Source organism: Mercenaria mercenaria, chromosome 18 (genome assembly GCF_021730395.1).
Source record: "Mercenaria mercenaria strain notata chromosome 18, MADL_Memer_1, whole genome shotgun sequence".
NCBI lineage: Eukaryota > Metazoa > Mollusca > Bivalvia > Venerida > Veneridae > Mercenaria > Mercenaria mercenaria.
The window spans coordinates 55,587,217-55,648,164 of record NC_069378.1 but is presented as its reverse complement, the minus strand read 5'-3'; the positions used below and the strand labels follow the sequence as shown (position 1 = coordinate 55,648,164).

The window sequence follows — 60,948 nt, the reverse complement described above, 5'->3', positions numbered from 1 at the left end:
TAGTGACCTAGTTTTTGAGCTCAGATGACCAATAATCAAACTCAATCTAGATTTTATCAAGACAATCATTCTGACCAATTTCATAAAGATTAATTGAAAAATACAGCCTCTATTTTTCTTTGATTTGACCTAGTGACCTAATTTTTGACCTAAGATGACCCATATTCAAACTTAACATAGATTTCATCAAGACAATCATTCTGACCAAATTTCATGAAGATCAATTGAAAAATATAGCCTCTATCGCATACACAAGGTTTTTCTTTGATTTAACCTAATGACCTACTTTTTGACACAAAATGACCCATATTTCAACTTGACCTAGATTTCATCAAGGCAATCATTCTGACCAAAATTCATGAAGATTAATTGAAGAATACAGCCTATATCGCATACACAAGGTTTTTCTTTGATTTGACCTAGTGACCTAGTTTTTGATTCCAGATGACCCATTTTTGAGCTTGGCCTAGTTTTTTTATCAAGGCTATCATTCTGACCAAAATTCATGAAGATTAATTGAAAAATACAGCCTCTATCGCATACACAAGGTTTTTCTTTGATTTGACCTAGTGACCTAGTTTTTGATCCCAGATGACCCATTTTCAAACTCGGCCTAGACTTCATCAAGATAATCATTCTGACCAAAATTCATGAAGATTAATTGAAAAATACAGCCTCTATCGCATACACAAGGTTTTTCTTTGATTTGACCTAGTGACCTAGTTTTTGACCTCAGATGACCCATTTTCAAACTCGACCTAGATCTTATCGAGGTTATCATTCTGACCAAATTTCATGAAGATCAGTTGAAAAATACAGCCTCTATCGCATACACAAGCTAAATGTTGACGGACAGACGACAGACAGACAGACGACAGCCGGACATCGAGTGATCAGAAAAACTCACCTGAGCATTGCTCAGGTGAGCTAAAAAGGAAGTACTAAAGAGAATTATTTTAGTGAGTACCTCAGTAATAACAAATAAAGTTTAAATAACAACTGAATTTAAAAAACTAAATATTAATATCTTATAGCTTGGCTTTCCTCAAGTAATTTACCTTCTTTAAACAGATGTGCTTTTAAAGCAGATTTAAAACTTGACTTATTTTTTATATCTTTTAGGCTGCTTGGCAGAGCATTCCAATCTGAAATTGCCTGACAAAAGAATGTCCTTGACTCAAAGGATGAGATTTTAGGAACTACAAAATTGTTTTTACTAAATCTTGTCTTTGTATGTATCTCAGATACTTTAGTAAAGTTTTGTTTCAAATAGTTTGGGCATTTATCGTGAAAAATATTGAATGCATGATTCAGACGGAGTTGCTTCGCTCTGTCACATACTTTGAGGATATTGATATTTTCTAAAACATCATAATTAATACTGGTTCTAGTAGGTAAGTTTAAAACAAATCTAGTTAGATGTATTCTGTTTTGTGAAGTTTGTAGTTTTAATTTCAGTTTCTTATTTAGACCGGAATACCAAGATGAACAAGAATAATCTAAATGGCATTGGACAAGGGCAGACGCTAAGGTCATTTTCGTTTTTTGACTAAAGTACTGGCAATTTCTGTACAAAATTTTACTCGAGAGTTGACCTTTTAAATAATGCTATTAACAAATGCCTCACATGTTAAGAACTTATCAATAGTAAAACCAAGATAAGTAACAGATTCTCTTGCAGGTATGACATGACTGTTGCAAGTTACATCAAATGATTTAATATTGCGTAATTTTTTTGATGATTTGAATAGCATACATTCTTTTTTGAAAGTGAAGCAAGTGTACTAATGCCATGGAAAATATGCAGATAAACTAGGAAACGTTTAAAAAATAGTATAAGATTATCAATAAAAGTAATTATCAAGCTTTTAACAGGGGTTTAATGTTGGGAGGAAGACCAAGGTGCCTCCTTCGGACATAACTTTAGCCATGAACTGGTACCTTGATAAAGCCATGAATTGTTCACAAAGCCAGCTTGATGGCTTACTCTTATTAAAAAATAGACACCTCGTGCGGAGTTTCGAACATGCAGAGATACGAGCGGATACAAGCTACAGACCATATCTCAAAGGTATATTAGATCCGACTGGAATTATGAACAATTACCCAGCAAATCTGTTGTGCATGCAAGTTTCTACGGCCACGACCGAACGTTCGTTTCCTACAAAGATACCAACACAACACTATGTTTGTCCATTGAACCTTGGTGTACTCAATTTGGGCATGTCGGAAAATTTGTTTGCACAAAAATAGGGCACCCGCCTCACTCTACTGTTCAAGTTTCAAATGACATGTGTTTTATAGGTAAATCAAGAGAGCAGCAGCCGGAAAATAAACATATTCAGCCGATGTCTCAAGTAAGAAGAAAGTCATCCTTGACGTGATATTAAAGATTTCTAATAGTTGCAATTCATATAAATCTATCAATCTATGTTCATTATATTTGGATATCGAAATGCCTTTAGAAATTTGCGCAGTTTTAATTTGCGTTTTGTCAGTATTGGATGTTATTTACGTAAACTAGAAAGAAAACTACATTTCGCGTGAGAAAACTTAAAAAATTTGCAATTTGTTGGTAGATGCATTTATCAAACGCATGTCAAAATGCGGATGCAGAAGTCATGCATTTAATTAGATATTGACGAAGATTTCAAAAACGATAACAACAAAAACACTAGTATATCCTTAATGTGTGAGGTTTGCCTATGCAACGAAAGATATCAATAAACAAATAAAAAAAAACAATGATAACAACAGGTTTGCACACGGATCGAATATGCGATTTGTTTACATGTGTAGCATTTAGGACTAGAGTTTAGATGCAGTTAACCTAACAAACACATTGTTAGGTAAGGGCCTCCGTGGCCCCTCATTGATTGGGGTTCGAGTCTCACTCGGCGCATCGAATTCAGCCATCCAGCTGACTTGCGAAGGTCGTTGGTTCTTCTCAGGTGCCCGCTCAAGATGTTATAATGCACGGAGGGGCACTAGGAGTTTTCCTCCACCATCAAAGGTGAAAAGTCGCCAAATAACCTACAATAGTGTCAGTGCGACGTGAAACCCAACAAAAAAAATAAAATACAATGTTAGGTCCCTTTGGAGATACACAATATGCCTGAACTGGTCTTGGCAGTTCCACAGTAAAATATATCATGACATAGTGTTTCAGTGACGCAAATATTTTGAACATCACTAAATATCTACTGTAACTGTTGATTTAAAGTTGTGTCGTCGACTGTATTTTATAGAGCAGTTCACAGAACTCCGATCTTTCAACATTCTAAGTCTGGCATAATTCATTTTGTAATTTATCTTTGTATCGAAGTAATTAAAGGAAAATCTGCGAAATAGATATTAAACATTTTAAAAATCTTAGATATAATTATTTATGAATACTAGTACGGGCCAAGTATCGTGCAAGAGCGATCAAGCTATTGTAATGCCCGCTTTCAAGGATAAAGTTATATAGGACTCTATACTAAAAATGGTTATACTCCTCAAAATATCTGGAGCTGCTACAGTTGCAATTTCAGACACTGTCACGATCCCTGCCAGTAAGCATGAGCGGTGTGATAAACTATGGATCTAAATGATTATCTTTGTAATATGTAGTACAAATGTGACAAACAAAATATATTAACACTGAAATATAGCCAGATAACTCAAGTATTTAAAGGAAAATCTGCAAAATAGATATATGCCAAAAACTTTTCAACATTTTCAAGGGGAAGCCCCAAAAAAAAACAATCCGCCAAAAGAGACCCCCTCCCTCACCTACCTAACACTTGCGGCATATCTGCTTGGTTCATAGCTATGCTGCTCATATCTGGTGTACAATTCAAAAACATCCAGATACTTCCCTGTCTGGCATATAATGTTAAAAAATTTGCTCTATAAAAGTGGCAGGAAGCCTAATTTTCATCCAACTAAATCTTTGGGCGTTACCCTGAACAAGCAATTATTCTAGACCTTAAAACAGCACTACTGGGTGGTATTTTTAACACTTCATTGGACAAAGAGCACATATCAGTTATGATATAACTAGGATGGTCTGCAATAGTCATTTCCATGTTGAATGGGCTCCGTCGGCTATACAGAGATGTAGAATATTATACTTAACTCTGGTCCACATGTACAATACTCTGCATGATAATTTCTTATTAGAGACATGATATTACTATATAGGCCGATTTGGAATCTAAGATAAAAATACACAATTTCCTTATTTGTGCAAAAGGTTTATTTAGGATAAGTGTAGCTAAGTTATGTTTAGGAGATATCAGTTATTTTAAGGAGACTTGTTTATAAACTAATCGATTAATCTTTACTTTCAAAGATATACATATTTCTATTTGGCATGGCTTCCTTTTATGTTTGTGTTATAGTTATATTCGTCTCTATCATATTTTTATATGTAACTATGTGCGTACTTTGGGAATCTGCAGGAAATCACTGCACTTTAGAAACGTGTATAATTATTAACATAGGGCTCTATGGAGGGGTTCAGTGGAAGAGGGTTCTATTGGCAAAGGTGCTTCCAGCTCAATACGTAGTTCGTTGGTTCAAACCGTACAAAAGTCTCATACGACAAGAAAGCGGAATTTAGACTATGGGTAATTCTAAATCTTGAAATCTGAATCAAAAAATAACTTTGTATCGTTAAATACGGTATAAACTAGCAATAATGAATACAATAATATATCTAGTACATATTCCTTTTTCTTTTGTTATATAGAAAGGATTAGGATGATGGTATATTTTAGTTTGAATTCATTTATTGCCTTGAAAAACATATAAACTATGTTTTATATATTTAGTATGTATTACAGGGACTAAAATAAAATGTTGCAATACAAGCAAAATAAAAAATATCCCCTTATTTAGCCTCTCTTTTGAATGTTAATATATTTGCCTTATATTTATATTCATAGGGAAATATATCTATCCGTACCCAATGTACAGTTTTAGTACTGTCAAATCGATGATAAATACGTTAAATAATTCGAATTCACTTGCCGGTCACTTTTTCATAAATTTTCATCTTGAAAAAAAAATCAGTTTATTTTCTGATTTCCAGTTATTTTTAGGCAGACACTACCCTTTGCTTTTATCTTTCGGATCTGATGTATAATCGTATAATCTTTTCAACGAACTGAAGTTGCACCATAATTTGTGGTTTTGATATGAATTTGCATAATTAAGCTTATGTAACATACCCCTGCACTCGAGCATGGTGAAATCTTGTAAACATATTTTTTTTTTAATTCAAGGTAAACTTTTCGTGAATATATTGCTATGTAATTTTCCACACTGTTGCATATTTAGACAGGTACATCACTGTATAGTTCGTTCATCTGGAAGGTTGTTAGGATTTCGGAATACTACTGGTCGTATATGTAAGTCTTTCAGTCTTTCCTTAGTATTTAATTTTACTAAACTTTAGCTTATATTTTATGTACTTTTTTTTAATTGACTTAAATCGTAAAGGGAAGTATTTATAAGAAATGGTTATAAAGTGAATATATTTTCACGGAAGCTCAAAGCTGAAACAAGAGTTGAAGGAAAAGTTTAGGTGGCTAGGTGGTATAGTTGTAACACGCCTGACTGTGTATCCCATCTAATTAAGATGCATGTACTTGGAAAGACGGCTTTGCCTTTTGTCGTTGCTATACCCCAGGCACGTTAAAGAACCAGACTGTCTATTCACTAAGAGCTAGGCTAAGTTAGCGGGACATGCCTGCATCTAAAAAAAGGCTTTCTCTCTCTGTTCTCGGGGCTTTATCTATCTCTGTCTCTCTGGTCAGATCGCTCTGTCTGTACTAATAGAGGATTTCGCGCCCTGAGAGGCGGCCTATGTGCTATATAAAGCGCCTTTGAAAGTGTTTATCATGAAAAGGACGCTACCGCAATCTGGTATAATAATAATATAAGTTTTCGTCGTTTGGTAATGTATATTTAACCATTTTGATTTATAGTATGGCATGAATTAGTAATTCTTATACAATAATATTGGACTGGTTATATATTTCATTGAAATTACTCATTTTCTCTTTTAACAGATGTATGCAATCGTAAAACAAATGTAAAAAGTAAATAAACTGAAGAAGTATAAATATCTTTGCTTCCATTTGATTCATTTGGCAATACTGTTTAGTCTCTTTAAATTACTAATAACTAGCCAAAAGAAGCTATAATGATCCTCTTTCGTTTTATTTCAATAATAAATGGCTTTCAAATGTTGATTTGAAAATAAGTTACATGTTCGCTATCTTTTCATCTAGACAGGCAATAGCTGTTCAATAAGTGTATTACTTTATATTTGTGCAGAGACGCGTTAAAGCGTATGATTTGCTGCACAAATACAAAACATAAAATCATAGGCTCGTTTTAACTTGTGCACGCTTCTCCCCATATGTGAGAAATCAGGTTTTTAAAATCCCGAATGTACTTTTGTGTTTATGCAATTTAAAGAGTAAAGGCGAGCACCATTTGTTTACAAACTCTCATTGAGTTTATTCAAAACTGTTACCTTGTTTGTCAAAGAAAGTTAATTGTACTATCAAACAATACTATTTTAGTCTCTTTTACAACTAATTATACACATAAACATAAAAATAACATCAATATTCAATTACGATTTTTAATAGAAACTAGTGCCCGTATGTTGACATAGAATCAACTCATTTGACTTAGAATCAGTTGTATCAGAGGATTGATAAGTATGAAAATACAAAATATGTCATCTTGTATGAACATTTAAATGTGCAATACTAACGTGCAAAATGAAAGTATTTTTAAACTGTACAAGAAGGTTTGTACAGTTTTATATGGTTTAGGTTTAAAAAATACAAGTATTAAGCTCTAACAGGAAATGAAGCCTTTTGTGGATGTGTAGTTTAATTTACATTTTAGCAAAAACATTAATGTTCACTATGTATTTTGTAAAGAAAGATATTAACATTTATTTCGTATAAACAACATTTGTGCAATAATATCTAGGGCGACCCACATCGCGAGATTGAACGTTCGATGTGACGTTGTTGCAAAAGAACATAAACAAAATGGAGTCGTTGAAAATATCGTAAAAAAATCAAAAGAATACACAAGTATAGCAAAAACTTCTTTCTTTATCACAGTAAATTTGAAAATTGAATGACATAACTATGCTTTTTTACTTTGGATTCAAGAATTCTAAATAAAATCAGGAACTTTATTTTTATCGGAAAGCGAATTACATTATAACGTGGGTGGGTCTTCTTGGCTGTTCTGTACGTTTATTGTAAATAACGATAGTTGAAGATTTATTATGAAATTTACTTATATTTATGTAAAGAAACTCATATTTTGTAGTTAGCGAGTGATAGGGCAAGGGCTGTCAAATTACTTTTATACCATGCACGGGTATTTTGAGAATTGTCATTAATTATACATATGGACCTGCTTCGTTGCACATTCGATACAAATTCAATTTCCTTTTTAGGTCGATGGTTTATTATAGTTTATTGTCATTCTATATCCCTTTGTGTTATAAAAAATGCTCCACAAAGCACAATAAGTAAGAAACCCATATTTTGTAGTTAGCGAGTGATAGGGCAAGGGCTGTCAAATTACTTTTATACCATGCACGGGTATTTTGAGAATTGTCATTAATTATACATATGGACCTGCTTCGTTGCACATTCGATACAAATTCAGTTTCATTTTTTAGGTCGATGGTCTATTATAGGTTATAGTCATTCTATATCCCTTTGTGTTATAAAAAAAATGCTCCACAAAGCACAGTAAGTAAGAAACCCATATTTTGTAGTTAGCGAGTGATAGGGCAAGGGCTGTCAAATTACTTTTATACCATGCACGGGTATTTTGAGAATTGTCATTAATTATACATATGGACCTGCTTCGTTGCACATTCGATACAAATTCAGTTTCATTTTTTAGGTCGATGGTCTATTATAGGTTATAGTCATTCTATATCCCTTTGTGTTATAAAAAATGCTCCATAAAGCGCAGTAAGCGTGTTGCTGTTAATATAACTTTTAGTTTTCTTTTACTGCATATAGCTGTCTTTTTTTTTGACGCAGACGACAAGATGAATGTTCAAGTCTGTTTGGTGCCGTTGTTAATCTGTGTTACCATGGTAACTGCAAGATCTTTAAATACAGATGACATCAAGCGTATTCTGTAAGTTATATACTTGACTTATATCTTGACAACTACCATATAAATAATAAAATCTGTTAGAAGATCCTTTGAAAGAAAATAACGCAATCAAACAAAATAATAACTCAATTTGATTGGTATTGTTCATAAGAGCTAATACATTATAAAACACCCTTCACATCTCTTTGGCATCGGTTTAAGTAGAGCTCTACTTTTCAAATATCAAATGGAATTGTTTGAGGAGACTGCGTTTTTGGAACGTGGCTTTGTAGGTTAAATAGTAATCCTTGTTTTTCATGATCCGAAAGGCAACCAACACTGAGTACGGGACATTTTATACAATCGCCACCCAAGTATGCTGTTGTGATAGTTAATATAAACTGTAAGATGATCTTTTGGAAGCATAAAAAGCTTATATATTTGACGTTTTTGTTTCGTGTAAACGTTTAATAGGACACGGAGTGAAAATTAGCAAATTTTGATTATCTTATCATTATAGCACTTCATTAGATCCATCTTGATGCAGATGATTCTGTGTTTTAGATCTAAACAACTTTATTTACTACGACAAAATGGAGGCGATGGTAATAGTGCTAGTGGTGGACATGGAGGAAGTGGTGGTGCCGGGGGCGGAAGTGGGGGCGGTGCCGGGAAAGGAAATGGAGGTGGCGCCGGGGGCGGAAGTGAGGGCGGTGTCGGGGAAGGAAATGGAGGCGGTGCAGGAGACGGAAATGGAGGCGGTGCCGGGGAAGGAAATGGAGGCGGTGCCGGAGATGGAAACAAAAACGGCGATGAAGATTTAATTTTAAAGCGACTTGAGAGTTTGCTAGATGATATTAAATGGTTAGAAGGTCAGTGAAAGTTTACGAAAACGTGCCTAATAAATTTAAATTCATAAAGTCAGAAACCCAAAGTAAGTTCTATTTATCTTACCTTCTGATTTAAATTTCATTTTTATTAAAATTACACACCAAGTAGGTATTGGTAAACCTTAAACAGAAGTTTAAAAATTAGTATAACCGGTCACTATGTTAATGCAGTCGACAAACAAACACAACCTTAAATGTATTTGGTAATTTGAATTTAAATAGTTGGTACAAATTTCAATCCATTATGAAATAAAAGAGGAAAAACTAATCTTATGGTATAATTCCGACTATCGTGTATTGCTAAACGTTTGATTTGCTGTCAAATGAAGGTTTATCCGAATCACGCCCGTTGACTTCCGATGCCGTTATAAGAACACCTTGTGGTAATGGCAAATACAACATGTCTCAAATACCTAATAAAAGCTCATGTATAAAAACCGTTGCTGGAAAATGTAGTCAGTAGTTTATATTGTTTTTAAAGATGGTGTCGTTTCGAAAAAAAATTCAGAAAAGAAGTAAAGAAAAAAATATTACTTCACTGACCTTATAAAGTGAATTCATTACATCATTCCATTTTGCATTTTATTTCACATGAAGTTAGGATAAATACTAAAATTCTTGTCTGAGATGAAAAGAACCCCTTAGTGAAACCTAATCAGGAATCGCACCAGAGATCTGTTGTGACATAATTTATTCAGTTCAAATGCTATGGCCTAAGCTTATACTTTAGTATATCCTTTTGTCTGACATAAAATATACAAGATAACATACTCTGAACACAAGTTGTGCATATAATGTGTAGTATTTTGCAATCATTAGTGTTGTCAAATAATATATTTTGTGTCACATAAGGCATGGACGATCCGCATTGATAATACATGTGTAATGAATACATTATTTTGTGTCACGTAGGGCATTGACTATCCGGTTTGTTAATATGATAGATCATTTATTTTGTATTACATATGGCGTAAAAGATCCTGACTGATATATTGGTAAATCATAAATTTGTGCAACATAGGACATAGGAGATACTTATAATAACGCCATTGCACAAATCTAAAAATAAATATTTACTTAATTATATATCTCATCAGAAAAAAGCGAACAGAATAATTTAAATATTGTTGATTTTATAAACAGATACGTACGGTGATATAATGTACGATGCAGAGATCGCTGCCGCCCTTCAGCTGAAAGAGTTGGTTGAATATTTAATAAATGGTAAATATTTAATTCCTTTTATATTATTTTCATAGTTTCATATTGTCTTATCATTAAAAAGTGAATAAACGGTAAGTACTATGAGCATGATACAATGTTCCTTATTTTGTCACGTTTGATATTGTTTTTATGCTGACACATAAAAGCACTTTATTTTCCTTTCTCATCCTGGCCCGTACTTCATCAAATGATTCTATAGTCGATGTGTACTTAAAGGGATTTTGAATTGTCTTGAAAAAGGTAAGCAGAGTACTCTTTTAGGTGTGATCGATTTCTGCGAGGCCCGATCGCTCTCCTAGAACCAAGACTGCTTTTCGTGAGGTCCGATCGCTTTCCTTGAGGCCCGGTTGATTTGTTGACTTATTTAGAAAACTATACTATATGAGAAAGCTTGTTGTGACATTTGTTAACCAGATATATATAATTTAAATATTTGTTTTGAAGAAGCATGATAAATCATTGTGACATTTTGTAATGAACTAGCAAATCTGACTGCTTGCATGCTACAGATCTAGAATTTTATGAAGTGATTGATATAATTAAGTCCCATTCGCAGAGGCTGGAGTATTGCTTTGCACCTCGATAGCGCCAGTATGCCGTTCGGTCCGTCCGTCTGTTGGTAGTTCGAACGATTTTCACTTGATAACTTGAGAAATACATGTATGGGCTAATAATTTGGGTCAGTAGGTCAAAGGTCAAGGTAACAGTAACCTGAAACTTGTAAACGGTTTCCGCCCAATAACTTGAGAACATAGACATGGGATATAGACTGGCTTTATTCGCAATTTTGCAAAAATTAAAAGTAATATATGATAGAATACGAGCTTGTCTTCTTAAATACTAACGATTATGCGGAAAAAAAACATAACATTACACTACAGAAAACATATGTTTACTGTTGTTGTGTATCGTTGAAACGTTATGACGTTAGTTCTATTTAGGAACGTTTTTTTCGCATGCTTTGTTTAAATTTGTTATAAGAAAGAATGCTACACAGAAAATATTTTGTTTTGCGGTATGCAAGAAAAACTAATTACCTCTGGCTGTAGATGATGCAGATAGGACGAATGGCTAAGGTGGTAACTCGGTTGAGCCTCGTTACCGCCAAAAACTTACCATCGAATATGATTTTCTAATCAGCATTTACAACCAGTGACAGATTATTATATTCTTGGCGATATCTGGAATACATGCAATATCTTAAGAACATGCGAAAATCGTGCGTTACAGAATTGACCATTACAAAGTAATTAATTGATCTGACATGTACTCGGACGAAAGCATTTTTCTAGTTGTGTTGGCAGTAAATAAATTTATCATAAATTCTAATCGTTTTCAGAGAGAATAGCAGCAACTTTTTACTTTTACCGTTACCTAGAATTTAATCTTAAATGTCAATAAAACCTCATTTTACCCAAATTGAATACAGTCATCCCTGCCCTTTGCCTAGCTACAGGAGAATCGGATCCATTACAAAACATCAGCATCCAATTGGCTATATTCATCAGTCACGATTTGGTCTGTTGCTTTTTTCAGTCTTGTTTGTAATACATGTTAAAATATTTATTTCGTAAAAGTAATTAATTTATGTAAATGTTAATTATTCAAATGAATGGCAGTTTACTAATTTGCCCCGACCTTATTGCTATAATTTCAACAATTGTTAATTTTTGTCTGTGCTTAAATTATATAAATACATGTATACAGAACAGTCGTCATCAGAACAGTCGACAACAGAACAGTCGGCATCAGAACAGTCGACAACAGAACAGTCGACAACAGAACCACCATCAACAGAACAACCGCCGACAACAGAAGATTTTGAAGAACGTCTCTTGCTAAACTTATTGAAGAAAATAGCGCAGTGAGACTTACCCTGAAAGTCGAACAATGAAAACTTTTAGTAAGACGTCCGCTTACATTATGTCCTTTTTTGTTTACAAATATCATTGAGCTGGAAGATAAAGAGACGCGACTTAATAGCAAATATCTCCAATTCTCATATAGTTGAATTTTATTTTGTTGGGTTTACGAAATAGTTGATTTAGTTGACACCACTCTTGATGGTGGAGGAAAACCGCAGATGCCACTCCAGGCATAAGCGGGCGATTGGTTTTGAGCCGTCGACAGACCTGCTATCAATAAGATAGAAAAAATGGAAATGAAATTGATGCAGCCTAGGTTTGTTTAAGCCTTTTCATGGACGGTAACGGAAATGTATGCTAGGTCCGCTTGCTGGTTTCTTGATATGAAGAATTCTACACCCAGAAGGAAGTTTCTAGCCCACATCAGTTAGGGGAAGGAGAGTCGAAGTCAACGCCCTGATTTGTTTGTTTTAACCTTGCTGTCTATATGTTTCTGCTCATCAGTGTCAGTTATTCGCACACCATTACAAACACAGCTGTAGAGTACGTGGATACTGCTTTTGTATCCTTGCCGCTATTTTATGATTTTAAACTTAGAATGCTTTTATCACATATATCTAATACACCGAACATTTTGTTGATACTCTATTATTATATATTACTATTGTCTCTATCTCAATATCAACATCTTTTTAAATGGCATATGTCAATTTCAAGTGTCTTGAAATTGTACAGAAATGGGTTCTTAATTTTTGAATGATTATTGGCAGCTAATTTCTAAAGTAATGCGTTATTTTCTCACCATTTGAATTCATTATGAATGGTGAAAAATTACTTTTTTATAGTGACGTGTTATGTTCTCACATGAATTCATGATTAATTGTTAGGTAAATGCGTTTTAGGATAATGTGTAATGTTCTCTCTTGAATTCATTATGAATGGTGTGCAATTAGTTTTTGTAGTAATGTGTTATATTCTCACTTGAACACATTATGTATTGTTTAGCTATTACTTTTTAAAGTAATGTGTTATGTTCTCACTTGAACACATTATGTATTGGTTAGCTATTACTTTTTAAATAATGTGTTATATTCTCCCTTGAACACATTATGTATTGTTTAGCTATTACTTTTTAAAGTAATGTGTTATGTTCTCACTTAAATTCATTATATGTTGTTGTTAACCATTACTTTTCAGTTCTGTATACAGTAATGTATTGCGTTCTCAGTTAAATGTAATGAAACGAGACCTTTAAATATTGAATGATGTCTTTGTTGTTGACATTACGTTGTTCATATCATAACTTTGTTCTTTATTTACAGATTTTGGAGAGCATTTGTAACAATGATGGCAGAAGAAAAGCAGTGTCCGAGTTTCATCTAATTTCTACAAGACTTCAATTTTATATACTTTGTCATTTTGTCATTTTAACATTTTCATTTACGTATGCATTTGATTATTATCTTATTATTGCCTCGTATTTTAACGCATCTGAATCATATTGGCTCACCCACCCACCAATTTTGAGGATTAAGCTGTCCTAACACTGTTCTGGCGTGTTGTAACATCATATATAATAAATTATTAACATTCAAAGTTACCTTTCTCGCAAATTGACGGAGTAGTTTCAACCGGATGATGAATCATTTATAGCTTAGACTGCATAATATGCAGGTGATTAATAAAGTCTTTGCAAAATGTTGTCTTTCTGTTTTGTACAATTTACCAGATACCGTTAGTACTTGTATGAATTATGCTTCAAAATATACATCATGATAGCGAACATCAAAAGCTCTCATGGATAATGCGTACACAAATCGTCTGCTGTCTCTAGAAACTGTAGGGCTTAGTCATTAGATATTCCGAGCAGTAAAACAATGTAAAGAGAAGCTGGTATAAAAGTACAGTGATTTCGAGATTAACGTAGAAGCATTCATATAGAAATTACACAACTGTGAGAACATTCGATATAACCTCCCCCTACCCCCGCAGTACATTTATAAGGAACATTATATTTTAACCAAGAAACAGTGTTATATATTTGTTTATCCCGAACAAGGAGTCAGACCGACAGATTCTAGAATGGAAAGTTAAATAACAATTCGATCGTTTTTAAATTGTGTCGCCGTCACAAACCTGTAAATATGTTGCATTAATAATGTTTCGCTGTTTTATGTACGAAAAATGGTTGGTGTCTTCTAGATTTTTTGAATATTTTTATTTTATAAAATGTGTTATCGTAAAGTTTGAAATCGTGAAGTATGTAATCACGAAGATCGCTATTTCACACAACATGAATTCATATTTCTTTAATAACACTATTCTACAAAAATGTATGTAAAAAGTGAACCCCAGGGTGGGGCCAGTTTTGACCCCAACGGCATGCTCTCAACAAACCTGGTAAAAGGCTACTAGATTATGTATTGCTGCTTCAGTCAAGACGATTTTTGAAAGATATTCTTTTGTAAGCCTTTGTTCTGGGCACAGCCAATTTAACTACAGGTGACATGAATTGAACAAAAATAGTAGGGTAACACTACACAAAACTACAGCTCCTTGGAATTAAGGCTTTATATATATATAATTTTAACTAAATTTTGATAAAAAAAATGGCTACAGAAGGAAATCACATGCCAAAGCTCTGAGCCTGAAGTATTTATCGAAACTTTTAATGTTTGTCCTATATGAATCTAATGTGATACTAATTACAATATCAAGAAAAATAAGAAACTAAAACTTAATAAAAAGTGTGTAATTGGTTGGAACGAAGGTGGGGTTAGATTAGGATTAACATCAGTATGACCTTAAAGGAATATTTTATAGATGCCCACCTGGAACATTCATGTGAAATTATTTTCTAACACTAGTGTTAAATAACAAACAAAATTAAGAAGAAGAATTTATTGGAAACACATGAAAATGTATTAGTTTTTTTTTCTAAATAAAAGTCCTGGATAATGAAATGTGTTGAACTACAATTTACAAAACAAAAGAGGAACACTTACAATTTTTAGCATTTAATTATGGAATTCTTGAAATTGAAAAGGTCTCTGTTTAAGTATTTAAAAACAAAATTAAAAAGAATGGGAACCTTTCAGCATTTGTTTCAATAAAAGGCAAAATTTAAAGTTTTCTGTCTGAGTGTTAAAACAAATTTAAAAGAGCCGGTACGCTTTAAATTTTCACTATTATTTGTTGCAATAACGGACTATCGAAGAATGAAAAGCTCACTCGCTGTGTGTGTGGTGAGTCAGGTAGACTATTGAAGAATTGAAAGCTCTCTCGCTGTATGTCGGGGGTTTTGTTAAGGGTGAAAACCATTTACCAGTAACGAAAACAATTACAAACCGAGTACAGAAAAAATGCTACGTTAACAGGACTTCCTCTGCATGTAAAATGCATCTAAGAAAAGCATATATTTCCTCTATTCCAAATTTAAATGATTGTTACTGTTAGGTCTTTTGCTGTTTTACAATAGTTTGGCCTCTTTGTATGTATATTTATGGAAATACACAACAATTACTTTTAAACAAATTCCACATTTCGGATATTATTCAAATTAAAAACTATATTTGTTTTGTTTAAACATTTTATGCAGATATTTTCTAAAACTGAGAGGTCTTGGCGGCATACTTAAAGGGAATCCCTGTAGTTTTTTATGCGCATCTTTCTGCGCAGCCGACACTTTCTATGGAAAACTGAACTGAAGCCAACATTTGTCGAAACATGCTACAGACAATCTTAGATATGAAGTTTCTTGAATGAAATAACATTTTTTGGTAAGTTTTATCAGTAATCAAATGTTGATACTGGTTTATGTTGTATTGACAAGTATCATGTCTGACAGATATCTTGCTATTTTTGTGGTTGTGTTTCACATCGCATTTTAGTCCAAAGACAGTGTTGTTCATATAATGTAAGATAATTGACTTAGTACTGATAAGTCAATATCACCTTTCAGATTATTTAGTATTCAATTATAGAAAGAGTTAAGAATTTTTAAAACTTTTTTTAACTTCTAGCGCACATACATGTAATCAATTTGGCCAGGTTCGCGCCACTTTCCGTCCTAACAGGTGTTGTATTCTAGCGGTCTTAACAAAAATTTAGCCTGGTGACCCATACATTTTTAGCCATTTTTATGTTCATAATACAATTATCTATACACAAGAAAAACAGGAAAAAATTCTATGAATAAGTTTTTTACAAATTTAAAAAAATATTCTTCACTATGGGTATGTTTCATTGAAAAAAAAGTTCACAAAAGTAAATATGAAACAATAATTTTTTTCATTTGTACCAATTACTGTAAGGATAGAGTATTACAAATATGGCTATAATATCAAATAAGTATATAATAAAATTTGTAAAATTTGCTGTCTTGGTGTATATTTTGGTTGGTATTTATAAAAAAGCAGAAAATTATGAAAATGTTGAAAAATCGCTGGCAGTTTCAGCAACAGTGGGTGTTCAAAACAATTTTTCACAAAAACGAGCCTGGTGACCTATTGTTTTTATTTGTTCATTGTTTTCAGCACAAAATTTCATATCATATATGTGAATTTAAAAAAAAAACCTATGAAAGGAAAAAAACTATAGGAATTCTCTTTAAAATAATGACGAATTCCTGCTCCGAATCAAGATACTGAAATTTTCAATTTTAACAAATACTTTTATATGCTCCAAGCGCTTTGAAGCACACTCATAATATTAAAATATGTGACATAAAATGAACTTTAAAAAAGCATTTCTATTACAATTTTACGATAAGCAATACAAGCCAACCTTCCTATCACATGACAGATTTATTTTTCACCATTGTCACACGAGTTCAAGCTTGTGTCATTATTTATAAAGATGGGCGAATTTAATTACAAGGAGTATTACACTTTGTTATGTAGAAATTACTGTCGCTTATTTAAAATGTGGCTCCGTCATTCTTGTAACATTTCGTACACTGGCTTTATCACTGCTCTGATCATTAAACAGGTTTACTAGTTCCACTTTCCCTTTCACCCCCTCCCTCCATTCCTACCTCCTACCCCTTCGTCCCCCTTTTTTCTATATTGTGCATAAAATATAACAACGTTGTTCACCGCAGACACGTCCACGCGCTGAGCAAGTTGCCAGGCGCATTAAATTGTATTTTAACGTAGTACGCCGTACCTATCCGTACTTATTCGCGTCCTGTATTTATTTTTTACCCGTTTCTCACCATTTTTCCCGTACAGAGACGTACTACTCTGTACTGCTCCGTACTTATCCGTGTCCGCTCCCACAGACCAATCCCTTCCGCACCGTACCTCAACGTTCGGGCATAACCTTATGTGTGACTGTAGCTTATACCCCAGCCACACATACGACGCGGATAGCTACTTCTAGCCGCGGATAGAAACGTAGTAATCCGTATCGATCCGTACCCGAGTCGTACAGATTGGTACGGATTGATACGGATTACTACTTTAAGGTACGGCTCAGGTACGGTTCGATACGGAGTACTACGTTTCTATCCGTGGCTGGACGTAGTTCTCCGCGCCGTATGTATGACTTGGGTATTAAGGATGAATAAATTTCAACCAAATTGGACTAACGTCACGCTTAAATGGCAACGGATCGATCAAACTTCTGTGCATGTTCAAAAGTTGAAAAAACTTGCAGGTTTGGGATAAGTCTTGAATATGCTTTGACCAAGGGTTGGTACGGATCGTTACGGATTACTAGTTTGAGGTACGGCTCATGTACGTATCGATACGGATTACTACATTTCTACTCGTGGCTGGACGTAGCTATCCGCGCCGTATGTATGACTGGAGTATTAGTACTGAGTGATTCTGCAACCTAAAGGAATTTTCTTCATTGAAATTTTAATATTTAGTATATTTATCAAATGCACATCAGCCTCTTGGTATACCAAGCCGTCAAAAAATAAACAGACGAAGAACGCGCTTGATGAAAAAAAAATATTTTCTGGTCATTATAATATGAATATTTGTTGTCCATGAAATAAAGAAACTGATGTTCAGGAGTGAAAGGAATAAATTTGAAACAAACACTTATTTGATGGTGTTTTAACTTCATTTCAGACGGACAACAGATGAGGTTCTATAATACTTTTAAAATGTACGAACGATTTTCCTAACGTTTAACTGAACCTTTTTTCTAGTAATATAAAGATTAAAGGTGTTTTTGTTTAATATCAATGATGTAAAGTCCTTGATTTATGTACATAATTGCACCTTTTTGTCAAGTATATGATAAGATCTATAAGAAGTTCCTTCGGAATGTGCAACCTCTCTCACGGCCCCTAACACTGACGTAAGGTCTAGCAGTATATCACAAAACAGCAGAAATTTTTAGTAAACAAACAACATCTTGACAAACAACTTATCTGTCCATTACATGTTTTACTGTTCTGTCCCATAGAACTTGATACTTAAAATATTCTAAAGAAGTTGTCCCCCTTTTAAAAAAGAATGCCATTTGTAAAGAACAAAATGTAAACAATTGTCAAAAACGATGTTTTACATACTTATGTTAAGTTTAAACACTGTTACATTGTTGCAAATGCATCAACACGAAGAAATGTAACAGCTTTTTAAAAATGGTGAGTTTTAAAGGCGCTGAACTGTTCAGAAGTGTGGCCCCTTCATGCAGTCCATTTTTTGGAATTCAATGCATATATGGGTAAATTGACAATGGTTTTGTAGAATAATATACATGTTTTATATGCTGTTTAATTTTCATGTAAAACAATGCTTTCTTTCTATGATTTGGTGATGTTCGAACTTTTTTCTCCGAAACATGGACCTAACTCTTAAGCTGAATTCTAGTATGGTATATTGAATGATCCAGAAAATATAGCAACACTGAGCCTAAGCTCGGGGAAACTTGATTTGACTGTGTCTGTTCTTGAGAGATAATGAAATGTGCGACAACCCTCACGCCCCTTAGCAATGGCTTAAGCGTAATTCTGCTATGGTAAAAATGAATGGACTCCATGATTCCAAAGAACCAGAAATCTTGCAAAACTTAGTTTCAGTGCAGGGTCCCATACGGCGCTTAAAGACTGCTGTTGTGTTAGTAATATTCTTTAAAAAATCCTTTGGAAGGATAGCACGCATCCAAGCATAACAATAGCAGACTCGGTTCATGACAGGACAGGAAATGAAACGTTCTACGCATCATACGTCACCTAGCGCCGGCTAAATCGGAATTCTGTTATAATAAAATTAAATGGTATCCATGATCCCAAAGGACCATAAAAAATAACAGAACTAAAGAGTTTTGTCTTACCTGTTGATTCAGTGATGATTAAAAGAAAAGTGCTAAAGGACAGTACCATTGCGGACGGTAAGTGCAACCAATTAAGAAAGTTCTAAACATCAACATGAAATACTAAAACAACATAAAATACTTAAACATATAAAACGTTATACGCAGTTGTTTTCCCACAATGCACAAAAAAGTAAAGTATAGTAGTTTGTATGTTGCTACATATAATTTATAAATGAAAGGAAATGTAAATTAACCTCGTTATTTTCTTCCTAGTTGGTTTAACATTTACTTACTAAACTGTTGAGGTAAATGTACCTGATGTGTGTCGTCCAAACGGAATACATTATACTGTATGCAGAATAACATTTAGCTTATTCATTTGTTAAACTTCAATAAACTTGTACAGCTAAAATATGTACATTGGATATATTCCAGTTGTCTTTTATTTGTTTATACTTCACATACAAGGTAAGCCATGTTAAATGTAAATCTGAGCTTTGTTTAGTCTTCTAGCTTAAGCTTATTCATGTTGCACAATCATAAATAAGGTGTAGGGGAATTCAGAGTGGATATACTTTATTTCAGACGGTAGTTAGCCCCTGTAACAATATGAAAACAATGCCACGTATATGTTTGGTCTGAGGTGTTCAGTTGATTGCAAGGTGTTTACATAACAAACAATAACACTATAGGTCAACCACGTTTTTGAGCCGTGACTAATTTATGCAGGACGGTCGATTCGCCAAAAAAGGGTAGGAACATCTATGAAATACATTGTAAAACGGTAAAAGTTATTGATGAACGTAAGCGAACGCATGGACCAAATGATCTGTCGTTGGCTTAACAAACTTACCGAATATTAACATAACCCATTTGAAAAAGTGTATCATTCCGTCACGGGTCAAAACACGCGGTCGAACTATACTGTTTATGTGTCAGAAACGACGCGTATGTGTAGTCTAGACAATTGTGACTACTATTGGAACGGAATAAAGCACTAGTAAACATTTCGAGGTATGTCATAAATGCTTGAGGGCAAATGCGAAAATAAATGTTTATCAACTGTTTTAGTTATTTTTGATATTTAAATCATATGATATGTATACATTGAAAAATAGTGTCAATTGCCCGCTTTAAGCAGATTTTGTGTAAACTCTGCACATAGACTTACCGACGGCCTCATCTATTGGTTATATCAGTATTGATTCCATTCCATGATATACTGTTATTTGAGATTTTGAAACATATCATTACTGCACGCTACAGTTTTATTACTTTTATAACAAGGTTAGAAATAGATAAATATATAAACAAAATAAATATTCATTGCACATAAACCTAAACATTAATAACTGGTTGTCCAAAAACAATTTTTTTTTTCAAAATGTGCAACAGACAGACTGCTTTTTGACGAACCCTACAATTTTCATGTCGCAAAACTACTTTTCAACGGTATGGAAATTAATTTTTTATCACATCCATTCTTAAGGGGTGGTATCCACAATCATACAGATTGCTATATTGCACATTTCAAATTGATTATCGCAATTTCCATTAACGTAACATTTAGACTACTGGCGGCAAGTGATTTTACCTTTGCGGCTAGTGCAGACCAAAATCAGCCTGCACATCCGTGCAGACTGATCATGGTCTGCACTGTTCGCTATTCAGTCAGTAAATTTTTAGTGAACATCCCTTTGAATAATAAATGGAAATACCCAAAGTGAATGATGGAACAGTCCATTTTAGAAAATTAGCAAGCTAAATGACAAATTCTACCTTTCATGTGAACTTGATTTGAAAATTACAAATTATATTCACTCAACTGGGTAATTCTTAAAACTCACTTATCCCAAGTGTAATTTTTCACTTTTCTGTGTGTAAATTTAATTATTACAAATGCATGAGTACTAATTACAAATTACATTTACTTAAACATTAACTTTGTCTTGATATGTTGATCATTAACCTTTGTTGTCAGTAGATTGTTAACATACGAAAGTGTAAAGTTCCATTCAATTTTAGTTTTAGGATGTTCAACAAAACACTGTGCAATATGCTCAAATACAGAAAAGTGTGACGCTTGTGACATCGGATACTGGTTAGGAGAGCACAAATTCTGTTCTGCTTGTCCTCATAATTGTGAACAATGTACAAACGCTACACACTGTACGAAATGTAAGGCTCTCTTCTGGGATATACGGCCAAACATGGCATGTGGCTCTCCTTGTCGCGAGACCTGTACAAAATTCGGATGCAATGATACAACAGGGCATTGTTATGGATGTCATCCAGAGTCTTACGGGCCTTATTGTTACCAGACCTGTGACCTGTGTCTTAACAAATTGTGTAATAGTCAGAAATGTACAAATGGGTGCATTGATGGATATTATGAGAGCACAGTCGAAGCCTTTAAATGCCGTAAATGTTTTGGACACTGCACATCATGTCAAAGTCCGACAAACTGCAGACAATGCGAAAAGGGCTTCTATTTATTTAACTACAAAAACTATACTGTTTGTTCACAATGTAGATCAGAATGCGAAGAATGTATAAGCTACAGTGAATGTGTCTGTCCCCCGGGAAAATACGGACCTACTTGCAGTAAAGACTGCAATATTTCAAACTGCAAGAGCTGCATCGAGGTTGACAAAAAAGTACAATGTTCTGAATGTTTTAGCGGATACATACTTAAGAATGGAAATTGTATTTTCTGTTCACAGTATTGTTTAAGTGGTTGTGATAGCAATCAGAACTGTTTAGGTGGCTGCAAAGATGGTTGGACAGGTCTAAGGTGCACGGAACAGTGTATCAGCAAATGCAAAAGGTGCGACCGAATTGATGAAAGGAGGTGCGAAATATGCGATGGAGATTTCTATACAACAGCATGCAGTGTATCTTGTAGTTCATCTTGCTTGACCGTGTCAGAATCGGTGAAATGTAATATAAATAATGGCATGTGTTTAAACGGTTGTGATAATGGTTACTGGGGAAACAAGTGTGACAGACTATGTTATGAAGGTTGTGAGTCTGAAACATGTGAGCAGTCAAATGGGTTATGTGAAATTTGTAATCGTATGTATTACGGGCAAGCTTGTCAGAAAAAATGTAGTGAACATTGTATTGATAATGATGCATCAGCTACAATTTGTTATAAAACGAATGGAACGTGTTTGCATGGATGTAAAGATGGATACGGCGGTGATGCCTGTGAAGAAGAGCTCTCAGGTAGTATTACCATGTCCTCAACAGGTATATATTTTAATAGGACCATGCAAAATCGAAAATCGAGATGCCGAGTTCAGTGCTCTTTTGTCATATGAAATTTGGAAAAAGCTACTTTTTCGAAAAGTTAAAAGTGTAAGAAAAATTAGTTAAATGTGTCACGTATTTAGAATTAAGAACACAAATTACGTATATTGTGATGTTGTGTTTATTTGAAATTGGGTCAAAGTTCCTTTGTCAAAAGTTCTTGAGCTATATAAAGGCAGTCAACATAAACACTGTATGTTTTTCTTTTTGGTAGCAATATTTCATTACTACCAATAATTCCTGAAACATGACAAAATGAAGTAGTTTTGAAGAGCGTCTGGTTCAAAGAATATACATGTATATCTTATGAAGGAATTAATACAAACCTGTAAGTAAAAAGTATTCCATAGCGCATAAACATTTTTTTCTTCATTATTTTAAATTTAGAATCAACCTATCCTTCAACAGCCAAGAACCAAGTAACTGGGATGACTAAGCAAGTTGTAGAAAAGGACCAGCAAAGTGTTATAGCAGTTGGTGCTGGAACAGGTGGAGGATTCCTAGTTGTGATTGTTTTAATCGTTAGTATCGTGTGCATATTGAAAAGGTAAAATAACAATTTCATTTTGAAAAAAATGTTGAATATTATCTTCCGTGAATGCATAATAAAGTTTCCATGAGCATACAATACTGCCATGCCATTGAAGAAATGTTTATTTTGTTCTGGTTTTTTTTTCAATTGCTCTAACAACATTGATTTCAACATTTTCAACATTGATTTCAAGAACTACGTCTTGTTTTCATAAATTGCACAATGTATTGTTGCATATTACGTCTGATAGCAGCATTGTACTGTTCAGATATAAAATGAATATCTACACTAACATAAAAATGGAACATTAACATCTCAAATATTTTAATTTAAAGAGCATGGCTTTATGAATGATTAACTAGTCTAAACTTCATTGAGGTGTTTACCACTGACAGTACAAGCTGGTGCCCCATAGTTTTATTGACTATGCCTTCATTGTCTTTAAGTTTACTTCCAATTGTTCCTACGTATATTTGTGTATATTTTCATCAGATTCATATTCATACAAACAGGGCTGCTGTTTAATGGAGACTGCGTTCATTCACACTTACCATGCTGGACACGATGATTTCTGCCTTTGCGACCAGTGTAGATCATGATTAGCCTGCACACCCGTGCAGTCTGATCATGATCTACACTGTTCGCCATTCAGTCAGTATTTTTTGGTACGCACCCCTTTTAACAGTTACTGGTACTTTCCAAATTGAAGGATGGATAAGTTCATTATAGAAACTTAGCAGGGTAAGGGTTAAACATGGCTTTTCCTACTGGATACTTTTCCCTGTTTTCATTCTACAGAAAGCTAAAATCAAATAGCAACCCGAATGTCAGGGAGGAAAGAACATATGTAAATACCGCCATAACGATGCAAGCTGTTGCCTCTACAGAGATAGAAGGCGGTATTGGAAATATAGGATATGATAAAACAGCAGATGAAACACTCCAAAGTGTGTACGAAAGGTTAGACAATGGCGCAATCGATGATCAACATCAATATAGTGGTAAAATATTTATACAAAAAATTCAAAATCTTGCTGCTCAGAAATATTTTCCTAACATGGAAAGTAAATGCGACGGGAAATATTTCTGATATAGGTTCAATAAATATTTTAATACTGGGCGTTTCTGATATTCACCATCCAAATTGTCATTGTCTAAGTAACTATATTAACCTGCCATAACTCATTGGAGACCCTACCAACACATTTTTAGAACAGATGTTTTAAACTGACTCCATAAAAAAGTTAAACGTTGTATTTCAGTTGCATGTACATCTTTATATTATATTGTTACCTACATTTTTACACGGAAGTGTTCATGTTTTATTTGCCATATAAGATATATGTGACACATATTGTTCATGTTTTACTACCCATTTAAGATATGTGTGATACATATTGTTCATGTTTTACTACCAATATAAGATATATGTGATTGACGCTACGGTGCGAGATGGGTGTTGAACACTTCATTACTTCTTTTGAACAGATCCGGTCAAACCCAGTCTGCTATTATTTTGCTTGGTTGCTTTCTATGTTGTCAAAAGATCTTCTGTTATATCTATTTGCAACACATTATGAGGAACTACTTGCAATACCTTACAATGTCATTTTTACTTAACTCTTTCGGATCCGCATTTAGAATATATAATAATGTAATATGCTTATCATTGTCATTGCTTTTTCTTAATTTACATTGCGTTATTAATACGCATTCATAGTTTATTGAGATAATTTAGAGTACATTATTTAATATTTCAGGATTGGAAGGACATACAGATCAGCATGATACTGGATATGTAAATATTTGAAGTCGCTTAGGTAATAGCAATACTTAAACAGCTATGTTAGCTCTGAATTGTATACTTCCTAAGTGTTATTTCAATATGAAGTTATTGCTTCATATTGGAAGTGTTCCTTCAAAAACGGATTGTACGAGTGGCTAAAATACAAACAATTACTGACAATTACATTACAAAACAATTACAAAAATATTTATTTAATAGGAATTATATGTAAATATCTAAAAAAATCTAACCAGTGTTCTTTGATTTCTGGGTGATTGCTTTCCATAACTAATTTTAACAATTGACCAACAAAAGTTAGAGATCGAAAACAGACATCTTCGGGAACATACAATATATGTATTTGAAGTCTTTTGCTGAGCACCCGCTTTGAGTGCGTGAGGTCGTGGGTTCAATTTCAATCGTATATCAGCTGAAAAGTGATTTACCACTTAATATCTGTAGACATACCTTCAAACAAATTCATTTACATATGTTTTCTGAAGACAGGAACTTATTAAGGATTAGTTTTGAATAGAACTTCTACGCATGAATTGTTGAGTTACAACGAATAAACAACACTAAATGAGAAATTCAGGAGCGTTTTGGCTTGTTTATTTGTTAAGAGATTTAACGCCGTTGTTCAACAGTATATCAGCTATGTAACGGCAGGAAGTTAACGTAACAAGTCTTCCTGGATTCTGTACCAGTACAAACCTGTTCTCCGCAAGTAGCTGACGACTCTCTGCAAGAAGCAGCAGGGGTAAATGACGAATGATTTTATGCACAATGTATCTTATCAAATCATCAAAAAGAACAGCCCCGTCCGAAGATTGAACTCGCGACCCCTCGATCCGTAGATCTTCGCTCTTCATATCAGTTTAGCCGGCGGGTTTCAGGGGCGTTTTAGGCTTCACGCCGTTCTTAAGCTGTAACAATGTTTAATTCGTATACGGTGATCAGTTAGCCTAACCAGTGTTATTGGATTTCTGGTTGATTGCTTTCCATAACTAATTTTAACAATTGACCAACAAAAGTTAGAGACCGAAAACAAACATCTTCGGGAACATGCAATATATTTATTTGAAATCTTCTGCTGAGCACCCGCTTTGTGTGCGTGAGGTCGTGGGTTCAATCCCTGGCCGCGTCATACCAAAGACATGAAAAATGGAACTAGTAGCTTCCTCACTTTATAGAGAGAATAGTACTAGGATTGGTATGCCCGCTTTCAGTATAATGTGACTAGGTGACTAGGTGGGGTATCATGGCACGTGTCTACGGCGTGATATTCCTTTTAGGCAGCAAGTTGGGCATTGTGCACACTGCTACAAGTAGACACAATTGTTAATATGACTAAGAAATTGTTGGAAATGACCTTAAACACACACGCACGCACACGCACACGCACACGCACGCACACACACACACACACACACAAACACTACATAGTATGTCTGATAAGCGGTATCATTCATTATTCAATGCCGGTTAATAATATGCAATTACTAAGCGCCATTTAAACTCTACAGATATATTCATTTCATTGAGTTAATGAAAAGTATCCTCGGAGATTAAAGAAAATGCTAAATGTAACCAAATCAGGTAGAATGTTACGCCGCTTCTAGGAGTATTTTACTTTTAAATTGAATGGTTGTTGCAACTGAATTAGAACGTATTAACAACAGTTTAGAAATATAGAACTGTATTGCTCAAAAAGATTTTATGATGATATATAAGCTATTCATTTTAAGTATGTGTTTGTTACAGTTATATCTTAGTGTTTTGACTGTCCCTATTTATTAAATTAGAAACTATAGTGTCCTGCTTTATATCATTTCTGAACATAATGAAGATTATTTTAAATCTAATTTAATTCAATTGTTATCTTTAAAAGAAAACATATATTTTTTGGAAGACAGTGACCTTCATGACCGTTTGGTTACGGTCAATGACTTCGAATCACTTGGCCCCGACTGCTGTGAACTCGAACCCTTGTTTGGAGTGCAGAATACTTTGTGACAAACGTAACTTTCGTTTGCAGAAAACAACCTTTTTGTTAAAACATGTTTCGGTTAAATAGGTTTAACAAATATAATACAATACTATTAACAACACTGGATTAGGAACAACTTCTGGAAAGACAACTCTTGCAAAGCTAATACAAAAAAAGTTATTTCAGTTACTGATTCGAGTCGTAAATTCGGCCACTTTTTGCGGTTTTTCATAAATAATTCCTTCTTTATACAACGGATTTGTACAAAATTTCTACCATATGTGCTTTAATACAAGCAACATTGATTATTATCATTAACAGCCGTTTACCTAATGGTAAACAATAAAACCATGCTTAAAATAACGGAAGGTTAACCTCCACATTTTACCTTCTAGAGGTTGTAAATATTCGGCCACTTTTTAAACATAAATTTAGTCATATTTTCAACATTGTCTTGGAAATAAATCGACGCTACAGCCAAAATCGTTCTTTTTTCAACAAAATACAATCAATTTTAAGTAGCATACCTCGTGGGAAATACTCACCAACAGAGATTTAAAAGGTGCCTGTCATCCTTCTGCACCAAGAAGGGATCGAATGTTCTAAAAATAGTTTGATGTGTTATCTGCTTATGTGTGTCTATTTATAGCCATATGTAGAGTTATTTATAGATCGAGGCCCGTAATAGGTGTTGCATAGACCTGTGATAATAGTGCAAATTAAATTGTCATGAAGTTACTTGGACGTTTTTAAGGGTTGTGATCAAGTCATGTCGCGCAGATTTGAATGAAGTAATAGTCTAATAAACATTCATTTCGAGAAAAAAAGAAAGAACGTATTTAATGTATTCAATGACTTTTTATTTAGATTCCACACTTCCATTCTGACACTATAAAAGTCAATCAGTCAGTCAGTCAGTCAGTCAGTCTGTAAATCAATCAATCAATCAGTCAGTCAGTCATTTAAACTAGTAAATCAATAATTCAATACTTAAAATAAAAGTAACAACTTTCTTTGCACCTAGATCTACTTAAAACATCGTTCCTTCACGACACACTCCATTCACTCCTCATATAAGCAAGCACTACATGACTTACACAACCAGTCACTTCTCTCATTCAAACTTATCCTGACAAACTCCAACTCTCTTACACTCAAACATCCATCATGGTACCACGCCTCACATCCATCACAACTATACCACTCAACACCGTTTACTTCGTCGTCCTATCTGCCGCGCCCGCCACACACGTTACAAATATACATAGCGGCTGTCACTTCATCGATAATATCTCTCTCTCTGCTCCTCAAACTCCTTGCTTCCTTCTGTGCCTTTCTCTCTTCTATGAGTCTCTTCCTCTCTGCATTTTCCTCTTCCTCCCTTTTTCTTTTCTCGGCCCTTTTTGTCTGTTCCTCAACTCTCTTCATACGTCTCTCCTCTGCATCTTTTGCTTTCGTCTATCGTCTCTTCTCTGCCTCTAACTTCCTCGTGGCAATAGCTGCTCTCCTTTCTTCTTCCTTCTTCTCCTTTTCCTAAAAAGAACAGGTTTTAAATAATACGTTCATAAAAGCACAAATTTTGTTGATAACGAAACTACAAGAGCAAAAATAATAGAAAAAAAACCTCAAAATTATATAATTATATACGTGTCTATTCAGTACTTCTTTCAGAAATCATGTTACAGATGTATCGTTGTTAACCTATGTTAAAAATCATATACTTTGTAGGGCAAGTGCTGTATTCTTATCAAAACGCTCTGTATATGTGTGAAGGTCGGATAAGGAGAAATAAAGAGCCATAATATCTCTGTTTTATAATGATGTACATCTATTAATGTAATAATATTGTGTTTAGTCTTTTGCAATGAACTGAGGATCTCTTGTGTACTAAGTACACGGCCCTTTTCAACTTTCTTAGATGACGGTTTCTTCTCTGTCAGCGGGGCGCTTGGTGGTTTCAGGAGAACTCTGGCCAACGGCTCTGTCACAATCCCCATGGTGACCAATGGATTCGTCACAAAATGGCCGCAGGTAGGGCAGGTCGTAGAGGTTGTAGATTCTCCTGGAAAAGAATTTATCATATGCACAAACTAACTTTACGAAAATAAAAAAAAATAACAAAAAGTGTTTTAATATATTCATTACAACAGCATACTGGGAAAAACGATCAGACAAACCTCTAACTGCAACAGGCTCAAATGCAGGTTGAAGCAGCTGTGACGTATCAATAGCAGCTCTGTTGAATGGACATATGCCGGTCACTTCAAATGACTTCCTAATAGAGGCAGGGGTGGCCTGTTCCATGGCGTGTCTGAGTACAGCAGGAAAGTGTATCTTGAATAAACCTCGTTCCACGACGGGCGAATGGCATGTTGCTGCAGATCGTGTCCACTCGTGACTTTAGAGGTCCAAACACCTGCAATAGTTTTACCTTATAGAATTTCAACAAAAAAGAAGGATTTCATTAACTGCAGCTAGTTACCTGTATAATGTTTAGAACATATGTATTAGGCATCACGGATAGAATTTCCTAGAACATGTAAAACAAGTACACGACGCATTTGTCAACGTCGGAAAATACATCGAACTGCGTAAAATTACGCATGGGCTCTAGTAGGTATTTAGTTGGTTAGTTTAAGCTGGTAAATTTAGAAACATTTCTGAACATTTTACCTTAACATCTAGGGGCTGCAGGATATGCGTCGTGTTGCCTGGCAGACCAACTAGCACTATACCATTGTCAATGGCGTCTTTCACTGTATTGACGGACACATGACTGTTGTGGTTATCCATAATCAGCACAACTGGCCTGTCCTTTCCACAATGAGGAATAAATAGTTTAGTGAACCACTGATGGAATAGATCTGCGTTAAGGTAGCCCGTTTCTGTAGCCGCAAACTGTCATGTGTCTGGTACGCCCTCTATAGACTTGTGAGGTAAGAAGCCCTGTGTAGAAAATGATTAAATGAATAATTTAAGTAAAACATCCTGAAAAAAAAAATTATAAAAATGTTAAGTTCATGGGGATCACCGAATAATGAGTTTACTTGTACAAGTATAACGTACCTGGTAAACAACAAGTGTTGTCAAGAACCTGCCGGATGCGCTAACACAGACATGTGCTGTGATGTGGCTTCCTGGAGTATTCTGACCCCTGAACAGATGACCACCCTTAGGACCGATCACCTTCTTGGCTGATTTCTCTTTCCCGGTCCAGCCAGTTTCGTCACAATTGAATACCTGAAATATATCAGTATGCAACGATGTACTTGTCAAATATAAGAGCAATAGGTTAAATACTTCTTACTGCTAACCATTCAAATGAGTTTCATATTTGTTTTTTTAAATAAATAAACAAAATTAGTGCTGTATATTGGAAACAAAAGAATTAATGTACCCTTTCAGGCTTTTCCAGGAGATCATACTTTGTCATTACTTCGCTGAAGAATTCAAAAACTCATCAAGTATTGCAGGTGTTGACATCGACGCCCTGACCTTGCTTATGTTCTCAGCAAGTCTGTCAGAGAGACCTTGTCTCTCCAGAAACTGCCGAATCCATCTGTCAGTTGGGCCTCTCTCTGTACTTATTCTCGATTTGCCACCTTGAAATAAAAGTCGGGTAAAGATACTATATTCATATCTAATCTAACTTTCCAAAACTGGAAAAAACGTGCAATGCTCTTAAGGCCAAATAAAGGTCAGTTTCCGGTCTCCTTACCTACCGTCTTTTTTTACCTCCTACCCTAAACTTTATTTGGATAGTTTTCAGCCTTTCATATAAAAAATATATATATTTCATTTTAAACCTTTCGCGTTATTTCGCTGAATTACACGACTCTAATTGGTTGGCAGTTATATCAAATATGACAGCGCCCGTGTTGCCGGCTTAATCAGTCTTGTGGCTTCGATTTAAAGCGCTTTTGCATTATAAAATGGCCAAAAACTTATAATTGTTCCAGATCACAAATTAGTTGATGACATATTTCACTAGTATGAACTTCTACATCGTCGGAGATTTTCAAGGCCTCAAAAAAAAAAAAAAAAAAAAAAACCTACCTACCTTCCCTCATTTTTTTATACGAGACTGGAAATGCACCTATATTTTTGCCTTACATATAAAAGAAACACATAGTGTCTATAAAGTCTATCAAAAAAGGTCTGAACGCCTTTACAAACTTGAGCGATGTTGCAAAAGGAAGTTTAACTTATTAATTTAAATACCTGACAACAGTACTATATCTACGACTTTTTGCCGCAGAACTTCCCGGGTTGCCGGGAGCCCTTGACTGGCCATATACCGAAGGTACCCAGCCAGTGACGTCTCTTCATCCGCACTCAAATCTCGTTTTCGGCCTGGCTGACAACAAACTGGCCCTTCCTTTTGCGCCCTTGAAAATCGCACATGGTCTTGTAGGGTCGACCGAGGCACCCTAAACTCTTTAGCTGCTTTTCTGGCTGACATTACCTTTTTTGTACTGCCGCAACGGCCATCTGCAGTGATTCAGTGTCATATGTGCGGTAATGGTAAGGCATTCTAAAACAAAAATATAGAGCCTAACAATGGAAGGGCAGCAACTAGATATATTTACGTATTTCTTTTTCAACAGATTTACCTCCCCTAAATTGAAAAAAATAACCGCGTGACGATAGCTGAAATGACAATCAAATTAGAAAGGAAATTGAGATTTCGCTTTAAAATTACGCTGACAAAATTCAGAAACAAGTTTAATGAGTGATAACTATTAATATATATCTCTAATCAATATCGGCTGCAAATAGTTTATAAAGTTTAGATTTGAATTAACCCTTGCCGGGCCTCAGTATAATCGAGCGCGTGCGATGACGTCACGAGACCCGCGAGACAAAATATTTGCTGTTTAAAGTACACAACTTTAGGTAAGGACAATTATTTTTCTACTTACCTCAACCACGGGTGGTAAACGCGCAATCCAATTCCCGCCGGGAATACGCTTAAAATGGGTTGCGCAACGTCCGGTGCTGGTGTTGCGCGTAAAAAAAAGACGAAATTGAGGTATGTGAAGTTATGATTTTGCTAAGTATAAGACAAGAATAAATTTTCTCGAAAAAGGCAAAATGCTATTCGACACAAATATGATAAAACATCATATGTGTAAAATATCTGGTTTCTAATTTATGATTCGGTTCTGTTATCACAAAAACTCAGGCGACACGAAGCGTGAAAAAAGTATGAAATCAACAAAAATGGAAGTTTCTGACCTCATGTGCCTAATCTGAGGCCATCTGATGCTTTTTATGATAACTCAACTGTTATAAAGTAACGACAATAAAAATTATTTGCTTCAAATCCTGCTTACGGGGACATAATTGACAAAAAATCATCGGGAATGGGGTTGCGCACCTGGAATAGAGTTGCTCGTATACATCATAATGTATATAATGTATACGCGCAACTCCATTCCCGGGGCGCAACCCCATTCCCGATTATTTTTTTGCCAATCTTTTCCCCAAAAGCAACATTTCATTCAAGTGTATGTAATATTCATGACTGTTTTACACGTGTTTGATCATTAGAAGCGTCACATTTCCAGAAAGAAGGCACAAGAGTTAGAAAATGTTCATTTTTTATGATTCCATTCTTTTTTGACAGTTCGAGTTTTCGTGATAACATAGCTGATTCTTAAATTAATAAGTTGGTGCTTCATACATATGATATTTATTCATTTTTGTGTCGAATAGCATTTTGCTTTTTTTCGAAAGCACTCGTAAATGTGTCATTATTTACAAAAACAAAAACCCACCTACCTCGATTTTGTATATATTGATGCGCAACACCAGCACCGGAAGTCGCGCAACCCATTTTTAGCGTATTCCCAGTGGGAATTGGATTGCGCGCTTACCACCCGTGTCAACTAGATGATTTTGCAGACTTCGTTGCTAACGCAAGCGCTGGTGATGACACAGATGGGTTCTCAAGCACCTGGCTCCAAAAAAAGCTTTTAAGAGGGTGGCCGAATATTTATGACCTGGCCGAAATTACGACTCGAACCAGTACCCCCCTAAGAAAGGAAATTTTTCCAGGGTGGATCTTATGTCATAGCTATGATCAAAATTTATTACGTATAAATGCATACACGTATGCCTAGTGAACTAAAAATGTATCAAATTTGATGACCACGTTGTTTTTGACTAGGAACGGTAAAATTGTGCATCGAATACAAAAAAATATCATCATTGATATTATCGTTGTCATTATTCACACTCCTCCTCGCGTCATAGGTTTACAGTAAACTAATATAATGATACAAACCGGCATAACAATAATTTCGAATAAATAATACACAAAATGGCACATTAACAGCTTAAAGCTAATTTTTCTGGAGTGCATAAAAATTGCCTGTGGCATTATCAACTTACAAAAAGTGCCAAAAAGCCTTACCCAGTGCACAGTGGAAACATCTCAGATTTTCCCTATGTTTGTTATTGTAGTTACTAAACTAAGCAAATTTTGTGTAACCATTTCATTCAGTCTGTGGGTTGCAAAGTTTTACCAAAGGACCCAGTGTGGAACTTTTTAAACTTAATTTAAGAAGGGACCAAAACCGTAGCAAAATGCATGAACTGCAATGCTGTAGTTAGCTCGAAATTGGAGAGAGTGACTATGCAAAACAACTTATGAGTAGGCCTTCAACATCAGCATCCTTTGAAAGAGATTTTTATATATATTTTGGAACCGTTCAATCTAAACTAACAAACATGCTTGGCATTCAAAAGGCAATTTAACCTTAACCTTTGATCCGCAAATGCACTAGTGGTGATCTATCTACAGAAAATCATTCTATGTAATTTTTAAGTCTGATGGACTTTGGTTTTTGACCTTCTGACGCCTTAAATGAGAGTGTAATAAAATGACCAGGGACAATCATCCTATAAGGTTTGAAGGCAATAGGCAGGCCATAGTGTCCGTACAAGAAACCAGTTTTAGACTCCAAGTCCTGCTGAAACCCAAGTCGGTATGGGTAATCTACTTGTCACGGGTAAATATTCCATGAAGTTTGAAAACACTCATAAGCTACTGAGCGGAAACACAGGAAAGTTTGACTTTTGCGAAAAGTTTTTTTAATTAATAAGCTAAAACCATTTTAAACACCAAGGTCACTGTGACCTTAACGTTTGACCTACTGGTACCCAAAACTATACTGGTCATCCACATTCTTCAGTTGTTGAAATTGTCTTCAATCTCAAGGTCCCTGTGACATTTATAATTGGCCTGCTGAACCCAAAACAGTAGAGATATCTATTGAAAACAGTTGATTATCCTAGGATGTGACCAAGTATTTTACCTACTGACCTTCTGACACCAAAACCAATATGGCTCATATACTGTGCAAATGCACTCAAAAGTTTTACAATTGCAAACTAAAAAGTTCTTTAGCTGTGGTAATTGTTTTCAGTCTGAAGGTCAGCATGACCTTGACCCTTGACCAACTGACGCTAAAACCATTCGGGGATATTGTACTGACCTCAGAAAATCATTCTATCAAGTTTGTTAACTTTTTTTAATTTGAAGATCATTGTGATCTTGATCTTTGACCTACTAGTCCAGAAACAATAGGGGCATCTACTGACCACAGGTAAACATCCATTGTAGTTGAAGGATTGTAGACTAATAGGCCAAAGCATTCTTTAGTTATCGAATGAAGACAGTTTTCAAAACAAAGTGTAACAGTGTAACCTTGATGCCTGACTTCTGACGGAACCCCAAACAGAATGGGTCATTGCTGCCAACAGGCAATCATCCTATGAAGTTTTACAACTGTAAACTAAAGAATTCTTAAGTTATTGTAAGGTCATTTTGACCCTGACTTTTGAACTAATTATTCAAAAACAATAGTGAAATCTACTAAAAGCAGACCAATAAAGTTGACTACTATATACCAAGGCGTTCAATTGCTATTGAGCTGAAACCATATTGTAGTCACATCATTTTGACCTTGACATTTGACCTACTGGTCCTCAAAACAATAGTGCAATCTTCAGGCAGGAGCTTTTCCTCTGGCCTCCTGACTCTTAAAATCATGTTTGCCTTGTACCGACCACAGGCAATGGTCTTCTAAAGTTTGAAACCTATATACAATAGTTTGCTATAGAAAGTGACTGAAATTTGTTTTCAGTCTAACTGTTTTTTGTGACATTGACCTTTAACCGATTGACCTTCAAAATGGTGTAATTTACTGACCACAAGCAATCATCCCATGAAGTTTGATAGCTGTAGGCCAAGGCGTTCTTAAGTTATTGAGCGGAAACCCTTTCTTAATCTCAAGATTAATCTTTGACCTATTGACCCCAAAATAAGCTACTGAAATCAGGCAAACATCCTATGAAGTTTGAAGTTTGTTAACATGTGCGTTTTTAGGTATTGAGCGGGTTTTCAGTAACAATATCATATATGAGTCAGTTACTTACCACAGTCAATCAACATTTGAAGTTTGAAGATCATAGGTCAAAGTTTTCTTTAATTATTGTGCAAATCCCGTTTTCAGTATGTTGCGCAAATCCCGTTTTAAGTATTGAGGTCACTGTGACCTTGACGTTTGATTTACTGACTCTAAAACTAAAGGGACATCTACGTACCACAGGCAATCGTCCTTTGAAGTTTGACGACTGTGGGCTAAAGCGCGTTTCAGTTATTAATTGAAACATATTTTCAGCTTTAGTTTCTTGACATTGACCTTTAAGCAAACGGGTTCAAAACTCGAGAGAGACCATATGCAAGTCACGACCAACCTTTCTACCAAGTTTGAGTTTTCTGCGATCTTAAGTTATTAGCTGGAAACCGAGGAGATAGGCGGACAGACGGACGGTACAATAGCTTTAAGCAGCCCCTTCTAGGGGAGGTGATCATCAAAATAGAAATAAACAGATATTTTGCTATATGTCTTGTTATATATATATTTTATATCAGCTCTTAGGTTATAAGTTGTCTATCGATTCGTGGAAGTTAGAAGAAAAGACAAAGATGCTTTTTAGATCCATTTATTTCTATTAAAAAAGCATGCCTTATTAGATCTTGCGCAAATATTCGACTACCTGTATATCTAATCATAACATAATTTAGATTTTTAATGCTTATCCAATCATAAAACACTAACACTATTCATACTAGGCAATATAAATCTTAGATCTAAACAAGATTTTCATCCAAAACAAAATCTTTAATTTTTCACATGTTATAGATAAAAGGATAAAATCTAAAGACCCCTCCCCAACTCCCAACCCAAAAAAAATTAATACCCATGACATTATCTTGCAAGAGAAGAAGCCACGCTCTACTAGTTTATTATACAATCAAGTGTAAATAAATGACACATTGCAATATCAGTGAGAAAAGGTGGTTAGCTTCACTGACAAAAAAACAGTTAACAACTTTCTTTCAGTACTGATGTGACGATACCTTGATTTCTGATAAGTCTAGAATTATACCTCAATAATCCGTTTCGACAATAATAATCTCCATTGTTTTCCTTTTTTAAACTGATAATTCTAAAAACTACACTAAAGCATTGATTTTCTACCACTTGTATTTCTCTTCTTTTTTTTGAGAGATATAATAATATGATTTTAAAATAACCTTCTCTCAATTATTATGAAATCTTTTAAGGAAAATTAATATCAAATTGGCGTTCTTCTCGAGTGATGGAATAAGCTTACTTGATAAGAAAATCTGTGATAATAATTTGCTATAAACTGTGTTTAATTTCATTGTATTCATTGTTTTCCAAATTAAAATAAAACAGCAATTATCATTAATGACTTTTCATTACTTTTTTTCTATATCTATAACAATCTGTGAGCTTAAAAAATCAAAGATCTACAACAAATCTTTTGGTCGCAAAAGCATGATGTTGGTTTTCTCATGGCGCGGCTCATATTTATTTTTAGTAGTCTGAAATTTGTATTTTAAAACTTTCTAAAATAACATCTTCTAATATAAAATAAAGATTTAGTTTTGGAATTGTTTTTATATACAACAATTTTATTAAATAAACCTTTACACAATCACGAGCCATGAAGGTACTCAGCCGCTCACCTAATATACGTTTTGCTATTTTAGCCCTGGTGATCTATAAAGTTCGTGCACAGAATCTACAGATCAATTCAAGATCGAGCCAGCAAAATTAAAAATATGTCGATTAAAGTTTTTTATTCTATTAAAACGCTGTCGGTCCCTAAAAGGGAAAAAGATAAATTGCTAAATAATTGTGGAGATGACCTTACAAGGATGCTACAGGTCAAGTTTTGTGAAAATCCATGTAGTGGTTGATGATATTTACCCCTGGAATGCCCTAGGAGAGGTTAAACGAATTCACCATTTTGGATATACTTGAGTAAAGGTTTTATATGGATGGGACCACAGGTAATGTTTGCTGAACCTCCATCAAGTGGTTTATGATAAATCATTTAAAGTTATGCTTTTTCTCATTTTAGCTCAAGCAGTCCCGGAAAGAAAACACACTTGGGAGAGTCTTACAAGGAAATAGAGAAAAGTGGAAACTTCAGTCACAGACCAAGTTTTGGTGAAATACATTAAAAAGTTCATGAAAAGAATTCGCTTAAAGGGGTAGAATGCCAAGAATAAGCTGATTAATCATGAACGTCATCGAGCCTGTCTAAACAATGAAATACTTAAAATTATACCTTTACTGAAAACAGATATGAAAGCTTGAAATTCAAGAAAATGACGGGTCATGGAAGCAGCCATTTAAGTGTGTTTATATCGTCATTTTCAAACCGCTAATATATTTAGCACATTCCTTTTTAAACATGTTAACTTGATTAATTTCCAAAGTTCCATGACTTTAAGATGTAAATCATGATCATTTCTTTTCTTAAGCTGGAAAAGGTAGGGCAAATACTTTGCAGAATTATGAAAGAACAGTTCAAATAGATATCTGAAAATAAACATCATCCGCAAATTTGTTTTACTGTGCCATGGAAACAAAATGGATTCATTTTTTATCAAATATTGCAATGTTCATAATTTTCTTATAATTAGACGATTTTGAAATTTATTTCAATTCCTTAAATCAATTCGGAAGATCTGTGAGGCAGAAATAGCTTTAAAATAACGTTGTCTTTTCCTGGTCTTTTGCGAAGTTGTTTGAAATTTTCTAATGATAGTTATAATGGCCCCTAAAAGGGATAAACAAAGTTTAAAAAGATCTATGACAAATTATGGTACATGTGAACGAGTCATCAAATATTTTTCATATATTAGCTTAGCTAATTCTAAACATTAGTAGTAGAGTAGAAGCTGTTTTTATAATAAACTTATAAACGCCAGACAATCCACATTAATCCATAATTAATCAATCCATAACTAAAACGATATAACAAAAATACACTAAACAATACTAACAGAAACATCCCTAACACTCTCATACACTTTACTGAAAATACACTAAATTTTTGAACTTTATTATAATAAGATTTGTAATTAAAAATAAATTTATTTTCTAATCAATGTCGCAACAATTGGCTTTTAAGCAGATTATTTCCGTGTGTCAATAATTCCCAATACATTACTAATAGGCTGTTCCCTATTTTGTTGAAGAGCAGTTCAGATTATTGCAATCTTGTTTCAAAGCTTTAAATTTGATCAAAAGTAGTGATAATATTATATGTCATCCGAATACGTTAGGAATATTTATATAATCCATCTCAAAAAGAAACCAGATATAACTCTTACCATTCACAAAATGTTCTAAACAACGTCTTGGCTTAGGTTATAAATAATAAATCTTTGAATACATAGTTGTTCAAAAGTAGCTTTTAGTAATCTTATCAGTTTTAATACAAATAAAGTATAATTTGTTTGCTCTTCATTATCAGCTCAAGATAATTCTGTCCATTAGTATTAGAGTAGAAGCTGTTTAAATAAATTGATAGACGCCAGATATTCACATGTACTACTAAAATGAAATAAAAAAATACACTATACAATACTAAAAGAAACATTCCTGACACTCTCTTATACAATACTGAAAATACACTAAATTTTTGTCGTAGTCGTAGATCTTTCAAACGCTGTGCTGACTACCTATCAATCAGTCATTTCGAGTAATTATTGAATTTTATCATGATAAGAGTTTGAACTAAAATTCTTTTCTTATCAATGTCGCAGCCATTAGCTTTTAAAGCGATTGATTCAGTAGTGCCAATAATTCTCAATATATTTCAGATAAGCTGTTCCCAATTTGTTAAATAGCACATCCTCAGCTTTTGATATATTTGAACTAGCGTATCATAGTAGGTTGTAGCCCGATGATCAATATTGGTTTCCCGATTGATAAAACTTGGAGCAATAGATTATATAGAGATTTTTTCAATGGTTTACGTCAAATATTTCTTTAAATTTGTGAATGTTATAGCAGATATTGTATTATACGCTAATTTCTTCTCTACAATTTGAAATAAATATTGATTCTAACAGAATATCATTTTGTTTCCAATTTTGTTTTAAAAGTATCACCATCACTTACATTGAAGGTATAATTAAAACCACTTAATGTGTACATTTCCTATCATTTAAGAAGGAAATAAATCATGTTTTTCAAAATATGATAACGTATCAGCATATGTACGGGCCTGCAATATATTCTTATTTCTAGAACAAGTTATACTGCATATTCTAACATGGCTCGATTTGATTTCCAGTTAAACAAAGAAGGAAATCAAGCTCTGTATATTCTGCGATAAACAACGGTTGACGCGCGGACCGGTAAGAGAGCATTATGACGTCAATTATGACGTCAAATTGCCGCATGACGTCCACTACATTACTCCTCGCGTAAATGAAGTCCAGTTTAGTATCTATTAAGACATATCAATGAGCATGTCAGAATGAAAACAATCAGCCTTCTTGTGATTTATCGTCTAATTTACCACGTTTCATCGTTCAGACGCTTCAGTATTTAACCACTCGGGCTAACGCCCTCGTGGTTTAATTCTTACGCATCTGAACTCTGAACCGTGGTAAATCAGACGATAAACAACGCGAAGGCCTTGATAATTTGTTAAATATATTATACTACGAAAATCTTAAATGAATCAGAACAAACACAATTACACGTAGAAATCCTAAAAAACAAAATACGCATGAGAAATACCTAACTAACGTAAAAAATACAAAGAAAAGAAACCTGCTACGGACTTGATGGATCAAACAATAACCACTGGAGATTGTTTTTATTTCTCACACAGTGGGACTGCCCCTGTGATGCTGCATTTGTATGTATACCATCTGAAATCGGCAACTAGAACTGCTAAGGCGCAGTCTAAAGCCGTCTTATGCGTCGAAGGATGAAAGTCCTGGAATGATATTGGTGTATGTGTACCTACTGTTCTCCATACACTGTCAGTTTCCGTTAACGTAATACCAACCCAGAACGGAACTGAACCTGAACCTGAAAAGCATTCCAAATTAAATAAATCTTATTTCCCATATGTGAAAATCGAACCGCAAATATTTACTAGAGACACATTTCCGTATATTTGTTCAATGTGTTCATTATGGCGGAGCTATTCGTACCGAGTACAACAAAAATTATGGAACGTACGGAAACGAGAAAGGATCGGTTCGATGCCAGAGTTAATGTCATTTTCATTTTATGTAATATGTAACTGTTCCACTTGCTCATTAGAGGTGTATAGTTGTGATCTCAGTGCCTGAAAAATTTAAGGAAGAAAATAAAATCGGAGTTTATAGTGTACTTAAATACTACATTCATTTAAGGTATTGACTTTAAAATTGAAACACAAACGAACATTCTTAACATTTTACTTCGTCCTTATCTAAACTTATGGTTCGGTTGTAAACCTTATTTTTGCTTTTCATTTCAAAAATAATCATTGCGTCCTATCATTTTCGTATTCTTTTAAATACTTCGAAGCTTTCTTGGAGTTAAATTAGCTATATTTGCAGAAAGAGTAATTTTACGTACATCTCTTATTTTGAGCGTGAGCCATAAATATCGATTATATTGTTTTTAGGCACAACTTATTACGATGAAAACCCAGAGGTTGTAAAGTTAAAAAGTAAAAAAAAAATATTAAAAATCTAGGCATAAAGAGCTACAATTAAATACCTTTCTAAAATATATCAAATCAGTGTCCGGGCATATCAATTCATTATTAAAATATAAAATATAAAAAATAAACAGCAAAACCACCGTGTTAAAGCAATATTTGTTTATGATGGGCTGTTAAACGTTGGATGTATTAATTTAAGGAGGGCGAAGCTCGAGTGAAACTATTTCGAACGATATATAACCGCCCGAATGTATATATAATGTTCAAACACGGCCTTGCTATAAATAATTTAGATGTAATATGTCTTTTATTGTAAAATTGAATCAATCATGACAGAACTGTTTCTTCACGCATGCCTGGCGCCAAATGATTAGTCGCCATGCTCCTTTCTTTATACAAGCCATGACCAGAAAAAGTAATACGTCATGCATATGAGTTCAATTCACGTGAAAAGGATGACAAATTACACTGCAAAGTATTTGTGTAAATAAAACGAGATATTTGTGCAATTGGACTTTCACTATTAAGTGAACTATCTAATCAAATTTAAAAGCCCAATTTATAGATGCATACATGGTGCTAAGTATCATGTCGACGTGACGTCAACTTAATATTGTTGTGATAATATATTGCTAGTCAAAATAGAATTCGTTATTAAAAGCGTATAAACTGTCTCCGCCATCAACGGCTGTGCATGCGTTAAAACGTTCTACACTTTGCAACAACACTTTTATTATCTATTATTGATATTGCTTGTGTCTCGTACGTTTCTGTTTATAATTAGTTAAAAGAATCTTCCTCTGATAAAAGATATGAATGGTATCTATATATCGATAGATTTATTTGTTTTGCTGTAAATCAAATTTGAACAGACAATGCGATAGAGATAGACCCTTAATGATAGATATATGTATCAAATTAACTCTAGTAATTGATTTCTAATTCCTTGAAAAAATGATTTTACAAATGTGAAATTAACAGTTTTGTTAAAATCAATACTTAATTCAAAACAGTGTGGCAAAGTATGACAAATCTTGCCTAAGGTCAGCAGATATATCTATAAGTTTACTTCCCTTGGAATTACACAACTGAATAGAAAATGAAACCGGATTAAGACACAATACCATACTGTTTTTGCAAAACAAAAACGTTTAGGATTTATTTATGTGAGTTTTATTTACCACTCAAGACTTGAGTTGACTTTTATTTTTCCATTACAGTTTCTTTTTGTTGTGGGCCTACTTTGTAAATGCGCGGCTCTGGGGTTGTGTGTTTAATGCTCTGTGCTTCCGAGAAATCTACCCTTACCTATTATCTTTTGCTTTATATGATTTTGTCAACTTACTTATGGTAAAAAATACCTTTTAACAAGCCGGTAATTCAATGAAATACCTGTAAGTAAGTAGTGCAGATAATACAGTTTTGCTTGTTTCAAAATGTCACAATAAAAGAACGTTTGTAATATAGAACAGGTAAGAATAGTAAACATGCAATTAAATTGATCTCTATTCCTATGCCTGCAGCTGTTTGTCACTTTGAAATAATATCCAGTATAACTTGTTCTTTACATAAGCGATTAAGAGAACCTGTTTTCGCATAATAACCCAAATATACTTAACTCAAAATGAATATGCAACACAAAAGGGTAACTACGCATGCGTATATGCATAAACTTACTAGTATATATCTAGTTTTACTAATGTCACAGTGTTAGTCATTCATAATGACCCATTACTTTATCTGGGTACCAAACGCCGCTCTTCATGGAATTACACCCCCAACACGTGTATCATTGAAGGTTCCATTTTCACCGCCGTTTGAATACATCTACGGATGTCTCTAAATTGCTTTTTGTACTTTTAGCATGTTCAAATGCCGAGTTCTGCTCAACCCAGGGATAGAGGGCATGGACAGTAGCATGCGTTTCCACTACCTCCTTAAACAGGCTCAATCGAACCGAGCCTGCAACATTTTTGTTTATGCCGTGTTGAGCGACCTGTGAAGTTTCCACTTTTTTATTTTATCAATAACAGACACACTTCCGTAATTGCCATTAAAATTAATTTATTGCATTGGCATGAGTATTTAAAAATATTTTAAGTTGCTAATACATTTGTACTGTTTGTATTAACGTCACTGGCCTCCAGATCATACGACAACAAAACAGTAAGAACAATTAGGCATCAAGAAATTTTTAATTCTGAAGAATGCTTAAATTCTTATACATTATATGTTAATAAAGCACATGAGAATTAGTTGTATTAACTTGTTTTTACAATGCAAATCGAAGAGTATTTATAACGCTTTACTCTAGGTACACTGCTTAATAATAAATATATATATTTAACAGTCTCGCTGTACATATTCTACATGGCGTTACTGCTAAAGGCAGCTGAATTGGGTTCGATTCCTAATGCGGACATCTTTTATTTTCTTGATCTAGCATTTTTAAGAAAGTTACAACAAAAACAAAAACTTCTATTGTAATATTCATGATATGACTGATAATAAGTGCCTTTAAAAGATAACTAGGTAATGAAAATCTATAGGCTGCAAACCATGCGTTGGGGGAAGGGGCAAATGGATAATTCTTCTAATGGGAAAATATCATTTAAACATGACTACCAAAGGAATCAAAGCAGTTTCTTACATGGAAAAATGTTGCATTTTGAAATTATAAGCTATTAGGTGTGGGAAAGCAGAAATTCTAAATTTAGGTCTCTGTGCAGTAATCTTTTATATTTATAATTAATAATGATTAATTCAATTTAAATTAAATAAAAATAGAATTAAAATAAAATCAATCAGAATAATGACTAATTTTCACTTATTTTGAGACTTATCATATATTCATGCAAATAAGCCCCAATGAAAATTATATTCACCACATTTTCCATTTTTATAATGTCAACCCCAAGAATAAATTTCGAAATCAGATAATTATTTATCACATTCAACATCATGAACATAACCTTTGCTTTCTAACAGACAACAGAGAATATCAAAATAATATCTAGCAAATAAAATTTCACCCGTCTGTTTCAAATTATGTTTAATGGAGTTATAAACTGTCAATATAAAGTTCCTTAATGGGAAACATTGTCTTCATTTTCTTTACAACACTATCACTTACATAGGTAATGGCGTTCTATTTATTCTTGTTTGAAAACATTCACTGGTGTTAATTTACATTAGTCTAGAGATTCGGAACAATAACAACAAAATATATAATACTGAGAAAAATATAGTGTGCTATAGAAACCTTAAATAAGGTAATTATGTATTTTTTGACCTTGTAATTCAAGCGTTTCATGAACAAGGATTGTTTTATCTTCTTTTTTTAAAACATATCATTAACAAAAAACTGTTTTTGTCCATACACTTTAAGCATTTCTTACACAAGTGCAATATGCTATCCTGATAACAACCTTTCCAAATTATTTGACAAAATGGCCTCCTTTTCTTATCCCATATGATCCAGTTTCAAAACTGACCTAGATTTTATATATATACAAACATTCTTACTAGTTTTTTTATAGATAAGGTGAAGATTATAATGGCCTCTACAAAGAAAACAAGGCTTTTCTGTGATTTAACTTAGTGACTTACTTCTGGACCTCAGATGACCCAATTTAAAATTTGAGCAATACTTCAGACAACTATTCTGATGAAATTTAGTGAAATCGGGCAGAAATTGTGGTCTCTTGAAAGATTATCATTTCTTTCTATGATCTGATGTAAGGACAGAGTGTTTTACCCGGGATGATCTAGGTTGAAATGTGGCCTACTTTCCAGAAAGACAAAGGTTCTGACCTGGTATATCCCGATGGTTTTCTTTATAACCAAGTGACCTAGTTCTTTAGTCAAATAACCAAGGTTCGAACTTGCACGTAATTTTATGAGACAAATAGTGTGCCCATCCTAGGTACAATATACGTAATACTCAATGCTGGATGCAAAATGCTAAATGTTTAATACCAAATTGTTATACGCATTTACTGAATACTAAATATCTGATATTTGATTTTTCGATCTTACCAGTAAAAGATCTGCATGTTCTAAGTAAAGAAAATTTCTATATGAAACAATATAGTATTCTATCAGTCAAATCTGCAGCAAAATAATGTTATGTCAGCCATGAAAACAAGAAACCGAAATTGTTCGCTCTAAAATGCTAATGAACAAATTGCTAAACAGAGAGAAGCTTTGCTAGTAAAAAACTGCATTCATTCACTGATATATGTTCCTCTTCATTTGAATGTGTACTAAGCAGTAAGTATTTGATAGTCATTGTGCATATAACATTTGATGATCACTATTGAAGGCTGGTGTGCCATTCTAACTGCCAATTGCCTAACTCGAACTTCCTAATGGCAAATAATTGTCGTAAATTTCTCTATCAATGATAAATTGCCGTGTGGCGACCAATATTTAGAAAGAGCTAAGATCGCCACACTAATAATTATAACGACGTGAAGTAGTCAGTAAACGATTTTAGTATCAGTCTGTTAGACGCCAAGGATTATCAAGACCGTTTTGTAGCTGGTAAATGTTTGGCATACTGCAGACACATTTTCATTAATATTGTATAAGGTCCGTATCCTTATTACGTTTGTTGTTCTTATGACACATATAAAGATCATAGGCATGTTGAAACGAGAATTTATCGCTCAATTTACGTTACAAATCTATAGAAGGAGACGGCAAGGCAGTGCTTTTTTATTTATAGTGTCAGTACGGCAGTACTTTTTTTCTAAAAGGATTATCTACGAAATGGACAAAACAAGACTACCGGGGCTTGTTTCTTTTCCTTTAATATTCATGATATTACTTAAACTGTATGGAATACGCAAAAATGTTCCGAATGAATCATATTTATTATAAAAGTCATCCTTGATATCTTTGTTTAAGCCATTCTTAAGTTCCTCAATCCTACTGTGTTTTCAAGAGAGGCGATAATAACCTTTGGCCTATTTCGTATTTTATCGATCTTGCTTTAAATTAACCTGAAATTCCATTGTTGTTACTTGGCACATTGCCTAGACACATTGCGTAGAAGTAATTTTTTATTCTGTTGTTGACACCTAACTGTATGATGTAGTATAATTTCATCCTTATATGGTTCGATGTCATTCGGCGGTGGTTACTTGTCATTCATATTGCTTTTCATTTTGATGTTGATTCTTGACATTATTATATGGTACATTTTGGTTTTGATGTGGTTTGCTGTCAGTAAGCAATGGTTGTTTGTTATTAGGCAAAGCTTACTTGTTAGTCTAGAGTGTTAACTGCTCATTCAGATGTTGTCATTTCACACTATAATGTGATCAATTTTCAGACTGATGTGGTTTGATTTCATTTGACATTGATTATTTATCAAATGACAAGTCACTATTGTTGATTGATAGGTAACTACTGCCGAATGACAAGTTACTACTGTCGAATGATAGGAAACCACTGCCGAATGACAGGAAACCATTCCCAAAATATAGGACACCACTGCCAAATAATAGATGATCACTGCCAAATGATAGCCAACCATTGCCGAATCATAGGTTATCATTGCCGAATGGCTTTGAACTACACCAGAATGAAATTCTACCACTTCCCACATCATAATATAACGGGACACCATCAGAAAGAAAAGAGTAACAAGTTACACTGCCGAATGACAAGTAACTGGTGCCGTATTACAAATAACCACTGCTGGAATGATAAGTTACCGCTGCCGATTCTCAAGTTACCACTGCCAAATACAAGTTACTACAGCCGAATGAGAGGTTACTACTGCCGAGTTACAAGTAACCATTGCTGGATGACAAGTAACCACTGCCGAAATACAAGCAACCACTGCCGAAATACAAGTTACCACTGCCGAGTTACAAGTAATCACTGCCGAAATACAAGCAACCACTGCCGAAATACGAGTAACCATTGCCGAAATACAAGCAAACTCTGCCGAAATACAAGTAACCACTGCCACTGCCGAAATACAAGTAACCACTGCCGAAATACAAGCAACCACTGACGAAATACAAGTAACCACTGCCGAAATACAAGCAACCACTGCCGAATGACAAGTTACTACTGCCGATCTGTAGGTAATCACTGCCAAATGACAAAACCATCGAAGTCGTGTTGAGCGTTCCATACGGATTAACTATACACATTGTTAGATGATACTTTGAAGACAACAATTTTTGAACTATATTCTTATTACTAATGTTCATATATGGTGGACAGAAACTGGAGTTTAACTTGTTGTTTAAAGTTACAGCCCTTGAATATTCAATCAAAATTGTGAAGCCGCAAAACTTTAAAATCAGTTTCGTCTTATCAAATCGTTCAGCTAATCAGACTTACTGACAGATCAGTCAAGGATTTTGCATAAGAAAAATTATTGGACATTTTTTTTTCTTGTTGTTTATTTCCATGAAATTAAAATAGAAGGAAAGCAATGTGAAATCAAATGTATAAATAACACTATTAAATAAAAGATTTACTGCCTCTGTTGTGATTGATCATCAAGTCCTTGAAAAACGCATCTTCATCTTTTGTTTCTGGGTACATTAGATAAGCACCCCGCTGCCGGCAGAAATTCTGAAATACCAAACAGGTAAGTTAACATCGATTTTTGTTCGAAAGACAAAGCTCTCGATACACACATACTACAAATGTGCCTTAAGTGGATACCTTTGTCACAAAGTTGTCCTTTCTAATACGCAGCACATTTGTGGCGACTTTATCTAATTTCATAGTTAATGGCATTAAAACGTAATAACATCGCTAAAGCACTTAGTTACACTAGCTACGCTTCGGGTGTTCCTACACACCGCTTATGCATTGATCAGTTTTAAAAAGAAAATATATGGTTAAACATACCATAGCGTCCTGGAAGTTCCTAGTCTGATAATCAGTGTAGTAACAGGAGTCTTTGTACTTGGTCCATTCATCAGGACATTCAACTAAAATATGAAATTTGTATATGAATATGACTAAACATGGGTAATTATCCAATAGAGAAAAGTGTGTTTAATTGGGACCGCTGACGTCTAATAATTAATACGACTGAATACCAACGAAAGCATTATCTATGCGATAACCTTCTGTATTCCTAAAGCTTAAAGGATGTATCACATAATATAATAAATGTTGAAATGGTTGAAAATCGAATTATGGACTACACGTACTTCGATTTTCTCTTGTGTTTATAATGTGGATTTTTTGCTGGAATGGAAGTAGGAATAAAGTTGACTGCTTACAAATGTGGAGTGAATAATGTGGCTTGCTGACTAATACGAAAAGGAAATTGTGAAAAACATGGATTGCTGACATAGTCGGAAAGGTAAGTGTGAATAATGTGGATCGCTGTGAATTGCTGACATATCTGGAATTGAAAGTCTGAATAATGTGAATTGCTGACTTATACGGAATTTAAAGAGTAAATGACATGAATTGTTGACATATCCGGAAAGGAAAGTGTGAAAAATTGCGATGAATTGCTGACATATCCGGAAAGGAGACTTAAGTAATTGCGCTAATTGTTTTTCCTTTGCATTCTTAGCAAGTTTTGCGATTTGACACGTTTCATCAACATACACGTCCATCGAATTTAACTCCCCCGCCCATTCCCATAATTGCTGATACTGTATATAAACTTATCTAGAATCAGAAATCTTAACTGCCTCTGTTCATGTATGTTTCAGCTGCTGCATGGTAGATCTGTTTCAGACCCAAGCATACCCTATTATAGAACAGGACAATAGCAGAATGTTGTATTCCCACAATCAACACACTGACCAATAATTTTGTTTTGTAATAAATGTCGAGTACAATCAAAATAATGATAGGTATTCTGCGAGATAACTGCTGATAACATCTGTGACAAGGTGAGCTTTTGTGATCACTCTTTTTCCGTCTTCCGTTGTCCATCCGTACGTCCGTGTGTCCGTGCGTGCGTGCGTCCGTCCGTCAACAATTTCTTTTCAGCACGACAGCGGTTTTATTTATGATTTTATTTTAACTAAACTTGCACACAACTTGTATCACTATAAGATCTCGGTTGCTTTCTTGAACTGGCCAGATCCTATCATGAGTTCCAGAGTTATGGCCCCTGAAAGGGCTAAAATTAGCTATTTTGACTTTGTCTGCACAATAGCAGATTTCTTTATGATTTAATTTTTACCAAACTTGCACACACCTTGTATCACCATAAGATCTTGGTTCCTTTCTTTAACTGGGTACTAGTATATTCAATTATGGGTTCCCGAGTTATGGCCCCTGAAATGGCCAGAATTAGCTATTTTGGCCTTGTCTGCACAATAGCAGCTTCATTTATAATTTTAACCAAACTTCAACACAACTTGTATCACCATAAGATCTCGGTTCTTTTCTTGAACTGGTCAGATTCCATTATGGGTTCCAGAGTTACGGCCCCTGAAAGGGCCATAATTAGCTATTTTGACCTTGTCTGCACAATAGCAGCTTCATTTATGACTTGATTTTAACCAAACTTGCACACAACTTGTATCACCACAAGATCTTGGTTTCTTCCTTTAACTGGCTAGATTCCTCATGAATTCTAGAGTTATGGCCCCTTAAAAGTCCAAAATTTGCTATTTTGGCTTTTGCAGCCATATAGAGACTTCATTTATGATTTGATTTGATACGAACTTCCAAAATATCTTTAACAACAATATATCTTGGATTTCATGACGAATCTTTCAGATCCAATCATAGGTTCCAGAGTTATTTTATATCTGATTACCTCCCCTGATTGCAACCAAAAAGGATTTATATCAGTAAGTACTTATAGGACTTTAAAATTTCATTATTGTCATAAGTTGGACTGAGACAATCAGGGTAGATAATTATGAACTGATTTTATGTCAAATTACCTCCCTTTATTTTAAATTAAAATGGGTATATTTCCGTAACTAATGAAAATACTGATCTGAAATTTCATTTATGTCAACAGATTGACTTGGACAATCAGTAAAGATACACATTGACTGAATTTATGAAAAATTACCTCCCTTTATTTTATCTAAATGAATACACATTAGCAACTTCTAGTTAGACTGGTTTGAAACGTTATTTGTGTTTTCTGTGGTAAGAAATAGTCATATTAGATACCTCTTGATTGAACATTTATCGATATGAATACTTTACTTTTATATTGTTATATAGGATTGTACTTTGTATCTTCTACATGCATATACAATGCATGATTACCTTCCCTGATTTTAATAAAAATGGATTTATTTTGGTAAATCTTTATAGTACTTATTTGAAATTTCATTATTTTTCTTTCTTTAGTTGGCCTGAGGCAATCAGGGTAGATAGCTATGGACTGATTTTATGTCAAATTACCTCCCATTGTTTCAAATTAAAATTGGGTGTATCTCAGTAACCAATGACGATAATGATTTGAAATGTCATTTTTGCCATCAGATGGACTCGAACAATCAGTGCAGATAACTTTTGACTGGATTTACGACAGATTACCTCCCTTTATTTTATGTGAATGAGTATATATTAGCAGCATCTAATGAGATTGGTTTTAAATGTTATTTAAGTCTTCCAGGGTAAGGAATAGTCATGTTAGTACGAAAATGCAGCGTTTGAGCCTAGGACCTCCTAATCTGGTATGGAAATTTGCCCTGACTAGGTCAAAAGGGACTGTTACAAGAAAATATGTATCCTGATGATATTTAGTGTGTATGCCTATGTGCTCTATGTCAAACCTTAATAATATCACTTTGAGGAATGGTACTCAGGTGAGGGATACAGGACCACCATGGCCCTCTTGTTTCAAACTGACACGGAGAACATACGCCGGGAACGGGGATGGAACTCACGACCTCGAGATCCGTAGATCTGCGCTCTCACTACTGAGCTTATCAGGTGTTTAAACGTTATTTATACTCGAAAAAGAAGTTGTACGTCAGCGAAATAATTTTGAGTGTATTAATTTAAGTCAAACACGATTTTGCCATACATTATATTGATTATAAAATGCTCTAAATCTTATACAGAAGACACAATATAGTAGCACTCTTTCTTGGTAGCAACAAAAATATCGACGTCATCGCTCATAAACGTGTTTACAGAAACAATCATATTGCAATTTTAGTTTCATGAATAAGCTGAATAAAGTCTCTTTTTATACCTTTTTTGTAACATTGAAATACACGGGGGGTTTTCCATCTGAAAATAATGTTCTTTACAATATTAAGAAAACAAAATACAAATTTAAATGTGGAAATATCCCCTTTTTCTAAAAACATCCAATTAAAAATTGTGCGCATGTCAATCAAATGTTCTAAGTTCAATTTGAATAGTGAGAACAAGATCGAAATAAACTTCTATTTTATATTGTTATGGACATCTGCCCAAAGGTTTGACTTTATTAATAACTCATTGTTTACTGACCTAGTTTTGAGACATCATTATGTAAATATATATTCTATGTTTTTCAAGAATGTGCTACTACAATACTTATAAATGGTGTAACAATTTCATTTTAAAAACTGTATTGTTTGTTCTTGTTTTTCCCAGAATCTTATTTTTATTCTTGATGATACATGCTAGTTCTAGAATCTTCCATGACACATTGAATAGGAAGCTGTATGGGGACAGGGCAAAGCCTAAAGTAATGTCTTATTGAAAACAAATCTTGTATTTCTTTATAATAAAATATTACCAGAGTGGGCATTTAACATTTGAAGATTTACCTTTACATTGTGGATTTAAAAATCTATCTTTAAAAACAGGATTTGTATTCCTTGGATAAAGTTCAGTTTGCGTTGTGTGTGAAAAAAAAGAATTTATACTGATAAGATTTTCTTTGACCAGGACACGATCTGAACTACTCTTACATATGAGATTGAACTTTACGGCTAATAAACATTTTTAATTTATTTGAATTGTTACTTTTCATAATAAACTTTCTCATCGTTCATAGCTGTTGGTTTATTTGCTATTACTGTTGTAATTCTACGTAATAAGCAATTATTAACTTCAGACATAACAATATTGGTAAGTTTAAAGCTGTTGATTTTTACAAGACAAAACTGAAAGATTAAAAACCTGTTTTCCTTCCTAAATTGCTAAAAATCGTCGCATGTTCTTAAATAAGTTACTTTTGTCGTTATCATGTTAGAACAGCTAACATTTCCTTTTAATAAAAGAGCTGGAAGTATGAATATAATCTTAAACATGTAGTAAATTTTGATACGGCAAAACATTTTTAGTATATTCAGGGAAAGCAATCATGTAATATTACTCACTTTCTGATGAATAAAACATCCAACTGTCCATTTCCTCGTAAAAGTTAGGCTTGATCGCCCGACGGCACCCGATGCACCTCTGCATGTCCGGATGGTAAGAAAAACTGATACACTGTTTGCTGTTGTGACACAACTTTCCGCATGCATGGGAATCCAAAACTTCGTCGGCTGGAAAATCAGTATCACTTAGCTCGCAAGTGTAGCGCATAAACTTGTACTTCTTAAAGTTGATACAATCCGTGTACAAAAAATGGCACACCACTACTAATATCAAAATACACAGAGACAAGCCATTCTTTCTAGCCATCTCCATTGCGCTGTTGTTTCCAGGTATAATCCTTAAATATATCTTTCCAAAAACTATTCTCCAGATCAGAAATCTTTGTCAAGTATCCGTTGACGCAATGATCTCTGAAAATGCCAAGTGACATTAAAGGCGCTGTATTAATTATTTATGAGACGTAATGCTATCGCATGTCCTCGTAGCGTGGTATACTTGTATGTGAAATGCGCACAGTCTTAAATTTTATTATACTGGCGTTTAGATTGTTTTCAAAATTCAGCAGATCAATAAGTTTTCTGGCTGTTCTTTTTCTGTAAACCTAAAAACCATTTAATGTCCGCACAAATTACGTGAGTGTATGATTTGTTATTTATTCCTTTTAATTTTGATAAATTATTTTCTTCCTTTATCATAAAGAAAATTTTGAGGGCTTTATGAAATATTTGGTAAGCAATGCTGTTCTAAAATCTCTACGGTATCTTCAATAAGAAAAGGTAATATAGGAGTGATTGCTTTGATCTACTAAGTATCTCCTACGTCAGACTTCGTATATTCTACTTAGGACATAGTATCTCCTAAGAAGAACTAATTATCTCCTAATCAGGAGATATGAAGTTCCAAGTAGAAGTTAGTATCTCCTAAATAGATGATGTTAAGTACTACGTACGAGTTTTACGTTTGACGCAGTATCTCTTACGTAGGAGATATTAAGTTTTACGTAGGACGCAGTATCCAACATAGAACGTAGTATCTCAAAAGATTTTATGTGCTACATACAACTTAACATCTCATAGAAGATACTACGTAGATATAAAGTCCTACGTATGAGATACAAAGTCCTACCTAGGAGATACTTTGTCCTACGTAGGAGATACCAAGTCCTATGCAGGATATAGAATGTCTCACGTAGGTGATTCTTAGTCCGACGCAACCTAAGAGATATCAACTCTTGCGTAGGAGATACAGGACCGTAGGAAGCATTTTCAGATTGGGGGGCACACATTATAAATATCAGCTATAACTGACTCGCTGTCAAAAAATGCTCAAATCATTACCATAATGGGTCAAATTATCGGGAGGCCCGCACCCCACCCCCCCCCCACCTGCCCTCCCCCCACACCCCCGTTCCTACTCAGTCCTGCGTAGGAGAACTAAGTCCTGCGTGGGGATTAATGACTCCTGTGTAGGAGATACTAGCTGCTACGCAGTACTTAATTTCGTCTACGTAGGAAATACAGATTTTGTATGTACCTACGATTTATATTTACTTGAAATGAAAACCTCTATATAACGTGTTATGAAGTTTCAATGTGAGAATATGGCAGTAATAATATAAGTGATTGCACCCTTCTGTAATTCCGGGTAGTCAATTATAATATAATCTTGATGCTTTATAAAGAAAGGAACTTTCAAAACGCGCGTTGATATTTTCAGGCAAGGGAGGACAAGCTCCGTAGCACCACAAGTTAGCTGGATTGATAGGTAGGGCTCGAATCCGTAGTGATTATTAGAAAGTGAGTCAACGTCATCCGGCTCCCAGAACAATAGAAGTCCTAGAAAATGTACGGCGTTCTCACGTGTATTTCTATGTTTTAAATGAAGTTGTAATACCACTGTGTGTTTGTCGGTTGATATGCTTCAACATTGAATACTCCAGACAAAAAGAATAGCTGAATAGTTGTGACTCGCACTAGAGGAAAAATAATAAATAATTTTAAGGCATTTACATTTTACTGTTTGTTCATGTGTGCAATAAATGTAAACTTTTTCGGGCATGCATTACTTACTTAAGCGTAAATAAAAGTATGGTACTTCCTGTCGTGTTTCCGCTGAAACAACATCAATCATTTCCCGTCAACGTGTAAACAAGAATTTTCTCTCACTATATCATTACCATGTACTAGTTCATAAATTTTACCCTACTTGGAATAAACAAAAATAGATTTGAACACAATATGATTGATCAATACCTAATGTGTGACAAGGTTATCTCCAGGCCCTTTATCTGTAAAATTCTGGACAGTTCATTCGTCCATCCGTTACAAATTGTATGTGGCAATCTGCGCTATAAAATTTCAATATATAAATTGTCATATTCAAATTTTATCATGTGCGAATATATACCAGCCGATAATTGCCTGTTTTGGTAATGCCGGAGGCATATGTTTACTGAAAAAAAATATATATCGAGGGCTTGGTGCAAAACTATTGTAAGTGTATATAAATAAAGAACAAGATACAATAGTTTTGCGCCAAGCCCTCGATATAGTCATTGGCAGTATCTTAGTGTCAGCTGTCAAATTGTAGTTTGTGCTTTCAACATTTTTATTTTTGCGAACCACTCTTCAATTTTAGAGAAATATATTGGGTTTAAATACTTGTATAATGTCAATCAAAGTTTTACTAAGCATCGATTGAATGTCCATTTCATTGATATTTATTGTAACAAAATCTCTGTTCAGTTGGGAAAAAAAGACTAAAAACAAACTGAAACTGCTAGACTATACTACCAGTACATCAATCATTAGCCGACTCTCAGGCCCTTCAGGCCTTTGATTATTCCCCGCTAAAGGCGGAGGGATAAAGTCTTGGCCTTGTCAGTCCGTCCTTCCGTCCGTCTTTCTGTCCGTCCGTTATTTGCTTTTTAGTAACATCCTTAACATTTTGCCGACCATATTTCTTTGCCATTCCTCACCACAAACCTATACGGCGGGGAATACCAATTGATTTAATTTGTTTGTTCCCACTAGTTGTTTCTCTTTTTTGTACACACAAAAAACAAGAGAAAATAAAAAATAAACGGTTGGTTTTTCACCCCCGCTCCCCTAGTTTGTTTGACCTTTTACTTTTTAACACAGAAAAGGGAGAAAAAATAACACACATTAGTTGTAATCCCACCTAGTAAAAGGAAGAACAAAGTAACTGGTTGTTTCTTTTCTGATCCCTTTCCCCCGGTTATTCTCTACAAACACCCCACATTGTTAAAAGGAGAAGAAACTGACCAGTTGATTTTTTCTTCCCACTCTGGTTATTTGACCCCATACCCAGTGCAAAAAAAATAGAGAAAAAGACATTTTCTCCCCTATGGTCAGTTCCCCCACCCCTGGTTGAATTTATGCCCTGAGTTTTCTTGCACAGATACAAAAATATATAAGTTGTATCAATCTCATCAGACAGACTGATAAACAAAATTGCAAACGGCGACATGTTAGAACTACAAATACTATTTGAGAAAGAACGGTATGTAGGTATATACATATTAGGCAAGAAAAAAAAAACAACTGTCAGTTTCTTCCCAATTCACCAGCTTCTATTCGAAGACGCAGATACAGCCATACTAGGGAAAAAATCAACTAGTCAGTTTAATTCCCCTTCACCATGTTTTATTCAGGCATGCAGATAACTGCACACTAAATGGGAAGTGGAGGCGAAGGAGAACCAACTTCTCAGTTTCTTCCCCCTCCACTGTGTATTATTCAGACATTCAGGTATGTACATACTAGGGGAAAAGATTTAAGGACGCTCGCTACATTTTCGAATTTTTTTTCTCAATAATAGATTTTGATGAAATGTTTTGTATTAAAAGATCATGTTATGATGTATTGAAAAATGAAATAAAAATACTAGGTCACCAGCTTTGTTTCAATTTAATTTGCCCCTAGATATGGTGCTATTTTTAACATTTTTCAAAATTTCTATAATCCTAAAATATATTTCAGTAATGTACAATAATCAGCATAAATTTGGTAGCTAAGCATTTTTATAACGGAAAACAATATATCTATTTGAAATATGCTCAAAGAAATCAAAAGAAAATGATTTTGTAAAGAAAGGAATACTTGTTCAGCAGACACAAGGGCTATTTTTGCATATTTTTGTCAATTTTAAGTTGGTACTTCTACTATTTTATCGAGTTTCACATAATAGAATTTAATCAAACCCTGCACATACCTTTCGTTATGTCTACCTAATATAAAACAAAAAGAAAACTGATAGGTCACCATATTAGATTTCGCTTAAATCAAATTACAGCGAGGTGGGGTGTGGCGGGCATTTATACAACGCAGATTGGTAAGAAATACTCTTTCAGAGTTTGAGCAAATGACTTAGAGATATATCAAATTATCAAACGGCAGATTTCTTAATAAGCGGATTTTAAGGTGATTCTGAAGCATTTTGATGTCATAGAACGATGAAAGTTTCCGCCTTTCTCCGAACAAAACCTAAAGTTTACGAATATGGATGTACGGTATGGGTACGGTACGGAATTAGAAACAGCTGTGACTCAATGCAGAGTTGGAGCGCCGGTATAAATTACAGACTCCAGTATATGTCGGATTGAAGTAATTTTAACTAAAAGTACTTTAAATGTATATATTTTGTAACCATGGTGATACTTACCCTAACCTTTAGTCAGTATATTATACATATTATACATTAATTGCATGCGAACATACAATAATTTGCGAATTTTTGCCGTACGCTACATTAGATAATCACTTCCGGGCATGCGCAGAAGACCACTCCGACTCTGCAATTAGCTACATCGATTAGAAACACAACCAAATTAGCATGGTGTTGGGGTAAATATCGACCCGTCCGGAAAAAACTGTAGCGGGCGCCTTTAAACCAACTAGACAGCTTATTCCCCATTAACAATGTATTATTCAGACACGCAGATTCATACATACTGGGAGGGAAAGAACCAACAAGTCAGTTTCTTCCCCCTTCAGGTATGTTGATATACACATACATAGGGTAAATCCAACTAGTTAATTTTTTTCCCATTCACTGTGTTTTATTCAGACATGAAGATACATACTTAAAAGGGGATAAGAACCAACTAGTCAGTTTCTTCCGCTTTCATTGTCTGTTATTCAGACATACAGATACATACATAACTATAGTGGAAATAATCAACTAGTCAGTTTCTTATGTACAAAAGCTAAGGTGGAAACAACTAACCAGAGTGAGAGAAAAACTATGTTAAAGTTATGGCGAAAAAATACCAAGGGGAAATACTGACTGTTTTTTTTTCTCCCTTTCAGTGAAAAGAAAATATTAGGGGACAATCTAACCAGGGGATAGGGGGAGTAAAAAACAACTAGTCAGTTTTTCCTCCCTTCCTTTTGCACAAAAAGCTATGGGGATATCTAAGGGTTTTTCCTTGGATAGAAATCAACCGGTTGATTTTCCTCGTGGAAACGGCTGACTGGGGAAGAACTGACCGTTAAACCGGATTCAGAATTTTTTATGGGACAAATGCACAAGATGAATATTTTGTCGTCGATGTGCGGGGTAGGGGTACCACTTTCTGTAAATGGAAATTTTGAAATAAAGGTGACCTCTGGTAAATTTTCGAGTCAACACTACGAGTGAAAAAATTCATTTAACTGGACACAGGCAGAGGCTGAGGCTCATAGTTTTGGTAGAATTCCCAGTGCTGTTCAGCCTCTAGGGATAGGTGTAGAGGATCACCCTCGGGACATTTTCAAATATAAGTATAAAGTAGAGGTCTTTAATTCAATTTGGTCTAAACTTTGAAGTAGATAGGTCACCAGTCAGCTGAGTGGGGTGAGGTTCAGTACCCACCGGCAAGATCCGTACCTAAACAACTAAATCACATGAACCAATGAAACATGAGCTGAGATGAATTGGACTGAGAAATCGATTTTTCTTTTTTTGCTTTGACGCTTGCGGGGTGCTTCCAAGGAGTTGAAGCTAAGCACGCAAGGAATATCGTTTTAGGCATGGACAACAAATCAGGAGAAGCAATTATATAACACCGTTAAAATCACCATTTCCTCCATTGATTACCTCCCACAGCGCTATATAATCATTGCTGTTCTCAAAACCCGGCGGCAAGGGTGAACAACACAAATAACACGTAAACTTGAAAATCGCAGCACCATTGTAAATAAATCGGTTTTATTTTTTCAGTTAGATCTTAGACTAAATAGCCAACATAGGCATCACTGAAAAATACACAAATAATTCTAGTAACACAGATCTTAAATAATTCAAAGTAAACAGATCTTATATAATTCAAAGTAAATATAAGGGAGACAACGGCGATATAATGTATCAGCAAGAACGGATCAACTACACCCTGTTTCTTACACGGCTCGGGCATAAAATCCATTATATAACCCGATTTAAGACGTTTAATTCTTGTTTTTACTGCCTACAGCGGTAATGTTATTTGCTGAACAATACAAATTAGATAAACGTTAATTAACTTCTTCCTTACAATATGTTCCATTTACATTTTTCGATACCCACGTAAGGGTATGAACGTGTACACCACTAGTAGCATTCGAATTCTTGATAACATGAAATGCATTCTTTGAATATCAACAAACACACACACATTTCATGATATTAAAATCATTTATATCCGAAATTCCCGATTCTAGTAAATATTATTAAACCGGCCCAGTAGCTCATCGATAGAAAACAATATTGTACCGGCATTAAGAGGTCCTGGCTCTGGCAGCAAAAACACTTTACCCTTTGAAATTTGCTCCCCGGTTTGGGACTTAGATACCATTGAAATAATTTGATTTTGATATCTCCTTGCATGGACACAGTGATCAGAAAAGAAAGTAAAAAACAATTCCCTAAATGCCTAATATAGCTGTAGTCTGTAGTCTGCTGACTTCCTTTCTATGTTCAATTACTTGTTCAACAGTTTAGTTCAGTTAGTTTAAACATATTTTATTGCATATAATACATGTATTTATATAATTAAAGCACAAAGGTAGACATTAACAATCAATATATTATAGCAGCCAATATTAGTAAACGGCACTTCTCTTTAAAGTTAACTTTTACATAAAATTAATTACTTTAAAAATTTTACGAATTAAACAAATATAAATTTTAACAAGTATTACAAACAAGATTTCCAAAACGTGACTGAAACTGAAGAATGTTTAACAATTTTTAAGATTTTTAGTTCTAAAAACTTTTGCATATTCTTTTGGCATGTCCTTAATGTTTGTAAAATTCAAAGAAGCATGTCTTCCTGTCTCAACTCTTATCCTAATTACCATTTCTTTCAGTTTGCTATAAAAACGTCAACGATATGAAAAGGAACAATCTTTTTTTTTTCATATTGAAGAAAGCATCGGTCGTTAATAGCATGGTCAACTGGTACATGTTATTTAATGAGTTAATCATTAAACTGATGTGATACTTGATATTAGATATTTGTAAAAATGATCTATTTTATTTAGCATTTCCCAATACACTGCTTCTAGTGAAAAACACTACCTTAGCAGTTTTATATTTGCTTTGCATCATATGCTCAATGATTTAAGGCATCACAACTCTTGCAAAGCAACTTACTGGAGATGCCCACACACGATCGAATTTATTGACATTTATATTGTCAGTTATATATATATTTATAATATTTTTGATAGGTTTTGTGTCAATAGTGGCACTTTGACAGATAATTCCACAATATCTAACATCCGTTAACTTTATATTTTGTCTATGAACCACTGACACCGGGAGAAAATAGAAATATTACTCCTGTGGTCCAGATATTGTCACTTATAGAAACATCTTTTCAGAACAACGGCCGCGGGAAAATTGACAAAATTAAGATAGTGTGTAAAATAATTTTGTCATAGGAGCTAATAAATATTCACTAATTTAATTGTATAAATGGTATCTTTGATAAAATTTATCGTATGTTGCAATGTCACACTGACTCACTTGCAGGTCATCAGCATTTGCTGGCTGAAGAAGTTCTTAGAATGCAGTTCTGACGATTATTTCAGAAATGGGTAGACCTTCCGTAAGCAACTCGGACCTAGATGACTTCCTCACATGAGGTAATTCTACACACCTTGAGCGAGGTTTCAAACTCACACCGGTGACCTTAACTACTCATCCATGGAGGCCAATTATCATGTTTAATCTGCTTAAAATTTAATGATATACAATTTTGCACTTAGACATGTTATATACATGTATGCTGTATCAGAGGTTACAATATATTAATGCTATTACTATCTTTAAAATCAAAAATTCTCTTTGCGTCAGTTGTAAATATTGCTTGAAAACACAATTTAAAAAATCAGCCTTAATTCTCATGATAACACAAATAAGATATCAATATATTCATTACTTAAGAAATAATGTAGCTCTATCTCATTTTGTGATTTGTCGCTGGATAAAATCATTGTTTTTAGTTCAGATGCTCCCTTATGATATAATAATTCGCATCTGAACGACAAACAATGATTTATTTAAGAGTAAATCACTAAATGAGATATATT

General features: G+C 34.3%; 4 protein-coding genes across 5 annotated transcripts; 2 read left to right on the top strand and 2 right to left on the bottom strand.

Annotated features, from left to right (window-relative positions):
* Positions 1 to 5,321: 5,321 nt before the first annotated feature.
* On the top strand, positions 5,322 to 13,682 carry LOC123538697 (uncharacterized). Its single transcript, XM_045322989.2, has 6 exons — positions 5,322 to 5,396; positions 8,082 to 8,181; positions 8,704 to 9,011; positions 10,173 to 10,253; positions 11,961 to 12,156; positions 13,441 to 13,682. The coding sequence occupies exons 2-5, from the start codon at positions 8,090 to 8,092 to the stop codon at positions 12,119 to 12,121; spliced, it is 642 nt and encodes a 213-aa protein (XP_045178924.2). The 5' UTR covers positions 5,322 to 5,396; positions 8,082 to 8,089; the 3' UTR covers positions 12,122 to 12,156; positions 13,441 to 13,682.
* Positions 13,683 to 19,713: 6,031 nt separating this feature from the next.
* On the top strand, positions 19,714 to 25,273 carry LOC128550812 (multiple epidermal growth factor-like domains protein 10). Its single transcript, XM_053530638.1, has 5 exons — positions 19,714 to 19,861; positions 21,419 to 22,621; positions 23,093 to 23,252; positions 24,036 to 24,238; positions 24,998 to 25,273. The coding sequence occupies exons 1-5, from the start codon at positions 19,807 to 19,809 to the stop codon at positions 25,045 to 25,047; spliced, it is 1,671 nt and encodes a 556-aa protein (XP_053386613.1). The 5' UTR covers positions 19,714 to 19,806; the 3' UTR covers positions 25,048 to 25,273.
* Positions 25,274 to 28,573: 3,300 nt separating this feature from the next.
* LOC123548956 (uncharacterized) lies at positions 28,574 to 31,931 on the bottom strand. 2 transcript variants are annotated; one of them, XR_008368440.1, is made up of 5 exons: positions 31,235 to 31,931; positions 30,411 to 30,615; positions 29,687 to 30,253; positions 29,191 to 29,429; positions 28,579 to 29,075 (listed from the first exon to the last, which is right to left on the bottom strand). XR_008368440.1 is itself a non-coding variant. In XM_053530544.1 (3 exons), exons 2-3 carry the CDS (start codon positions 29,315 to 29,317, stop codon positions 28,720 to 28,722), a joined length of 483 nt encoding a protein of 160 aa, XP_053386519.1. In that variant the 5' UTR covers positions 29,318 to 29,429; positions 29,687 to 30,400; the 3' UTR covers positions 28,574 to 28,719. The 2 variants fall into 2 exon arrangements, 1 of the variants encoding a protein (XP_053386519.1); XM_053530544.1 differs by lacking the exons at positions 30,411 to 30,615; positions 31,235 to 31,931 and having other exon boundaries at positions 28,574 to 29,075; positions 29,687 to 30,400.
* An 8,309-nt stretch (positions 31,932 to 40,240) lies between these two features.
* On the bottom strand, positions 40,241 to 53,050 carry LOC128550592 (perlucin-like protein). The gene is made up of 4 exons (XM_053529870.1): positions 52,375 to 53,050; positions 47,966 to 48,048; positions 47,587 to 47,683; positions 40,241 to 40,458 (listed from the first exon to the last, which is right to left on the bottom strand). The coding sequence occupies exons 1-4, from the start codon at positions 52,685 to 52,687 to the stop codon at positions 40,241 to 40,243; spliced, it is 711 nt and encodes a 236-aa protein (XP_053385845.1). The 5' UTR covers positions 52,688 to 53,050.
* Positions 53,051 to 60,948: the final 7,898 nt, after the last annotated feature.

Coding starts and splice junctions, on each gene's coding strand:
- LOC123548956 (XM_053530544.1), bottom strand. CDS start 29,317: ATGGAACAGGCCACCCCTGCCTCTATTAGGAAGTCATTTGAAGTGACC. Junction 29,076..29,190: donor TGAGCCTGTTGCAGTTAGAG/GTTTGTCTGATC, acceptor ATTCTTTTCCAG/GAGAATCTACAACCTCTACG.
- LOC128550592 (XM_053529870.1), bottom strand. CDS start 52,687: ATGGAGATGGCTAGAAAGAATGGCTTGTCTCTGTGTATTTTGATATTA. Junction 47,684..47,965: donor GGAACTTCCAGGACGCTATG/GTATGTTTAACC, acceptor TTGGTATTTCAG/AATTTCTGCCGGCAGCGGGG. Junction 40,459..47,586: donor GATCAATCACAACAGAGGCA/GTAAATCTTTTA, acceptor AATGCTTTTCAG/GTTCAGGTTCAGTTCCGTTC.
- LOC123538697 (XM_045322989.2), top strand. CDS start 8,090: ATGAATGTTCAAGTCTGTTTGGTGCCGTTGTTAATCTGTGTTACCATG. Junction 9,012..10,172: donor TGATATTAAATGGTTAGAAG/GTCAGTGAAAGT, acceptor TTTTATAAACAG/ATACGTACGGTGATATAATG. Junction 10,254..11,960: donor GGTTGAATATTTAATAAATG/GTAAATATTTAA, acceptor ACATGTATACAG/AACAGTCGTCATCAGAACAG.
- LOC128550812 (XM_053530638.1), top strand. CDS start 19,807: ATGTACATTGGATATATTCCAGTTGTCTTTTATTTGTTTATACTTCAC. Junction 22,622..23,092: donor CTGTGAAGAAGAGCTCTCAG/GTAGTATTACCA, acceptor TTTTAAATTTAG/AATCAACCTATCCTTCAACA. Junction 24,239..24,997: donor TGATCAACATCAATATAGTG/GTAAAATATTTA, acceptor TTAATATTTCAG/GATTGGAAGGACATACAGAT.